This window comes from Sparus aurata, chromosome 10 (assembly GCF_900880675.1).
Source record: "Sparus aurata chromosome 10, fSpaAur1.1, whole genome shotgun sequence".
In the NCBI taxonomy this organism is placed as follows: domain Eukaryota; kingdom Metazoa; phylum Chordata; class Actinopteri; order Spariformes; family Sparidae; genus Sparus; species Sparus aurata.
In genome coordinates, this window is record NC_044196.1 from 2,311,571 (window position 1) to 2,362,264 (window position 50,694).

The window sequence follows — 50,694 nt, forward strand, 5'->3', positions numbered from 1 at the left end:
ATACCTCAGAAGTGTTCTGAGGTCCAGCAGTGGAAACGTTATCAGAGGTAATAATCCTGCTGTGCTCATGTCGCCCTCTGGTGGTTGTTTACCAGAACATCAGTGATCAATAATCAAATGATGTGCTTCTAGTCTCAAAGCCTGGAGTTAATAAAGAATTGTTAAAATTATGAAAATATCAATAATTAAATGAGGTGGAAGGTGTAAATCAGAGCACTGACCGTCTCAACCAGCTGTTATTATAATATGGGAATGTGCAAAATAATCACAGATGCTGCTCAGTTATCACCAACAGTGTTTATCAAGTTTTCTCCAAACACAAATCACATACTTTAACAAACAACAGTTGTTCTCTACAACTAGCACCACAAAAACATGAGCAAAGCCAAAACCAACATATAAATGGAGATATGAGTGTGTGTGTGTGTGTGTGTGTTGGGGGGCAGAAAGTCACACGAGAACGCGAATTCTGAAGCGATGATTCTGATTCTGCTGAATCAGATACCTGGAATTCAAAAATAGCGGCAATGATTGTATCAACCAAAGGTGATCACTTCATGAGCACGTAAAATCTGAACAAAGATGGCAGTTACATAGTCTTTGGCTTCATTTAATTGCATGTGAGCAGGAGCAGAGTGGCAATCAGGACGATCGGGAGCTTTCCTGGTCGGCCGGCTGATGATTTTGCACAAACCAGCCCACAGATTATTCTGAGCGGCCGTGAGACGTATGAGACTCATCGAATTTATTGACGTTGTTTAAATTCTCAGCAAAAATCTCCAAGATCTTCTATATTATATTGTATGTAAGTGTGTGAGTCTGTAGGTTAGTAAAAGGGAAGAAGCTAAGCGAGCGCTTAGCAGACAACAAAGAAAAACACAACAACTACGTGGTACACAGCGGTCGTCTCTCCCTCAACGAGCGGCCGGCAAGCGAATCGAGGTTCATTTATCGTCCACCGATTGAGCCAGAATACGACATACTGTGATCACACACGGTGGCAAAACTACACAAGCAAGTCCTAACAGCTGATGAAGACCGGCTGCTATCACACAGTGGGACCAATCAGATGGAAGGACTGGACTTTGGTGGTTCCGTCTCCTCCTTAAGATAATTTCTTCCTTCTGCAGGCGGTGAAGAACGACTGGGTTGTGCAGCGTTCCTGTATGGATCCAAAATGATGATAAAAACTATTCCAACCAAAAACTAAAGTAACAATGGGGAATGGGTGAAAGTCTAGGGGGCGGGTCAAACCTTGATTGACAGTTTTTCAGACCTTTTGGGAGTTGGCTCAGTTCCTTTGTTCTTAAATTCCTCAGGTTGATAAGGCCGTAGTAGTTAGGATTTTGATTTCCCATACAAGCCTTCTCCTTTGTTTGAGCCAAGTGGCATGAGGCCCAATACTTATGTCTTCATTTGTTATTTAATTATTTACCACATTCAGACCAAAGACATGTTTTCTCTCCTGTATGAATCTTTGTGTGTGTGATAACTGTTTGCTGTTGGCTGAATCTTTTACCACATTTGCAACAACTAAATGGTTTCTCTCCGGTCTTAATCCTCTTACAAATCCTCAGTTTTGAGTTTTTGCTAGATCTTCCACCACAGTCAGATGAAGTAAACTGTTCCTTGTCAGTACCACATCCTACACCACTTACAGGGACTTCAATGTTTTTCTGAGACTTTAAACGTGACTGAGCTTCTTTGGTCTCACTCCAAACATCATCATTAACTTCAGCCTGAGGTTCAGGAGAGTATTCAGACTCAGGTTCAGGAGAGTCTTCAGCCTCAGGTCCAGGAGAGTCTTCAGCCTCAGGTCCAGGCGAGTCTTCAGCCTGAGGTTCAGGAGAGTCTTCAGCTTCAGGTTCAGGAGAGTCTTCAGTCTCAGGTTCAGGAGAGTCTTCAATCTGAGGTTCAGGAGAGTCTTCAGTCTCAGGTTCAGGAGAGTCTTCAGTCTCAGGTTCAGGAGAGTCTTCAGTCTCAGGTTCAGGAGAGTCTTCTGTCTCAGGTTCAGGAGAGTCTTCAGCTTCAGGTTCAGGAGAGTCTTCAGCCTGAGGTTCATGAAAGTCTCCTGTCCTGTCTTCAGTCCCTGACTGTAAATGTCTATCAGGAACTGAGTTCCTGGCTGGTTCTGGTCCACTACAGTCCTGTCCATCAGCTTTGTTTCCATCTGTTCAGTTTGTCTTTGATGAAGCTGCGAGGACTGAGGTTTCTCTTCATCATCATCTTCATGCTTCACAGGAACAAGAGTGAATGTGAACTCAGTGACATCAGCTTCCTCCTGATTAGTCCACAGTTCCTCCTGTTCATCTTTAATGTGTGGGGGCTCTGGGTCCTGCTGGTCCAGACTGGAGCTCCACTCCTGCTGCTCCGGAGAAACCTTTTTCTGTCCAAACAACAGCTGCTGGACATCTGCAGGACAAAGGAGACAAAAAGACAAATGTTAGGCAGACAGAAAAAAGTTCAAATCAGGTTGATATTTAGCTAAACACTGGAGCGGACAGGTAACCCCACATTGTTCCACTGAACATCATGAGAAATGAGAAATCGTAATGAATTCAAACAGTGTAAAAGTGTAATATTGTGTTGGAAATTTGCTTCTGAAAATTCTACATTTGTCTCTGTAAATAAAAAGAAATCAACAACAATACAATCACAAGTTAAATGTTGATTCAAAATTCATACATATGTCTTTCTGCACGGACATTTTGACGCTTCATGCTCCTTGATAACCTCCAATTTAAGATTTCTTCCACCCACAATAAAGATTTTATGCTGCATTCAGACAAAATGCAAATATTTGCACTGCAATACACTTGTATGTGTTGGAAAGTGTACAGGTAACCCCACATTGTTCCACTGAACATCATAAGAAATGAGAAATATTGATGAATTTAAACAGTGTCAAAGTGTAATATTGTGTTGGAAATGTAATTCTAAATTTGTCTCTGTAAAAAAAAAAAAATCAACAAAAATACAATCACATGTTAAATTTTGATTTAAAATTCTCAGTTATGTTTTTCTGCACCTACATTTTGATGCTTCATACTCCTTCATAACCTCCAATTTCAAATTTCTTGCACCCATAATAAAGATTGTTGTTGCATTTAGACAAAACGCAAAGTAAATATTCACACTGTATTACTCACACTTCTGTGATCGCAGGGTTGTTAACTCTTAATCGTGTCTACTCGCACAACGTGAATAGAACAGTGAACGTGTGGCACCCAGCCAGAGTCTGCAGCTTCCAGCGTACCTGAAGCTAACAGGTGCCCGGTTCTCAGCTGTGTAGCATCTGTCCATCTGTCTCCCTGAGTGGCAGCTTCTTAACAGGTGTGTTAAACAAAAATCTGTCTTGCCACTGTTGAAGAAATCATTCAAGTCCTGTTGAGCAGTTTGCTGCTGTGATGTCTTTTATTCAAAGAATACCGGTAAACTGGTGGACTGACAGGCACAGAGCGGATCTGAGCCGCTAGTGGACCCAGAGCAACTGAAACAGTTACATTTTATACAGTAAGAACAAAGAACAAGGAGGGGCAGGTTCAAACAAAAGGTAAACAAAAGACAAAGGGAGGGCGTCTGCTCTTTGGAGAGTGTGAACAGCAGGGTGGGGGGAAGGTGTGGGGGCACATTTAACATACTGATCAAGGTCCAGACGTCCTGAGACCAACTGGTGTTACACAAATGTGTATCTGCAGGGTGCCGGAGACAGACAGGAATCACCGTTTAGGTCTGGAGGCCAAAGGGCTCTTTCCAGACGTCATTCAAATGTGTTTCTTCCTCATTGTCTTGGACAAAATGTTTATTACAAGTGTTTTGGGATCTTTATTGTAAATGTAAAGAGAACAGCTCTCGTTGTTTAGGTGTCATACAGTGAGAATCAGATGACACAGTCATACATAATATTACCATATGATCACATGTTTGTGTTATACTGAAGAATATAGAAAAAGACTATGATAATATTGAAATGTGTTTTATATTAGTCTTTTCTGAAAGCTAGGAAAATACTCCCGAGCTGGAGATCTGAATGATTGCAGTTGCATCACACTGTGGATAACGACTGTGTGTCGCTGATGTTTGGACCAGTAAAGAGAACCTTTGTACCGGCTTTGTTACATTAAAAAGGAACCAGACTGAGAGCAAGTCCTGTGTGGCCGTGCTGTCCTTCCTGGACCCCAGACACAAAGAGGACACATCCACCACAGAACCACCACAGAACCACCTCAGACACAACCCGTCACATATACAAAAGTTATATCTAATCTAATCTATTGATAAAAATGCTGATTTCCCAACAGTATTAACTGAAAGTAGAAAAAGCACTAAAGTCCAATACAAAAGATGTGTCTCACTCAACCAGAATCTGGACACAGTTCGGCTCTGGTTCTGAGTCAATGGGTCACATGACCCGGAAGCTATTGAAAAAGATGCAGATTTGTCGGTGCCGACAGTGAAGAAGGAGGAGAACGAACCTGCTCTGTGTAACCGAAGCTGAGGCGTTAAAGCAGAGTCCAGTAGGTTCCGGTGTCGCTGGTTCTGCTCTGTGGACCGACACAGTTCCTCCTCGTACTCTGCTATCGTCCTTTCAAACAGCGCACATATCTCCTCAGCAGCCGCAGTCAGTCGCTGCTTCACCAACGATCTCAGAATCTGGACTTTAGACATTTTCACACAGTCACACTGTTTACAGCTAGCATGCTAAGCTAACGTGTGTATACTTGTATCTGGCGGGAGATGAGTCTGAGAGCAAACAGCACAAAGTCCATCACACACGTTCATCCAGACTGTCACTACGTCACTACCGTGGACGGCTCATCTCTAATCGATCATCAATAATCACAAGAAAAGCGGACAGCGCAGCGCGAGCCTCAAACGGTTTGCTACGGCAACTCCACTGGGACAAACCTCGCAGCTGCACGTTAACCGAACCTCCTTTGTTTTTATTCTAACGTGTAAACATGTCGTTATTTTAACACAAAGAAAGGAATATCTTCATGTAAAACGTTTGCCGAATGAACAAGAAGGCTCGAATAGTTCAGAAAGTGATGTAGACAGAGTTTCACAGAGTTTATAAAGTGTCTCTTAACTCAACATTCTCTAAATTGAGACATTTTTAAGGGAGTCTGGGGACTTTCTCCAAGAAGGAGCCTACATAAGTTACATAGTGAGTGAGTTTGATATGAAGAGCACAGCTACCTCTAATTCAACAACTAGATTAATTTAACACCTTTTAAGAAAATGTTACAACCATCCCTGAATCACAATTCACATATTTTCTCATCCTACTCCTTTTTATTTCAGTATACCAAGACAGTGAGTAAGGAAAACAAATAGGGGTGTCTACACATGTACTTAAAGTTGCATCAGATGAAGTGAGGCAGGGTAAAACTGTGAGGTCAGTCACCAAAGACTCCAAACCAAAACCTCAGAGAACAAGGTTCAAGAAAGCTGCCCAGTGTGGGATCATCGTCACAGCAGCCAAAAAGTCTTTGATGCACAGCAAATTACAGACCCAAAGAAAAGTGTAAATTGCTAAGTGTAAGTTCTAGGCCCATGAAAAACTGCACCCCTGGAAAACCTGCGTACATCTGTCACCACTGTGACTCTGATCCCTCTGATTAGATGGATTACACACACAGATACACACTCAGGTTCATGTTTGATCATTTAAGACAGACACAGTGTGCATGTTTGTGGTTTTACTAACTGTCAAACATCTTCCTGTGACTTTACGTGGATTATGAGCTACTTCCGACCTCCTGCTGAAGGTTTCCATTTTTATGTGTATAACATTCGTCGGTATTATCACAAAATGTTCTTTAGGAAAGCTCTTCTAATGTTAGGTTACACACCACTGACATGATTCTTTATTTAGCCATCGTTGAGGAGTTATTTATTTTCTAGTGAAGTACAGTAAGAAGCTTAGTGTTGGCACATGCACAGTAAACCTTTATAGATGCATATTTTTTGGTGTGGTCTCAGTTTTTAGTTATTCAATCTTACTGTTACAATTGACCCCAGGTTGTGTTACAACAGACCCTGGTAGACCAATGGCACTCCTTGCATTTGACATCAAATAACGAATTATGTGATGTAGTCGAACAACAGCTATCTGTAGTAGACAAAGAAGAGTACTTTGTGTCAAAATTTGAGCGCCGTACCGCAAACATTCTGCAAGTTATAGGAGCTGAGGCAAAAAGTGTTACAACCATCCCTGGTCTCCCGTATACTAGATTCGTGTCAATTGTTTGATGGTTTGTTGCACGTTTTATTTTTGTACTGTTTATTTCATGGATTATTGGATTATTAGAGTTAGTAGGAACTTGTTTTCGACCTGTGTTGCAGGCGGGACGAATTTGGAAGAAACATGTCAAGCAGGAAGAGAAAATAGCGGTTGTCTCAATTCAGGGTCTGTACACTTCGAGTGCGCGGCGAAGGGTGTCCCAATTCAAAGTGTTCTCATAATGCACCCCACAAATGCGCACTCCTTTTACCTCTTTTTCGAGTGTCACCGCTACTACACTTCGTGGTCTCACATATCCCAAGATTCATCGTGGGCCCGAAAAGAAGAAATAAATAAATAAATAATGGCGACCTCAAGTGGCGCAGAACTCGTATTTAAATGTAAGTATTGGGTTTATACTCTCTTTTCTCTTTTACTCCTTTGAACATCCAACGCCAGATATGTTAAACTTTAAGGGACATTAAAACCTCCACATTTCAGTTAAAATGTTGGTAATGCTCAGCTTGATCCCTTTGGAAGTAAAGCCTTAAAAGCTTCACTTTCAAACGTAAGACATTCAGAGGTTGACTTGTATTTTATATCTTATTGTTTTGGGGGTTTTTTGTTATTATTTTATTCTGAATATGCCAAATAGAACACGGCTTCCTGATTGCTATTTAAGAAATTATTTACACAACATAATATGGAAATGAAGATTTTGAGGAAGCAAAATAATAATAAGATAAAAAGTAAAATAAATGATATTTGAAAAGAAGTGAGAAGAAGCATAGCTTGTTAGCTCTCACCCCTTTGTCTAAATGAAATTAATATATTTATCTACATACACATATACACACACGCATATACATGCTTATATATATATATATTATATATATATATATATATATATATATATATATATAAATATATATATATATATATATATATATATATATATATATATATATATATATATATATATATAATATATATACACATACACACACCACACACACATTCACATTCTCTGCCTCTCATCACCATGCCACATCAATTATAAGTGATAATCACCAATAATCATTAATACCATTATCCATTGTACCCGCTAAATAACATGTGTTTGTACATTTTCTTGAACTGGTTGATATTGGACTTTGCTTGAGTTCCTCACTTAGGTTGTTCCATAGCTTGACACCAGAAATAGATATACAGAAACTTTTCAAGGTGTCGTTGTTTAATCTTTTGAAGTTATGTTCCCCTCTTAATTGATAACCTCCCTCCCGATTTCTAAATAATTTTGTATATTTTCTGGTAATTGTCTGTTTTTTGCCTTGTACATGATAATTGCTGTTTGTAAGATACAATGTCAGTGAATTTCAGTAGTTTTGATTGTTAAAAAGTGGATTTGTATGTTCCAAGTAGTTGACCTTGTGAATGTCCTTATTGCTCTTTTCTGCAGGATAGTAAGTGACCGTAATGAAGTTTTGTAAGTGTTTCCCCAAATCTCAGTGCAGTAATGTTATATGGCAAGACCAGTGAACAGTACACTGTGGAAGAGAATTATGATCCAGTAATTGTTTTGCTTTGTGTATGACTGCAATGCTTCTTGAAACTTTGGACTGAACATGTTTGATGTGTGGTTTCCAACTCAGTCTGTCATCTACTATAACCCCAAGAATCTGTTTTCATGCACCCTTTCAATTTCAACCCCATCTAATTCTATTCACCTTTGTGTTCCATGTGCATTTGCCAAACAACATGAACTTAGTCTTACTTACATTTAATGATAATTTATTCCAGTCAAACCATGTTTAGTTTTTCATTTCCTCGTTTATAACTGTTTCCACTTGTTTAATGTTTTCTCCTGAACCAAAAATATTTGTGTCATCCGCGAAATTGACCAACCACCTAGATACTTTACACATATCATTGATATACAGGATAAACAATTTGGGCCCAATACTGACCCCTGGGGGCAAGCAATGTCCAAATATCTCGAGCAGTGATTACCCAACTTTACAAACTGTTGCCGTCCTTTCAAATAACTCTTTATCCAGTCTAATACCAGTCCCCTTATCCCATATTTTTCCAGTTTTGAATAGTATGTTATGATTAATTGTATCAAACGCTTTTTTAAGATCGATGAATACTCCTATTGCATGTTTTTTGTTGTCTATTGCATCTGTGATTTCCTCTATTGATTCCATTATTGCCTGTGATGTTGATCTGTTAACCCTAAACCCATACTGACTCTCTGAAAATAATTTGTGTTTTTCCAAAATGCATCCATTCTATTGTAAAAGCTTTTCCAATATTTTGAGAGTTGTGGCAGTATTGAGACAGGTCTATAGTTTGTAAAGTTGTGTTTGCTCCAGTTTTATATAGCGGAATGACCTTAGCAATTTTCATCTGGTTTGGAAATGTACCAGTTTGAAAAGACAAATTGCAGATGTGTGCTAATGGCTTTGATACCCCTTCGATGACCTGTTTAATTAATGACATATCAATGCCATTGTAATCTGTAGATGTTTTATTTTTACACTTTTTACTATGTTGATAATTTCATTTTCCTCTATTGCTTTCAGGAACATTGAGTGGGGATTCCTTATTATTAGTTTATCCATGTAGTCTCCATCCGGCCCTGGATTTGGGATGTTTTTTGCTAGCTCAGGACCAACATCTACAAAGAACTGATTAAAACTATTTGCCACCTCATCCATATTATAATTTTGTTATTATTTATAACAAAATATTTAGGTAAATTGTTTTGTTTAGCACCATCTCTAATAATATTGTTTAGCATGTTCCATATCCCTTTCATATTGTTTCTGTTATCTTCTAATTTGTTTTTATAGTATTCTTTTTGCTTAATCTTATAATATTAGTTAACTTATTCTTATATCTTTTATATTTATCTTCTGCTTCTTCTGTTCTCTGTGTTATGAAGTTCCTGTAGAGTAAATTTTTCTTTTTACATGCATTTCTTAAACCTTTAGTTAACCATGGATTGCTCTTATGTGCTAGTTTTTTATTATATCTCTTAATGGGACAGTGCTTATCATATAATGAAGTGAATGTAGTCAATAATTTTTGTATGCATTATTTACATCTGTTTCATTATATATTGCATCCATCCTGTGCCATTAATTCATGTTTTAGAGTAGCTATTGTCTCCTCTGTTCTAATTCGTCTTATTGTTTATGTTCCTCTATTTCAATTCTATAATTATTGTCATATACTGTGAATACTGGAAGGTGGTCAGTGATATCAATAACCCACTTATTGTCTTGTTTTCTATTACATTGGTAAATATGTTATCTATCAGAGTTGCACTATGAGACGTTATTCTACTGGGTCTAGTGATAGTAGGAAAGAGACTCAAACTATGCATTGAGTTTAAAAAATCTTCAATACTTTTCTGATTGTTGGGGTTTAGTATATCGATATTATAATCCCCACAAATGAAGATATTTTTGTTACCCATTTTTATTACCATGCTTTCTATCCATTCCTTGAAATGTCAATACTAGAACCCGGAGCTCTATATACACAACTGATAATGATATCTTTTTTCTTTTCAATACAAATCTGTATTGTGAGACATTCAAGAAGGCTGTAAATCACCTGTGTCATAGCCTCTACAATCTTGAAAGTCAAGTTCAGATCAACATATATTGCAACACCACCACCCCCTTTGCTCTGTCTGTTTTTATATATAAATTCATAGCCCTCCATCTCAAAATTCATTCCCTTTTCAGTGGTAATCCAGGTTTCAGAAATAGCGATTATGTTAAATGGCTGTTGGAATGTGTGCAGATAATCCCTGATGCTGTTAAAGTTTGTATGAACTTCGGCTATTGAAGTGAATTATAGATAGTTTATCCTTTGCCATAATATTATCATTATACTGATCATTATTGTAGTAATAGCATGTGTTGTTTATTAGAGAAGAAGTTAGATCGATATCCTGTTCGTTGTCCAATGTACTGCTTTCATTGTATTCAAATGTTGTTAGTTCCAGTTGTTCGTGTTCCTGTATCCACTGCATTACGTGTCATTGTCACTTAATGTAGGTTGAGCTCTGTCACTGAGCATTATGTTTGTGTTTGTGCTGTTACCTCCATTCGGTCTCAAGACCACTCCAGTCTATTTTCACAATGGGGATACTCATTCCAGTTTTTCCAGTTCCTCTATGTTCCTCACCATCAGTACCTTGGCCTCTTCTGGTGATCCGTTAAGCTTGATGAATATTTTGCAGTTTCTCGTCCATGTGCTCTGGATTTTTTTCATTCTTCTCAGATAACGTGCTTTATTAGCGATGTCAGCGTTGGTCTTCGTCAGATGTTCATTGATGTACACATCTGTGCCTTTGAGCATCTTGCCTTTTTCAGGAGTGCAACTTTGTGCTTCCTGTTAATGAATCTCAGTATGACAACTGGTTTGTCATTGTTTCTTCTTGGTAGCAGATGGCAAGCTTCAACCTGGTTGAAGTCCAGAGCAATCCCTTTTGACTGCAGAAATGTAGCCACCTGTTGCTCAGTTGAGCTTGCATCCAGCTCACATCCGGGTTCCCCATCGCTGCTTGCAGTAATGACAATATCATTCATCCTGGTGTACTGTTTGAGGTCCCCTACCCAATTTCCCAGGTTGGCAAGCCGCTTGTCCTTCTCAGCATTTTACAAATGGAGCATATTCACCTCTTCAACCAGCTTCAAGATGATTTTCTGCTGCGTCCTCACAGCAGAAACTTCCTCCGATAGGAAGTCGAGTGATTTTTTTATGTCATCGACTTCCTCTGTGGTCAGGGTCAGGATTTTTTTCGGCCCCATTGTGCTCTGTTTGATCGGTGCCAGCTGACGGCTTGATCAGCTGTTCACCGGCAGATCAGCTGTTAGCAGGCAGCTAGCCAACTCGGCAGTACGCGACCTGCTTCTCTCCTGTCCTTTTCATTTGTCCGTTTCCAAATGCCAGATGTTTCAAGTCGCGGGTTTTACCAAAGTTAGCCAAAGTCCAGAATCCAAGATTGCAAGCCAAAAAAGTCCATACAGTATTCAAAAAGCCAATATCACAGCGGACAACTCACCCAGCAACTATTGCAACTATAGTGATTGATACTGATCAATAGTGAGTGTGTAGACTGTGTTTGAGAGTCAGAGTAAAGAAGAAGCTGACGAAGCGTCCTCCTCTCTTCATCCGTCCTCCATCAGCTCCTTCACCTCCATTTAGTCTCTGATCCAAAGTCACATCAGATCAATAATCAAAGATTGACCAACAGACTGATCAAACAGATTGATCAGCCATCAGGAGCCGGCTCAGTGTCGGATCAGTTTGATCTTTGATCTGAATTCTCCCTGCAGAGGAGACAGAGGACAATTAGAGACAAGCAGCCAATCACAGACAGACACACAGACCTCTGTTCTGTATCTTCATACTGACCTTTGACTTTGAGCTTCATTGTTTTCTCTCTCCACACGTCCTTGTCGATGACTACACACCAGTATCTTCCTGTATCTGTCTCTTTGGGGTATTTCAGGGTCAGACTGAGGTCTCTAGTCTTCAGCAGGTCTTTCTTCATCTCTGTTCGCTCTTTGTAAACCTGGTCCTGGTCAGATCTGTTCTCATACAGGTGGACTGTCCTGTATGAGGGTTCATAGCAGTACCACCTCACTTTAGCGTCCTTGGGCAGGTCAGATGTAGTTCTGAAGGGCAGCTGGACAGACTCCTCCCCCTCCTCCACCTCCACCTGACAGACTGAGAGGAAACAAAGCACAACATCAGCTGTACAGACAGAAGCAGCAGTTTTGAAAAACTTTATTGACTCATTACAAAGTAGTAGAGAAACCTGAAGGACAAAACCAGATGAGAGCAGCAGGTAACAGGGACAGAAACACAGGAAGTAAAACCAGGTTTTCAAGGTGTTGGACATGATCAGAGTCCTGATATGTGTTGTGATGTTTGTCCCTGTGGTCTTCACAGTAATGTCTCATCTCAGTGTTCAACTGCTGTTTGTTGCTTCTCTTTGTCACTTTCACATTTCTGGACGTCAAATTTAACATTTTCTTTGATCAACTTCTTCAACAGGAAGTAAAGATTTGTTGAATCAGCTGAGAACTGATCATCAATCAATAACTGATACAAACTATTAAAGCTGCATTTCTTTGTTCTCAGTGATGAATAAGATTTGCTGTTTCTTTCAGCTCGTTCCTTCAGCTTTCTTCTGGATCAAATAAAAACATCACATCAACATCAACCCTCCAGACACACTGAGCTTCTTCTCCACTCCACCAACACTGAGAGCTTCACTTTTGTGACCAACAAACTTTAACAGTCAACAGGTAGACGTCTATTCCTGGAGCTTTCCCACTCTGATGCTCTGCAGAGCAGCATAGAGCTCATCAGAGGAGAGAGCTGCTTCCAGCTCTACATGACTCTGCTGCTCAGCCTGAGGAAGACCAGTGTAGAAGCTGAGAGACGCTGCCTGCTGCTCTCTGTGCTCACATTCAAACAGCTCACTGGAAAAGCTGACAGCATGTTTGTGGATTGCAGTGTGATCAGTCAGCAGCTGCCCAGTGTCAGACCTTAAACTGTGAATGAACCTCTTCTGTCCATTCTTACGCTCCAGACCAAAGAACAAGTGTGATGGAACATCCATCTGGGCTACAGTCTGGAAGCTGGACCGGACCAGAACCCCCTGAGCTGAGACACCCAGCAGGAAGCTAAAAGGGACTTTTTAACTTCAGTGTCTCAGTCTGGTTCTGGACTCTGGTGGTCTCAGCTAGGCAGGGTGCTGCCAGGGATTTAGGGCCCTATGAAAAGAAATCTAATTGGGCCCTTGTTCAGGCCGGAGAAAACATGTGATGCTGTTTTATATAAAACTGCATTTTAATGCTATATTTGACTGTCATTCCCATATTAGTGAAAAGAACAACATGACAGTTACTTGGTTACTGCTCACTGTCTCCTTGTTGTCCTGCAGCTCTGATTTATCTCCACAGCTGCAGACTCACAGCTGCTGGCTTTGGATTTGGGCTGAATAAATACAGATATGAGGCTGTCTGGTTGTTGTGATTTAATCTTCTGATTTCCAGAAAATATAAACATTTCTCTGATTGTATTGAGTCACACAGTCTGCGTGCAGCAGAAATGTTCTCCAGCCTGGCCACAGACAGTGAGTTATGTTCAGGTTTGTCCAGGTGTTTTGTCTCTCCACACATCACAAAACTCCTGAGCCTCCATGAGGTGAAGCAGACGAGTGTGAGAGGCAGCGTTAGGCTCTGCATGGTTCCTGTCTGACCTGCTGTCCTCAGTACTGTTACAACCTCCACCCATAAATACATATTCCTCATTATTACATTTATCAATCACTTCATTTAAAACATGTAGAAACACCACTCTCTCCACTCCCACAGCCGGAGCATCAATATTAATAAACACCATCTTTACGTCTTCACACACTGCTCTCACTTTTAACAGACGGCCTTTAATAACTTCTTCAGTTTCTACAGACTGAGGAAGAAAGTTTCTGGTAGAAAAAAGTCCAACTTCACAACTGTTTCTGGTTTTGTGACTTAAGTAGGTGACTTTCGTCCACTCTGTCCTCCAGTCAGTCTGGTTATCAGCAGTACTGTGTGTCTCTGTACCAAAATAACATCCAGCTTGTTGAGAGAACACAGCTTGAAAAGAGACGCCCTTTTCCCATCCCCCTTGCTCCATTTATATTCAAGCTGCCTGTTCTTATGTCTCTCATAGCAGAGAAACAAGGTGTAAAACAAAAAAGAGTGAACAAAGCAGGCAAGAGAAGGAATAACTATTTGACTCATTCATCATCATCTAACTGCTGTTTGACCTTTTAAAGCAGTTTGTTCAGGCGGTCATACTCCTGGTCAGTGAAAGCTTTCTCCCCAGAACTCCAGGACTTTTTCTAAAAGCCTTCGTGAATCAATGAACAGATACAGTACTGACCTGTAATTAACAGTCGAATAAAGTTTGACACCGTGTCTGTGTGTGAGCGTCTCCAGCCGAGGCCGGGAGATACTGATCCGCTAAAACTACAGCACAAAATACTACTGCAGTAATAAACCTAACACACAAACAAACAAAAGATAGAACAGACTTGCTTGCTGAAATGCGCATACCACACTCACTAAGAGAGAGAGAGAGAGAACTGACCTCTGACCTTCAGCTCCACTTCTTTCTTCATCAGGATTCGTCCCTCCCTGTTGTAGACGGTGCAGGTGTAGGTGTTACTGTCTGTGTCTGTGGGGTATTTCAGGGTCAGACTGAGGTCTCCAGGTTCCAGCAGGTTTCTCTTCATCTCTGGTTCGACCTCTGTATTCCACTGTGCTGTTCTTCAGGATGGTCAGAACCGTTCGATACACATGGACCTTCCTGTCGTCTCCGTCCCTCAACTCCACTTTAGCGTCTTTAGGCAGGTGAACTGTGGTTTTGCAGGGCAGCTGGACAGACTCCGCCCCTGAATCCACCTCCACCTGGTAGACTGAGAGGACAACAAACCACAACATCAGCTGTACAGACAGCAGCAGGAACTGTGATGGTAACATGACCTCACTGTCTCATCCTTCTCTTATAATCCCAGACCTCAGTGTTGACAGTCTGTCTTAACAGTCAGGGAGCTACCAGACTAAAAATGCTGCCCAGGTGCATGATGGGTAGTGTAGTTGTGGTGACATACCTGACATGAAATACTGTCGAAAATGTACTAAAAGAGCTCCAACAAGAAGTCCAAGAACCAGGAGAACCAGGAGAGCTTTGGCCCAGGATGGGAATCGTTCTGTGGGAACCAGAAACATAAAGAACATGACCTCTGACCTCTGATCTGTATCTACAGGAGGTTTTACGCTTAGTTTTCTGACCTTGACCTGCAGCTGGTATGTCCGTCCTCTCAGTTCTGTTCTGTCTCCCCGTTCTGAAACCCTCTGACGGTGCAGGTGTAGGAGCCGCTGTCAGAGAGGTGGAGTCTTGTCAGATGGAGGCTGAGGTCTCCAGTTTCCAGAGCGTCAGTCTTCATGGATGTTCGTGCCGCTGTAAAGCTGGTTTTGGTCTTTAAGTGTCGTCACCTTCTTTGCTGACGCTGGTGGACGGTTGATGGATTGAGATCATAGCGGCTCCACAACCACTGAGGGATCGTCCAGTTCATCAGTGGGAAAATCACAGGGCAGCAGGACAAACGGGTCCCCCTCATACACCTCCACAGCTGAGGCATCCTGGGAAACTGTGAGGTCACACAGACAGAGAGGGTCAATGACAGCAGCCTTATTTCATGTCATGAGTGAATGTGGTCCTCTGCAGATGTGTGCAGCCTGTAAACTGTGCTGCTAAAGCTCAACTCAGACTCTGTGTGAATGAAGGCCAACATTTACATCCAATGTGACACTGCTGTCAGCAAAGCATCATTATTACGTTTGTGAACAGAAGCCATCAGAAATGAGCGAGCTGCAGGGATCTAATCCTGAAGAACAGAAGTGAGGACAGTGTGACTGTACAGTCTTCTACATTCATCAGGGTTTAAAGACACAGTGAACATCTGCTGCCTTTAATCTGTTCTTCATGTGTTTCAGTGAGGAAAACATGGTCCTGCAGCTGAAACACACTGATGAAGTGAAGATGACACAGATCCACATTAAAGACATGACGTTGAACCGAGGTGACGATCAGATCAGAGGGAGGAAGGTTATCTTACCGTGTACGAGGATCACAAACACCACAAACATCTTCATCTTCCTGTCACAACTACAACAAGCACAAAGTCCTTCTTTAATGAGCTTCAATCAGAAAAACATGGAGGACATCAGTTCACAGCCAGTCGTCACTTTGCTGCTGCTGACCGTCCACTGACACCAGGACTGGACTGGACTTTCACTTTGAGCTGTTTCCAGTGAAGCAGCTGCTGGAATGTGAACAGACAGGTCCAACAAGTCTTGTTTCGATACGTTTGTGGATACTATCTTTTATATCTCACACAGACCTGTGTGCGTGTGTAAGCAGCCTTCAGATGAAAATAAAATTGACTAATATTCCCTTTGATGTAAATACTGATTCATTCATTTGTTAAGGGAGTCTGGTGACTCTCTGGGTGACTGTTGTTGGCCCTTCGGCCGTTGTCAGTTCAGAGTTGAGCTCCAGAGTTTGTTAAAGCAGCTCTCTGGAATGAAGTCCAGACCACCACAGATCACTTCTGAGGAAAGAGGAGGAGCTTCAGTTTCCTCATACTTTTCAGAGCTGTTGGTCCAGTTTGTGTGAGCATGAAGCAGCCTCAGACTGACGGACAGGAAGCTGAACCTTCTGTCCTGCTGATTCTCTGTACAAGAACCAAACGTCTTCATCAATCTGCAGAGAAGAGAAGCATTCAGGAAAACAGCTGACAGAACAACACCAGCTGTTTCTCTTCACTCTGCTTCACCTGAAGGAAACATCGAATGTGACGACAGAAACAGAACACACAGATTTATTTCATTAAAACACACGAGTCGACACGTTTTTATCTGAACAGTCGGTGTTAGTAAAAGTACACACAAGCCATACTGGAGGTAAAAGTAAAGATATGAGGTGAAATATTACTCTGGTAAAAGTGAAAGTCACCATTATGAATAGTTCTTTATAAAGTTTGAAGAATCTGATACGAAACAAACAAAAGTATCAAAAGTACACATGAAACTAATGATGCATATATTTCCACGTACAGCCTATAAATATAATATAATATCAGTTGATCAAAATATCAGTAATAAAGCACTAAAATGACTAATATGTTCCTACATTACACAGTCTTACATAATAAAACACCAAAGCTAATCACTACTGCATCCCGTCATCCCTCCTGCACAGGCAGCCAACACATACTATCACTAAAAGGCTTCTTGTTCCAGTTCCTAAATGATCTGAATGGCCGTTCAGTGGAGCTCAAGGTACGACCATCACATTGTTTTCATTTGAGGCTCTGGTTTTAAACCATCTTCATCAAGTAGTAACGTCCTCGTCCAGGGAACAGGCTTTCACCTGGTGGTCATCTACAGACCTCTGACTCCCAGTTACTAGAAGAGTTCTCTGAATCTCTTGCAGATCTTATGACTCGTTCAGATCAGATCCTAATTATTGGGGATTTTATATCCATTTAAAAAGCCTTCTGAAGCCTTCTGACCCTCTAAGTGAAGCTTTTCTGGGACTTCTTGATATTTCTGGCTTCAGTCAGCTTGTTCATGAACAGACTCAGTCCAGTGGAAACTCTCTTGTTTGGTGACAATTCTTCTTTCTATTTTATAATTTCAGCAGCACTTTAAACTCCTTTTCTTACATGTTGAGGCCATCATTGTGGTAATTTGGAAGTAATTTCATAACAAACTTGATAAATACATACAAAACATCATAATTACTCACCAACTTACTTTTGAGACTCAGTCTGGTTAAGGTCATGTGTTTTTGTTTTTGGTCTTACTGTTTTAATTTGTAATCCTTACCCTTTCATCTCATTTCAGGTGTCTTGACTTCCTGCCCTCATGTTCTCCTATGTGCTGATTTGCAGCAGCCCCGCCCTGATTGTTCTCACCTGTGTCTGTGTCGCCCTCTCCCCTTGTGTATTTAAGTCCTGTGCCTAGTGTCCTTGCCAGCTTGTCCTGTTGTCACATCGTGTGTCCCAGCCTTTTTCCTTAAGTTCTATAGTCAAGTCAGCAGCTCTTAGTTCCAGTTTAGTGTTTGCTGCCTGTGTCGAGTTGTGCATTTGAGTCCACTGATCCCTCTCAAATACCATTAAAGTTCATGACCTGTTGATACCCTTCTTATATTTAATGAGGGATATTTTAGTGTTTATTTTCTTTATTTTGTGAAATATCTGAATATTTTGAATATTTTTGCTCCCCCAAAATAATTTGACACATTTCATTTGACTGTTATTACATTTCCACACACACACACACACACACTCTCTCTCTCTCTCTCTCTCTCTCTCATATCCCTAACTGATGTTGAGTCGTGTATTTTACAGGTTGACAACAACTTGTAATTACTTCCAAATTACCAAAATAATGACCTCAAGATGTCTAAAAGAAATCACCCCAACAGGATTTAGTAACATATTAATAATTTTAGTGCTATATTACTACAGAGCACCGGTTGTAAAGTTGCACATGCTAAAATAAACAACTACTTTTTGCCACATTTAGCAGCAAACCATTTTTAAAAAACACGTGACTTGTTAAATATTCTCTGTCTCTTTGGGGTCTTTCAGGGTCAGACTGAGTTTTTAAAAACTTGCAACACAGAATTTCCAAAGAAATAAATTAAACAAATAAAATAAATAAAAAAGAGTTTGAACTGGCTGGAAGCAGGTGGCTGAAATTACAAATAACTCACCTTAAACATCGTCTTAAGGAAGTGCAGATGTGCTCAGTAGAATCTACCAGTAAGAGTCTGACCTCATTACAGACATGGTTCCCACACAGAGAGTCCGTTCTGTTACATAATAAGATCTGTTTTGTTAACAGAAGTAGGAGAGAAGAGTTTGGAGTTTACCACAAGGGTTTCCAAAGTCATGTCTCAATATTTAACTGATTCTGAGGATCAAAAGGTGACATCTCACCAGATTTCAGAGAGAGACTTCTTGAACAGGACTTGTGTTTCTGGATACAAAACTTATCTTATTATTTAACAAAACGGTCTCTGTAGGAATATTTTCTGTCAGACTCTGAGAATAACAACCTCAGCCTGTCAGAGACAAAAACACTTCTAGTGGACTGAAGTTTGATGGTCGGAGTTGCCCATAAGGATCACGTTGCAGTTGTGTCATGGCTGCCAGCTGAGGAGATACACTGGATGGATCCAAAACATTCATGAAGTATAAATCATTTGCATATCAAACATGTAAATATAGTTCCAGGTTAAAAAGATCCAGAATTCCCCTTAAAATTCACAAAAGCTCAGACAAGTAAACGCTCCTTACAGAAAAACACTCTGTACTGTGTCTGCTAACAAATCATTGAATAAACACCAGAAAGACATTCTGTTGTTTGTGAATTCTTTATTAGACAAACTGGTGACACAACACAGGTGTCACGAATAGGACGCTCAACTGATCTGACAACAGACATACAGAGTCCCTGAAACCTCTGCTGGAAAGACAGGATAGAGGAAGAGTTCAGAGGTCTGAGGACGGGATCGAATCATTACAGTGTTTGTTGATTAAACAAAGACAGATAAACTTCATTCACAGGTGTCTTTCAGCTCGGAGGAATCTTCAGAATTACAAATGCTTGAACAAAAGAAGTCATTTGGTTGTTTGTGAATTTAATATGGGATGAACTGTCACCACAACAGGACCTCTGATTTACATCTGAACACAACTTCAACATATTTAAATAGAACACATTCAGTTTCCTCAACAACTCAAACACTAAACAAAACATGAGAATAACCATGAGAACATTTAACATTTAACCCACACCGTTTTGGTTGAACACATTCTGAATCTTGTTTCAGACTTTCTCACTTTCAGTTCGGATCTAAAAATACTTTATCAATACGCAAGAACTCAAACCATGTTTATTTCTCGTCAAACAACAATATCCAACTCCCTGCTGTGTCAGTATTTAGACAACATGTTCAACAGACACGTTTGTAATTATCTTGTAGGAAAGTTCTGAACAGTGTTGTTGTCACTGGTCTCATCACAGTCTTCGGTCTCAGCTGAACCTCTAAGTTTGGTTATTATGAAGCTGTGACGTGTTAGAATGATCACACTTGTGTTTAATTAATGTGCCACGCTGGGTGATTGTTTTGTAACAACCGCCACAACAGAAGTATTTCTCTCCTGTGTGTATGGCCACGTGTCGGGTCATACTTCTCTTATGTCTACATTTATTATTTAATTATTTACAAAATTCAGAGCAAAGAAATGATTTTTCTTTTGTGTGAATCCTGATGTGTGTGATAAGATTTTGCTGTCAGCTGAATCTTTCACCACATTCACAACAACTTTGTGATGTCTATCCTGTGTGAGTCCTGATGTGTGTGGTAGCATGTTGTTGTCGGGTAAATCTTTTACAACATTCACCACAACTAAATGGTTTCTCTCCTGTGTGAATCCTTGTGTGTCTGATAACATCTTGCTTTCGGACAAAACTTTTACCACATTCATGACAACTGAACGGTTTCTCTCCTGTATGAATCTTCATGTGTGTGATAAGATTTTGCTGTTGGTTGAATCTTTTACCACATTCACGACAATTAAATGATTTCTCTCCAGTGTGAATCTTTGAGTGTCTGATAAGATTTTGTTGTTGGCTGAATCTTTGACCGCATTCACAACACTTAAATGGTTTCTCTCCTGTGTGAATCTTTGAGTGTCTGATAAGATCTGGCTTTCGGACAAAACTTTTACCACAATCATGACAACTGAATGGTTTCTCTCCTGTGTGAATCTTTGTGTGTGTGATAAGACTTAGCTGTTGGCTGAATCTTTTACCACATTCATGACAACTGAACGGTTTCTCTCCTGTGTGAATCTTTGTGTGTGTGATAAGAATTTGCTTTCGGACAAATCTTTTACCACATTCAGGACAACTAAATGGTTTCTCTCCCGTGTGCATCTTTGCGTGTCTGATAAGACTTTGCTGCTGGCTAAATCTTTTACCACATTCACAACAACTAAATGGTTTCTCTCCGATGTGGATCTTTCTGTGTCTGTTAAGATAGCGCTGGTAGTTGAATCTTTTACCACAGTCACAACAACTAAATGGTTTCTCTCCGGTCTTAATCCTCTTAAAACTCCTCAGTTTTGAGTTTTTGCTAGATCTTTCACCACAGTCAGAGGAAGTAAACTGTTCCTCGCCAGAACCACATCCTACACCACTTACAGGGACTTCAATGTTTTTCTGAGCGTTTGAACTTGACTGAGGTTCTTTGGTCTCACTCGAAACATCATCATTAACTTCAGCCTGAGGTTCAGAACAGTATTCAGCTTCAGGTTCAGGAGAGTCTTCAGCCTGAGGTCCAGGAGAGTCTTCAGCCTCAGGTTCAGGAGAGTCTTCAGTCTCAGGTTCAGGAGAGTCTTCAGCCTGAGGTTCAGGAGAGTCTTCAGTCTCAGGTTCAGGAGAGTCTTCAGCCTCAGGTTCAGGAGAGTCTTCAGCTTGAGGTTCAGGAGATTCGTCAGCCTGAGGTTCAGGAGAGTCTTCTGTCTCAGGTTTGGGAGAGTCTTCAGCCTGAGGTCCAGGAGAGTCTTCAGCCTCAGGTTCAGGAGAGTCTTCAGTCTCAGGTCCAGGAGAGTCTTCAGCTTCAGGTTCAGGAGAGTCTTCTGTTCTGTCTTCAGTCTCTGATTGTAAATGTCTATCTGGAACTGAGTTCCTGGCTGGTTCTGGTCCACTACAGCCCTGTCCGTCAGCTTCTATTTCCATCTGTTCAGTTTGTCTTTGATGAAGCTGCGAGGACTGAGGTTTCTCTTCATCATCATCTTCATGCTTCACAGGAACAAGAGTGAATGTGAAGTCAGTGATATCAGCTTCCTCCTGATTAGTCCACAGTTCCTCCTGTTCATCTTTAATGTGTGGGGGCTCTGGGTCCTGCTGGTCCTGACTGGAGCTCCACTCCTGCTGCTCGGGAGAAACCTTCTTCTGACCAAACAACAGCTGCTGGACATCTGCAGGACACAGGAGACAAAAAGACAAATGTTAGGCCGACAGAAAAAAGTTAAAATCAGGTTGATATTCAACCAAATACTGGAGCGGACAGGTAACCCCACATTGTTCCACTGAACATCATAAGAAATGACAAATGGTAATGAATTGAAGAGCGGACAGACCAACTGACTCGTGTCCTCACAGATGATTTAACAGAAGCCACCATCATCCCGGTACCAAAAAAACACTGACACTTAAAAACTACTGTCCTGTTGAACTCAGATCCGAGTTGGTGAAGGACCACACAGTCTCAGTGCCGCTCCACCTGCTCCACTGAAGCTACCATATCCTGAGCACTACATCTGAGCCTGAGCCCACTGCTCTTCACCCTGATGACCCACAACGGTTCTGCAAGGTTCAGTACAAATCACATCATAAAGTACACGGGCCACACAACAGTGTTGGGCCTCATCCGGCTCAAAGAACAGCTGGAGTACAGAGAGGAGGTGAAGCGTCTGGTTGACTGGTGTTGCCTCAACAATCTGGACCTGAATGTGGACAACACATCAGAGATCATTGTGGACTTCAGGAGGAAGCAGCTCACTCACACTCGTCTCTACATAGACGACTGGCTGCAGCTCCAGCTGCTCTGAGAACTGAAACGCCTCAGACCAGGAGGTCCTGCAGAAAGTGGTGAGACCCGGCCAGTCAAAACGTGACATCTGGGTCAAACACCTGAACTCAGGTCAGTTCATGATCTCACTGAGTGAATGACATGTGAGCGATTGTGTCTGTAGTAGGGTTGTCGAAAGTATCGAAACTCAAAAAAGTATCGATACTAAAATGTAGAGCTGAAACGATTCATCGAGTTACTCGATTAACTCGATTAGAAAAATTCCTCGAGGCAAAAACTCTGCCTCTAAGCCTTGTTAAATTCCTATGACGCGGACTATACGCGCAGGGATCTGATTGTTCCACACGGACTGTTGTTCAGGAAGCACAACGGCGCGTCATACATTTTTAATTTAGCTGGCTGGCACAATTTAGCTCTGTATTTGTAGTGATGTCGTGATGCGGTTTGACTAGATATGATGTTTAGCTTTGATGTTTCTAACCTCTTCAACCGAGCTGCGCATGTAGCATTATATAGCCTATAAGAGCATGCTAACCATGTAGCAACATATTAATGCAGCACACCCACTTAACGGGAAGAAGCTCGGCTAAACGCTCATGATAATCATTTTCACCTAAACGTCACCAACAATTCCAACACCAAGCAACTAAAGGAGCACGTAATAAAAAAACATGCTAATGGCGCATGTCCGAAAAATCGACGTTAGCGATCATGCTACTTCATGCTAACGCTACATACAGCATGTCATATGAAGGCTGGGACTCTACAAATTTCAACGGTATACGTCTCATCACTCTGCGCCCAAAACTCACTGAAACAGCCGCCGAAGAAGAGCAATAATAAACATCACTTTATACAGACATGATCATGAATTACGTGCTACATTGGCTGTTTTGTGATTATAAACTCTGTTTGAGTGCATTACACCGCCTCCACCGGCTAATCCAATGTGTCTGTGTCACTTTGAAATTATTCCTGACAGTTCAGGATAAGTTTCGGTTCCAGGAGGACACGTATAATGTGGAGTAGGTAGGACTCTAGTCTTCCCACACAGTGTATTTGCCTCCTTGTGATTGGCGGGTTAGTGTGGTTATCATGGATTTGGGGACTGAAGACTGAAAAAGTCTTATTTATTATTTATTTATTTTATTTATCTATAGTTGTTTTGTTTACATTCATTTTGTATAAATTGTACACTTTGTGTACGTGTTTGGCTTGATATTTTATATTCATTCTCTGTTCTCAGGTGGGTAATTTGCAGAAGGTGCAATCCTCTTTTTGTAATGTTGTATGAAGAAAACAAAACTAATGCCAAATGGCCTTTACTATTTAAGTTTGTATTCACAGTTTTACATGTCATACATGTTTTACAGTAAGTTGATTTAACTGTATTGTTGTTTAATTACTGGCACTGGCACTTAATAAATGGGCTTAGTTTTGGAGCCAAATGTTGGAGTTGGAATGAATACCTCTGTTTTTTTTTTAGAAATGCTTGATCATTTAACAGCCACATCATTTTCGTTATGCATTATTTGTTTTGGTTGTTTAAAAACGCAAAAAAAAAAATTATCCGATTACTCGATTAATCGATCGATAAAGTGCTAGTGCTGCAGCCCTACTAAAATGTTGTATCCGGATACGATACTCATTTTCAAAAGTATCATCCTCAGTAGAGATTTTTCTTGTTAATAAAAATATTTCTTTTGAATTTTGGGGTCTTTTTTATCCTTGTGGTATCGAAAATGGTATCGAGTATCGAATATTTTCCTGAGTATCGGTATTGAGTTGAAAATGTTAGTATCGTGACAACCAAAGTCTGTAGACGGAAAGGAAACTAAAAACAGTCTTTGTAAAGTTGTAACCTCAGATTGTTTTGTCGAATCAGAAGGATTGTTTTTGTGACTGGAAGGTGACACAAGTGCAAATTACCTGGATGTGTTGATCTCACCTATAGGGAGACATTTCAGGGTGGACTTTGAGTTAATGGGTCACATGACCAGGAAGCTACTGACTAAAAACACTGAAGATACATGTAAACAAGTTATATCTAAACTAATAATATATCTTAAGTTATATCTAATCTAATCTATTGATAAAAATGCTGATTTCACAATAGAATATTCTAATTGAAAGTAGAAAAGCACTAAAGTCCAATACAGAGAGATGTGTCTCACTCAACCAGAATCTGGACACAGTTCGGCTCTGGTTCTGAGTCAATGGGTCACATGACCCGGAAGCTATTGAACAAAGATGCAGATTTGTGTCAGTGCCGACAGTGAAGAAGGAGGAGAACGAACCTGCTCTGTGTAACCGAAGCTGAGGCGTTAAAGCAGAGTCCAGTAGGTTCCGGTGTCGCTGGTTCTGCTCTGTGGACCGACACAGTTCCTCCTCGTACTCTGCTATCGTCCTTTCAAACAGCGCACATATCTCCTCAGCAGCCGCAGTCAGTCGCTGCTTCACCAACGATCTCAGAATCTGGACTTTAGACATTTTCACACAGTCACACTGTTTACAGCTAGCATGCTAAGCTAACGTGTGTATACTTGTATCTGGCGGGAGATGAGTCTGAGAGCAAACAGCACAAAGTCCATCACACACGTTCATCCAGACTGTCACTATGTCACTACCGTGGACGGCTCATCTCTAATCGATCATCAATAATAACTCTGAGCGGCGCAGTTACAATAACAACAAACTTTGTTTTTATTCGTTACAGCTCGTTAACGTGCAGCGTGAGCCTCTGACGTGTTACTATGGCAACTCCACTGGGACAAACCTCGCAGCTGCATGTTAACCGAACCTCCTCTGTTTTCATTCTAACGTGTTAACATGTCGTTATTTTAACACAAAGAAAGGAATATCTTCATGTAAAACGTTTGCCGAATGAACAAGAAGGCTCAATAGTTCATAAAGTGATGTAGACAGAGTTTCACAGAGTTTATAAAGTGTCTTTTAACTCAACAACTCACTAAATTGAGACATTTTTCAAGGTAGTCTGGGGACTTTCTCCAAGAAGTTGCGTACATAAGTTATATAATAAGTGTGTTTGATATGAAGAGCACAGCTACCTCTAATTCAACAACTAGATTAATTTATAGGGAACTATCTACATGTACGTCATCCATATATACTGTATAATATGAAATAATGTAATATAATATAAAATAATATGATATAATTATACAAAATTATATAATTTAAAAGTGACTCTGATCCATCAGATTTGATCTTCATGTCTGTGTACATGAAGATGTGTGAGTGTCGTTATTTCACGTGTCTTTATTCAGAACAGAAAACACTTTTCAAAAGCAGTCACTAGGTGGCGGTACAACGCCTTCTCAACACTGTCAAATTACTGTTTTTACACTCCCACTTAATTTTACAGCATTTAAGCACTTTAGCAATTTCCACAACTAAGATCAGTGCTTGACCTCACAAATAATATCAACATAATAAATCCTTTCAAACTTACAAGATTTTTTTCCTTACTTCTTTTTACCTTGCTTACAGGTTCCATAACATATTGAGCAGTAAACAGTACAGTAAGCATATTAGGCAGACTTAAACAGGGTAAAGTCCAATCTCTCCTCTGAGGTACTCAAACTTTTGTCTTGTCAGTGGCTTGGTCAAGATATCTGCCTTCATATCAACTGTTGGACAATACTGCACTCGTATTTGCCCATTCTGCACACATTCACCAATGTAATGGTAGTGAATGTCTGTGTTTAGGCTGTTTTTATGTTTAGAATGATTGACAGGATTCTTTGTGATTGCGATGTCTCCTTGATTGTCCTCCATGGTCACTGTAGGTGAATCACTCATTCCAAGATCAGTCAGCATCTCTTCAGCCAGGTACCTTCTTGAGCTGCTTGGCTGAGTGCGACATACTCAGCTTCTGCTGCTGAAAGTGCAACAGTTGCCTGTTTCTTGCTGAACCAACTCAGGAACAATATATTACCAGTTGTTGAGCGACGGTCATCCTGATCTCCGGCCCAATCAGCATCTGAGAAACCAATCACAGTTCCTGACTCTGACTGCTCATACTTGAGGGCAACGTTCACTGTACCCATCAAGTATGGAAACATTCTCTTCACAGCCGTCAGATATGCAGCATTTGGATTTGCATTGAACTTTGACACAACACTCACTGCTTGTGCTATGTCTGGTCGTGTGGCCATTGCATTGTACAGTAAACTACCTACCATGGACTGATAAGTGCTTGGGCTTCATGGGTTTACTGACACCATCATCTTTTCTCAACTTTACATTTGCATCAGCAGGGGTTGCAATGGGGTTCTGACGAATGGTTTCAATGTAATGCTTCTGATGAAGAAAGACACAGTTCTTTGCTTTGTCTTGGACAACAGAGATGCCCAGGATATAGGACAGCTCCCCATGTCCTTCATCTTGTAGCGCTTCTTGAAAGGTTGTTTCAACTCATCCACGCTTTCTGTTGATTCTGTGATCAAAATCAGATCATCAGCATACACAGCTAGTATTTCTAGCTCCTGTCCAGATCTTACAAACACACATGGGTCTGATGTGCTCTGTTTAAAGCCAACTTCTTTCATAAACTCTGTGAAAGCACTATAATATAATATAATATAATATAATATAATATGATATAAGTCAGATTTGATCTTCGTGTCTGTACATGAAGGTGTGTGAGAAACTAAAGCTAGCTGGGAGCATCTCACTCTCCGGCTTCTCCTCCGGTTCACAGCAGCTGCAAATAAAACCTGAGTTGTGACCGAAGTTTCCCTTTTTAATACACTGAGCTGCTGGGCTGTTGCAGTCCCTCCTGACCAGCCGGCTGCTGCTCTTCTGGGATCATCCTCCTCCTCTGGAGCCTCTCTTCACTGCTGGAGTCTCTGTGAGGCCACTTGTGTAGATTACAGCTTCAGAACCTCAGTAAACCCTGAATCTGCCTTTATTATAACACCAGGAGCAAAGCTTGCTGCATGAACTGTGTTCATTACATTTTACTGACAGAAGTTTTAAGAAAAAATGTAGTTATTGGTCAAAAATAATCAAACATTTTCATTAAAGATGATAAAATATAAAACAAATGTGAACAAAGACCCACATGGAGCTGTTGACAGGACTTATGCAGCAAGAAACCTTTGTACCATCAGAGTACCACAAAGTTAAAATATGAAAGAATGTCCATTTATTCATTGATTAAATCATCTTTTTATTCTAAAAGCTTACAGCAATAATTAGTTTATGCATCATATGCATACATATTTGACTTTTGGTGAGTATTTCCATCGAAGGTTTGGTCTGAAGTTTCTAACTGTGGTCAGACGCCATTAAAGTTCTGGACCTGTAAATAAACCACTTCAGATTAATGAGGGATGTTTTAGTGTTTCTCTTTATTTTGTGACATTTGTGAATTTGTTCCCTTATTACAACTTTTATCATGTATTCTTCAGCTCAGACAGTAGATAGACTTTTATTTTGTAAAGTAGAAAGCGGGCCTTTCTCAAACAGGAAGTTCCGTGCGTGCTCGTGCCTTTCAAAGCCGCCATCACAGCGGCCGTTAACTCAACAGACTGATCAGCTGTTTTAATCTCTCTGATCTGCTCCGACCGATGATGACGTGTGCTGACGAAACGCTCGTGATATCAGGATGAACATATGGATCAGGTCCGGATCCAGGGGCGGATCTAGAAACATATTTATGGGGTGGCGAGTGGGGGGCAGGAATTTTTGAGGGGTGGCAACATATGGTTGACGTATATATACTGAATTTAATCACAGTACACAAGGACACGGGCTGCCATTTACAAACTCATACAGACAACTTTATCTCATGCAGTCAATGTCTTGTATTTGAGGTTTCATGTGAAACAGTACATATTAGGAATAAGTGACCATACAATGTGATCTCAATTAATAGGAGATGGAAGTATGGTAACACTACTGTAGATGGGCCATTATCACAGGAAAGGCATTAAGGTAAGACACAGGTGATAAATGGCAGATGTGTGAGAGGGGAAGCAAACAGATTTGACTGTGTCAGAGTGCCAGTGTTGCAGACAGCATTTGTACAAGAAGAAACAATCCAAATAAAAACTTACCCATGAAGATCTATGGACTTAGCTGTACTAAGGTGAGCGTAAATACACTGTAGTAATAAATGGGCACGGCACTTAGTTTAGTTTACTACACAGCAACAATGTCCACACCATGTGGAGCAGCTGGACTAGAGATGGTTGGTGATGCTCAGCACTCTGCTTTCCCTTTCAGTGTCTGAGCCCTGCACGTTATCTTGTCTCTCTCTTTCTTCTCCTCATCTCAATCTTCCTGTATCTGCTTGGGTGCAGACGCTTTTCTGCTTGCTCTCGCTTCTGCTTGCTATTTTTTCCACTGTTATTATTTTTCTTCACTGAAAGATTACAGGCAGCAACTCCTGGATATTTACAAACCACTGGGACAACAATTAACTGACTGCTGCTGCCTTATTTCACTTTTTTAAAAATTTTTCTTCCGAACTCCGCACTTTCAGAACGAGGCCTTCGAAGTAGCACAAGCCTATTAGCAGCTAAAGCCTATTAGCAGCTAAAGCTAACTAGCACCAAAATGCCTCTTGTTAACCTGAACCTTCAGAGCATCCTACAGAAAATTGCTGAGCTGGAAACCAAGATCCACCGGATAGAAGTAAATGTGGAAGTGAATGGACTATCTGGGAACGAAACTACTCTCCCATGGAATCAAAACAGCAGACAAGAGCCTGCTAACACACGGCTAATTAGCCCCGACAATGACTCGACAAAACAGGAGTTCAGGGGACTGGATAAAAAGCCCAGGAACCATCATCCCTGCTGGAATACTCTTGGAGCAAAGCCTAAAGTTAAATCATTTTTGGGAGAACGAGTAACAGGCAGAGCCCAGCGTCCTGAGATCTGTGATGCAACTGGTTGGCCAGCACTTTCCTCTGAAAAGAGTGCCTCCTCAACGCCCGTACCAAAGCGGAAACAACCGTGGACAATGGTGAAAACAAAAAGTAAGAGCGTACCTACGCAAATAACAAAAATACAACTGGAGAACAGATTTGCTCCACTTTATCAAGACCGTGCAAGCTCTCCTTCAATGAACAAGGAGAGTTATGAGACCAAATTCAAAAGTAAAAGACCACAGAAAGAGCTAATGACTGGACCACAAACACTGATTGTGGGTGATGTTGCTGTGAAGGAGGTAAACAGCTTTTGCAGCAAGAGGAACACCAAAGTACTCTGTTTTACCAACGATATGGTCTCTGATGTCTCAGAAAAAATTCTGGACATTGTCGCTGAACATCCAACAGTGAAATCTCTCATCTTACACACAGGGGCCTGTGATGTTGTGAAACAACAATCTGAGGTATTGAAACAAGACTTCACTGATCTGTTGAACAAAGTCAGATCTCTCGATACTGTGGTGTTTGTCAGTGGCCCTCTACCAACTGTCCGTAGAGGTGATGAGAGATTCAGCAGGTTGTTGATGTTGAACAGATGGCTCAAAGCTACATGTGCCGCTCAATCGGTGAACTTTATTGACAATTTTAACATTTTCTGGGAACGCAGACACCTCTTTAAGGCAGATGGATTCTGCCTTAACAAGTCAGGAGTAAGGTTGTTAACCTCCAACATATTCTACTCTGTGCACCACACACCAGTTCCTCCCTTCAAGGACACCAGGCAAAACAAACTGAAACAACTGATAAGACAGCCTTTGGAAGGAGAAATACTTGTGCCTGAGATAAGCTTCAAACAGACAAGTCAGCTGTGCCAGGAGGAGGAGTCCTTGCTGCCATCTTCGCTCTGCAAGGAGGAGTCCCCCCCAGTCGCAACAAGAGGGAACATCCACTCTCCACCAACCCCAACCAACTCTCCGCCCTCTCCAGCCAGCCTCAGCCTCTCCCCCTCTTCCCCCCTCCTCGATTTCACGGATGAGATGAAAAAGCTGGTCAATGTTGGACTCAGACTCACACCCCGCCCAAATCTGCCACGCTTGAAACCACCATCGCCAAAACATCATCGTGCCCCTCTGCCCCCTCTGAATAATCTTTGGCCTCTACAGTCTGAAAACAGCGAAGTACATCCTGTCCATGCTGACAGTACAATTAACGCTTACTGATATGTGCCGGGTCCGGGCTATGAAGTTGATATCACTACTGTTTTCCCCCGAGAAAAGCCAGGGCCCCCTGGAGTTCAGGCTGCCTCCTCAATTCCTGTGCTTACAGGTAATAGAAAAATTGTGAATTTGTTGAGAAACAGGAAATGCGGGACTAAATCTGCCAATCCATTCAATTTAGCTCCCATTCCTCGTCAGCCACTAACTGTCGCAAAAAACTGCACAGTTGGTTTTGATACTGTAACTGTAGCTCTATTAAACATCAGATCTCTAGCAGGAAAATCTTTTTTAATACATGACTTTATCATCAAACACAATCTTACTTTTATGTTTTTAACTGAAACTTGGTTAGACCAGGATAACAGTGCAGCTGTTCACATTGAATCAAGTCCTCCAAATTTCTCTTTCATAAGTGAAACTAGAATGCATAAAAAAGGAGGAGGTGTTAGTATTTTGTTTAATGAGTTACCCAAATGCAAGCAGATGTTTTATGGAAGTTTTACTTCTTTTGAATATGTTGCTCTTCAGGTAAACTCATCTTCTCGAGCTTTATTTCTAAACATCTACAGACCACCTAAATACTGTACGTATTTCTTTGATGACCTTGTTGAATTACTATCTCTTATCTGCACTGACTTTGATTGTGTGTTAATTGTTGGTGACTTTAACATCCATGTTGACAAGCCTGAGGACAGATGGACTAAAGAACTGTGCTGTGTCCTTGATAACTTTGGACTCACTCAGCATGTGACACAACCCACACACAACAGGGGCCACATCCTGGACTTAGTTATCTCAAAGGGTCTGAACATTTCTAAGGTTCTGGTATCTGATGTCGCTCTCTCCGACCATTACTGTGTTTTCTTTGAGAGTGATATATCAGTGCACACAAATGTTCAAACTCAGGTTGTCTCAAAGCGATACATCACTGAAAACACTGGTGACATATTCATTGATGCTTTCTCTTCCACACCACCCCTCTCTAGGTTCTCTGTCAATGACCTTGTACTTCATTTCAATTCCAAAATTACAAATGTCATGAATGCCATTGCACCCACTAAAGTGAAGGTGGTCTCTGGTAAGAAAAAATCTCCTTGGAGAAACGCCACGCTTGTCAAGATGGAAAAAAGGGAATGTCGAAAAGCTGAGCGCAGGTGGCGAAAAACAAATCTCCAGGTTCATTTTGACATTTATAAAGAGAGACTTTACATTTTTAATTTAGAATTAAAAAAGTCAAGGCAGTCCTTCTTCTCAGACATTATCACCAAGAACAAAAGTAATGCTCGTGCCTTGTTTGCTACTGTCGACAGGCTAATAAACCCTCCTGTGCCAGTAGCCTCTGAACATCTGTCTACCAGGGCCTGTAATGAATTTGCATCATTCTTCACTGCCAAAATTCAGAACATTAGACAAGCGGTCAGTGCCACTCTACCAGGTACTGGAGGTGTGTTGTCGTTTTGTCCACCTAAACCCAACTCTAATACCCTGACACAATTTGATCCAATTAATGACAAAAACCTTCAAGACATTATACAGCATTTGAAGTCTTCCTCCTGCAGCCTGGATATTTTACCAGCAGGGTTCTTCAAAAAAGTTTCAGACTGCATGATTCCAGACCTGCTACAGATTGTTAACACATCACTTCTCTCAGGTGTCTTCCCCCAAGCCATTAAGACAGCAGTCATTAAACCACTCCTGAAGAAGAGAACTCTAGACACATTAGTAATGAATAACTATAGGCCCATTTCAAACCTCCCAATTTTAAGTAAAATAATTGAAAAAGCTGTCTTTCAACAGCTGAACAATTACTTAATAATAAATGGCTGTTTTGATGCTTTCCAATCAGGATTTCGACCACATCACAGCACTGAGACGGCCCTCGTTAAGGTCTTCAACGACATTCATTCAAACACAGACAGCGGAAAAATCTCAGTCTTAGTATTACTGGATCTCAGTGCTGCGTTTGACACAGTCGACCATAATATACTACTGGACCGACTGGAAAACTGGGTTGGACTCTCTGGTACAACACTAAAGTGGTTTAAATCTTATCTAAATGAGAGAGACTACTTTGTGTCTATTGGTGACTACACATCTGAACGGATGAAAATGACAAGCGGAGTACCCCAGGGCTCCATTCTGGGGCCTCTACTATTCAACATTTACATGCTCCCTCTAGCTCAAATAATGGAAAACAATGAAATTTGCTACCATAGTTATGCAGATGACACACAAATTTACATAACCATATCACCAGGGGACTATAATCCCATACATACCCTGAGTAGATGCATTGAACAAATCAATGATTGGATGTGTCAGAGTTTTCTTCAGTTAAACAAAGATAAGACTGAAATAATTGTTTTTGGATCCAAGGAAGAACGACTTAAAGTCTCTGCTCAGCTTCAGTCTGTAATGTTGAAAACTACAGACCAAGTCAGAAACCTTGGTGTGACTGTGGACTCAGACATGAATTTCAGCAGCCATATTAAGACAGTTACAAAGTCAGCCTACTATCACCTTAAGAATATATCCAGGATAAGAGGGCTTATGTCTCGGCAGGATTTGGAGAAACTTGTTCACGCATTTATCTTCAGCAGACTCGACTACTGTAATGGTGTCCTTACAGGACTCCCTAAAAACTCCATCAGACAGCTGCAGCTGATTCAGAACGCGGCTGCTCGAGTCCTAACAAGAACCAAAAAGTAGATCACATCACTCCAGTTCTTAGATCTTTACACTGGCTTCCTGTCTATCAAAGAATAGATTTCAAAGTCCTGTTGTTGGTTTATAAAGCATTGAATGGTTTCGGGCCAAAATACATTTCTGATCTGCTGCCGCGTTATGAACCATCCAGACCTCTGAGATCGTCAGGTACCGGTCTGCTTTCAGTCCCCAGAGTCAGAAGTAAACATGGAGAAGCAGCTTTCAATTACTATGCGCCACATATTTGGAACAAACTCCCTGAAAATTGCAGGTCTGCTCCAACACTCACCTCTTTTAAATCAAGACTTAAAACATTTCTTTTTGCCACTGCTTTTAACTGAAGTCTTTGAACTGCATTATTACTCTGAGTTTTTTTTTTTTTTTTTTTTAATGCAATTTTTAATGTCTTTTAAATGAAATGTTTGTCTTTTAATGTAATTTGTGTGTGCCTGTAAAGCACTTTGAGTTGCCTTGTGTCTGAATTGTGCTATACAAATAAACTTGCCTTGCCTTGCCTTGCCTTGTTGCTCTCCCTCCTCGTATCTTCATCGCTGTGGTGTTCTCCCTCCTCCTCCTCTCCCTGGTCGCCTTTCTCTCTCTCCTTCAACCTCATCTCCTCCTTCTACCTTGCTCACTTCATATGCTACCTTTCCTCTTCATTTCTGGAAGATTCAAAGTAACTTTACCGTGTTTTCCTTGACAGACGTTGAATCAATATTAGCTTTTGTAGCCTGACGTTAACTTACTTTACACAGAAGTGACGTCAGACCTAGCTAACATTACATGTATAGTTAGTGAAATAACGTTCTTCAACCTGATTTTTTATCTTAAATCAGCATCGCAGCTTTACTAGCACTGTGCTTTGATATTATTTCATTTCTTGATAGATAGTTCATCAGTTTTTACCTCTTTCCTCCCGTGTCTCCTTTCCTCGCGACTCCCGCTCTTCGCTTCGCGCCACTCAGTTTTCCAAACGAAGCGTCTCTTGCTCTGACGTCATCTTGTGCTGCATTCACGGCAGTCGGACATTGGAGATTCGCGCTCGGAGATGTCAAATTGGCCATAACTTTTCTTTGGATTCGTTGCTGCCAACTGGGGAGGCAAGGCTTTCTTTTAGATGCCACCCCGGTAGATGTGAGCCCGCGCGGTGATCTGATCAGCCTGATGATGAATCGTAGTATTGATAAATTGATGAAAGAAACAAAAAGAACATCATGGATTCTCATGGCGGACGCACTGGCGTCTGATTGGCCCGAGGTGACGGACTGCGGGCCAATCAGAGAGCGCGCTGCGGGAGGCTGCCGCTCCTAGCAACAAGAGAGTTCAGACTTGTTATTGATTGATTTACTAAGACAGGTGTGTCACCTTTAACACCTGAGACACATGTTTATATATCTGTAACAGATGTGTTTCATCAGGAGGTTTAAAGATGTTATTATTATAAAATATAATCTATCATAAAGAGGAACATGTGATCAGCTGTTTAACATCATCACATCGATCCAGATGTGACTGTTTAATCAGAAATGTCTTTTATTTTCTTTCTTTTTATGGTTTATTATCTTTATTAATAAAGTGCTGCAGCCTGCTGGGCGACATTTTGTGTGTTATTCTCTATAACATGGTGTTAAAATGTCACCCAGACAGACAGAATCTAATCTCAGCTAAATATACTAAAGTATATTCAGCACTTTCAGATTATTTGTATGAATATAAGAGTTGTTTTTAATCTGATTGTTCATCAAATACATGAATTTAAAAAGTGCTGATTCAGCTCCGAGGCAGCATGTGATCTGTAAAGTAACTAAAACAGTGTTTTCAATAAATGTAGTGGAGTAAAAAGTACATATTTGCAGAAATCCTCCAGTAAAGTACAAATAGCTCAGAAGTGTTCTGAGGTCCAGCAGTGGAAACGTTGTCAGAGGTAATAATCCTGCTGTGCTTATGTCGCCCTCTGGTGGTTGTTTACCAGAACATCAGTGATGAACTCTGATTGTCTGACAGGAATCTTCATCTGATATCTTATAACCTGTTCTTCATGTGTTTCTGTGAAGAAAACATGGTCTTGCAGCTGAAACACGCTGATGAAGTGAAGATGACACAGATCCACATTAAAGACGTTGGACTCTAAAAACACTTAAAATATGAAAGAATGTCCATTTATTTATTGATTAAATCATCTTTTCAATTTAAATGCTTACAGCAATAATTAGTATATGCAATACATGTTTATATTTAACTTTTGGTGTGTATTTCCATCAAAGGTTTGGTCTTAAATTTCATATAAAGTGGCATTAAAAGGTGTTAAAAGTCTTAGATGTGACGTGTTTCTGTCTGTAAACACTCTGTAAAGGTAATGATACATGTTGTTACTGCAGAGACCTGCTGTCTCTACATCTGAGGTTGTATTTACAGTTTACTGTCAGAGTTCAAAGGATCTAAACCACATGTTTCAGTCCAAACCACCATGTGACATCACTCTGACATCACTGATCAATAGTCCTCAATAGCGAGTGTGTAGACTGTGTGTGAGAGTCAGACTGTAGAAGAAGCTGACGAAGTGTCCTCCTGTCTTCATCCGTCCTCCATCAGCTCCTTCACCTCCATTTAGTCTCTGATCCAAAGTCACATCAGATCAATCATCAAAGATTGACCAACAGACCGATCAAACAGTTTGATCAGCCATCAGAGGACTTGGATCAGTGGAGCTGCTTCTGTTCCTGATGTCCTCTGTTTCATCTTTGATCTGAGTTCTCACTGCAGAGGAGACAGAGGACAGTTAGACAGAGACAAGCAGCCAACCAGAGACAAGTAGTCAACCAGAGACAAGCAACCAACTAGAGACAAGCAGCCAACCAGAGACAAGCAGCCAACCAGAGACAAACAGCCAACCAGAGACAAGCAGCCAACCAGAGACAAGCAGCCAACCAGAGACAAGCAACCAACCAGAGACAAGCAGCCAACCAGAGACAAGCAGCCAACCAGAGACAAGCAACCAACCAGAGACAAGCAACCAACCAGAGACAAACAACCAACCAGAGACAATCAGCCAACCAGAGACAAGCAGCCAACAAACCAGAGACAAGGAACCAACCACCCAGAGACAAGCAGAAAACCAGAGACAAGCAACCAGAGACAAGCAGCCAACCAACCAGAGACAAGGAACCAACCACCCAGAGACAAGCAGCCAACTAGAGACAATAAGCCAACCAGACACAAGCAGCCAACCAGAAACAAGCAACCAACCAGAGACAAGCAGCTAATCAGAGACAAGCAACCAACAAGAGACAGGCAGCGAACCAACCAGAGACAAGCAGCCAATCAGAGACAAGCAGCGAACCAACCAGTGAGAAGCAGCCAACCAACCAACCAGAGACAAGATACCAACCAGAGACAAGCAGCCAACCAATCAGAGACAAGCATCCAACCAACCAGGGATAAGCAGCCAACCAGAGACAAGCAACCAACCAGAGACGAGCAACCAACCAGAGACAAGCAGCGAACCACAGACAAGCAATCAACCAGAGACAAGCAGCCAACCAGTGACAAGCAACCAGAGACAAGCATCCAACCAACCAGAGATAAGCAGCCAACCAGAGACAAGCAACCAACCAGAGACAAGAAACCAACCAGAGACAAGCAGCGAACCAGAGACAAGCAACCAACCAGAGACAAGCAGCCAACCAGTGACAAGCAACCAGAGACAAGCAGCCGACCAGAGACAAGCAACCAACCAGAGAAAAGCAACCAACCAGAGACAAGCAGCCAACCAGTGACAAGCAACCAGAGGCAAGCAGCCAACCAGAGACAAGCAACCAACGAACCAGAGACAAGGAACCAACCACCCAGAGACAAGCAGCCAACCAACCAGAGACAAGCAGCCAACCACAGACAAGCAGCCAACCACAGACAAGTAACCAACCAGAGACAAGCAACCAACCAGAGGCAAGCAGCCAACCAGAGACAAGCAACCAACCACAGACAAGTAACCAACCAGAGACAAGCAACCAACCAGAGACAAGCAGCCAACCAGAGACAAGCAACCAACCAGAGACAAACAGCCAACCAGAGACAAGCAACCAACCAGAGACAAACAGCCAACCAGAGACAAGCAACCAACCAGAGGCAAGCAACCAACCAGAGACAAGCAACCAACCACAGACAAGTAACCAACCAGAGACAAGCAACCAACCAGAGACAAGCAACCAACCAGAGACAAACAGCCAACTAGAGACAAGCAACCAACTAGAGACAAACAGCCAACCAGAGAAAAGCAACCAACCAGAAACAAGCAGCCAACCAGAGACAAGCAGCCAACAAACCAGAGACAAGGAACCAACCACCCAGAGACAAGCAGCCAACCAGAGACAAGCATCCAGAGACAAGCAGCCAACCAACCAGAGACAAGGAACCAACCACCAAGAGACAAGCAGCCAACTAGAGGCAAGCAGCCAACCAGACACAAGCAGCCAACCAGAGACAAGCAACCAACCAGAGACAAGCAGCTAATCAGAGACAAGCAACCAACCAGAGACAAGCAGCCAACCAACCAGAGACAATCAGCCAATCAGAGACAAGCAGCAGCCAACCAGAGACAAGCAGCCAACCAACCAACCAGAGACAAGATACCAACCAGAGACAAGCAGCCAACCAATCAGAGACAAGCAGCCAACCAGAGACAAGCAGCCAACCAACCAGAGACAAGCAGCCATCAAACCAGAGAAAAGGAACCAACCACCCAGAGACAAGCAGCCAACCAGAGAAAAGCAGCCACACAGAAACAAGCAGCCAATAAGAGACAAGCAACCAACCAGAGACAAGCAGCCAACCAACCAGAGACAAGAAGCCAACCAGAGACAAGCAACCAACCAGAGACAAGCAGCCAACCAACCAGAGACAAGAAGCCAACCACAGACAAATAACCAACCAGAGACAAGCAACCAACCAGAGACAAGCAGCCAACCAACCAGAGACAAGAAGCCAACCACAGACAACTAACTAACCAGAGACAAGCAACCAACCAGAGACGAGCAACCAGAGACAAGCAGCCAACCAGAGACAAGCAACCAACGAACCAGAGACAAGGAACCGACCAACCACAGACAAGCAGCCAACCACAGACAAGTAACCAACCAGAGACAAGCAACCAACCAGAGACAAGCAGCCAACAACAGACATGTACTCACCATTGACTCCAAGCTCCACTGTTTTCTGTCTCAGGATGTCTCCGTCCTTGTTGTTGATGACTTCACACTCGTATTTTCCTCTGTCTGTCTCTTTGGGGTATTTCAGGGTCAGACTGAGGTCTCCAGTCTTCAGCAGGTCTTTCTTCATCTCTGTTCGGTCTTTGTAATCCTGGTGCTGTTTGTCAGGCTGGTCAGATCTGTTCTCATACAGGTGGACTCTCCTGTATGAGGGTTTATAGCAGTACCACTTCACTGTAGCATCCTCAGGCAGGTCAGGTGTTGTTCTGAAGGGCAGCTGGACAGACTCCTCCCCCTCCTCCACCTCCACCTGACAGTCTGAGAGGAAACAAAGCACAACATCAGCTGATCAGACAGCAGCAGCAGTTTTGAATAACTTTATTGACTGATGATATGATGATGATAGCAGCGGGTAACAGGGGACAGAAACACAGGAAGTAAAACCAGGTTTTCAAGGTGTTGGACATGATCAGAGTCCTGATGGTGTTGTGATGTTTTGTCCCTGTGGTCTTCACAGTAATGTCTCATCTCAGTGTTCAACTGCTGTTTGTTGCTTCTCTTTGTCACTTTCACATTTCTGGACGTCAAATTTAACATTTTCTTTGATCAACTTCTTCAACAGGAAGTGAAGATTTGTTGAATCAGCTGAAAACTGATCATCAATCAATAACTGATACAAACTATTAAAGCTGTATTTCTTTGTTCTAAGTGATGAAAAGATTTGTTGTTTCTTTCAGCTCGTTCCTTCAACTTTCTTCTGCATCAAATAAAAACATCACATTCAGATCAATACTGTCAACTCTGATTGGAAATCAATCAGCTGATTGATGTCAGTCAATCAAAAAACAACACGGTCAACAAATGAAGATTGACAGAATCTAAATCATGTCAGTCACATCCAAAGAACAGCTGGTCATCAACAACACAACAGAACACATGTTTATAACACCACACACTGGAACACTTTACACATCTTTCATCATTCTGTAATCATTCAAATCTAGTTTTAAACCAGTTTCAACATTTTTACAAACAGTAAAACAGCATCATCATCCACAGCTGTCTCTGTTCTGTTTCTTCTGCTCAGATACACCAACATCTTTGTCCCCCACACAATGAAATTAAGAAGCTGCCATTTGTCTTTAATTCTCTGAGAGGACCTGTAGCCCAGAATGAACTTCTGCTTCAAACAAACTCCCCAAATAGTCTGAAAACATGTTCCACATCACAAACAGAGGCAGCAGTCGACAACACTCCATGAAACAATGAGAAACAGTCTCAGGATGAGACAAAATGGACATGTTAGTGCCATTTGTGACAGAATCACTGTGTATTCCTGCAGTCAGCCCTGGCCTCTGATTGGCTGTACAGTTAACAGGCTTGCCTGTGTTTAGATTTTGGTTGAAGCTGTGGAGCCTTAAGAGCACAATAGTTTTTGACCATGCTTGAAACCACCTTTGTATTTTATTATGTTTTACTGTGCTTATTATGCGCTGTTGTATGATTGAAGAACGCCTCAGTAAACAGTAAAAAACGAAGAAAGTGGTCCAGGACCGTTTGTTGAAGCATGCGTCAACTGCATGCTAGGACTCCATGATTTAAGAGGGTGGAAGGAAGAAAAGACGGAGCCACATTACAGGACAGACAGGACTCACATCAGAGTTAATAGCCGTTTTTAGACAGAGCAGCGAGGCGCCAATTTGTCCGTCCTTTTGGCGGCTCATTCCGCAGTTTTAGACAGAGGCCGGCAAATCGGGGGTCTGCTCTGGTTCGCTGATATTCCGCCTCGGAGTGTACACTTATTTCCGCTTCGACTGCTATCTAAAAACGAGGCGGAAATGTGGCGGCCTCTACGTGAGGTGGGCGGAGGTGTCAATGACCTGCAAACCAGGAAACAGCTGATCACAGCAGTCAGTCCATCACTTTATCCGCGGACATTAAGATGAGCAACTGGACAGCCGCTGAGATCCAGGAGATGCTAGCGCCTCCTCAGTCTCTGTAGCTGTTTGGTTGTGTTAGCTTGATGTTGTGTCGGCAGGCTAAGGACAGTCGCTACTTTCAAATTAAAAGCCCCCCGCTAGGAACCCAGTTCTAAACTCCAATGGGGTGCAATGTAAAGCTCTTATTTTGAAGTCAAATTCGTTGTCAACTGTTCACAGCCCAACTTAGAGCTTCACCTCACGTCACATGTTTACACCTACCTCAGAGGCGGCTTTTGGAAAAGGAGGAATATTACGCCTCGGTTTTAGAAAGACAGGCCGGCACATTGCTGCCCTTAACTTGGAGCAAATGTGCCGCCTTTTCTATCTAAAAAGGGCTAATGACAGAGACAAACACAACACATGACAGGTGATGACATCAAATGTACGATACTAAAATCTTGGTGATGAGAACTCGACCTCTGTAGGACATTTTTGTTATAATCCACTTCCACCTCGCTAGACGACCTTTAACATTCTCCCAGTTATGAAGAACAAATGAAGGATCACCTAAAAACACTCCTCAGTATTTCAGCCCCCGTCTTCCAGATCAACCCTCCAGACACACTGAGCTTCTTCTCCACTCCACCAACACTGACAGCTTCACTTTGTGACCAACAAACTTTAACAGTCAACAGGTAGACGTCTATTCCTGGAGCTTTCCCACTCTGATGCTCTGCAGAGCAGCATAGAGCTCATCAGAGGAGAGAGCTGCTTCCAGCTCTACATGACTCTGCTGCTCAGCCTGAGGAAGACCAGTGTAGAAGCTGAGAGACGCTGCCTGCTGCTCTCTGTGCTCACATTCAAACAGCTCACTGGAAAAGTTGACAGCATGTTTGTGGATTGCAGTGTGATCAGTCAGCAGCTGCCCAGTGTCAGACCTTAAACTGTGAATGAACCTCTTCTGTCCATTCTTACGCTCCACACCAAAGAACAAGTGTAATGGAACATCCATCTGGGCAGAGCCAGCCCTGGGCATAGGCAGTATAGGCAAATGCTAGGGGCGCCGTCATCCAGGGGGGAACCAAAAACGGGGTGAGAAAAAAAATTATAATCATAACATTTTTAAAAATATATATCTTTTATTAGTGCCATTACTACTATTATTTCGAAATATTATAGTAAGTTAAGTTAACGTTAGGCCTGTTCAGGTGTTATTTTACAGGTGTCTTTACTGCTTGTATGTCACTTAAACTGCTATTAGTTTTCCATCCCCTTTGTAATAGTGTACTTGTGAACCTTTGGCTTATTGTGTCACAGTTTATGCTTGTTAGAGTTTACATCAGTGTTGAAATGCAGTTAAAGCGTATTACTGTTAATAATCCACACCTTAGCTTTCCCACATCATTCATATATAGCGAAATATATACACTGCACTTGCACTCTTGTTACACTATATTGCTTTTCAATGACAATAAAGTTGAATGGATCTCATCACATTTTCATTATTATGTATAGCACATAGCTCTAGTTTAGTTTAGTTTAGTTTGTTTATTTCAAATATGTAAAAAAAAAAAATTATCATACACTAATGGACAGTCATAAAAAAAATAAAGAGAGAAATTAAAAATAAAAATAAGAAATTGAAAATAACAAAGTATAACAAAGTAAAAAACGGAAAACTATAAATTCTGTTTACATATCCGAAAAGGAGTGGGAAGAAGTATAAACTTATTCTATTCCGCCCCCTTCTCTTCTCTCTTCAGATGTACTTTGAACATATATCACCACCAACCCAGTGACACAGCATCAGATGCTCCTGTCCTCTACCTCAGCACAGCAGAGAGACACAGCATCAGGTGCTCCTGTCCTCTACCTCAGCACAGCATCAGGTGCTCCTGTCCTCTACCTCAGCACAGCAGAGTGACACAGCATCAGGTGCTCCTGTCCTCTACCTCAGCACAGCAAAGTGACACAGCATCAGGTGCTCCTGTCCTCTACCTCAGCACAGCAGAGTGACACAGCATCAGGTGCTCCTGTCCTCTACCTCAGCACAGCAAAGTGACACAGCATCAGGTGCTCCTGTCCTCTACCTCAGCACAGCAGAGAGACAAAGCATCAGGTGCTCCTGTCCTCTACCTCAGTACAGCAGAGTGACACAGCATCAGGTGCTCCTGTCCTCTACCTCAGCACAGCAGAGAGACACAGCATCAGGTGCTCCTGTCCTCTACCTCAGCACAGCAAAGTGACACAGCATCAGGTGCTCCTGTCCTCTACCTCAGCACAGCAGAGAGACACAGCATCAGGTGCTCCTGTCCTCTACCTCAGTACAGCAGAGTGACACAGCATCAGGTGCTCCTGTCCTCTACCTCAGCACAGCAGAGAGACACAGCATCAGGTGCTCCTGTCCTCTACCTCAGTACAGCAGAGTGACACAGCATCAAGTGCTTCTGTCCTCTACCTCAGTACAGCAGAGTGACACAGCATCAGGACTAGAGGCACCAACAGACCTGCTGACTGGACATCTCTTCTGACTGACACAGTGAGATGAGAGTTAGTTCAGAGAGGACCATTTAATACAAAAAGCAGTTACACATTTCCCAAAAACAAAGATGGGAGAGTGTCACCATGACTTTTGTAACAGAGTCTTAGTAAATGCTGAACAAATCAAACGAAGCTGGCTGATGTACTCAAACCGAAATGATAGCTTGCACTGCTTCTGCTGCTAAATGTCTTCTCCAAAAGAATACAGACTTAATTAGGAAGGACTAAAGGACTGGAACAATGCAAGTCACTTGCTGAAGGTTCATGAGGATAGCCGGGAGCACAATACCCACATGGCAACATGGAAGGAGTAGGAGGTCGTTTTGCAAAGTGGCTGACAATATATAAGCGAGAGATGGCACTCTGAGGCTGAGAGATAATATGTTTGCACAATGCCTTCTTTATACTGTATTTTTATCACTTGTTTGTTTCCTCAGTTTTTATTTGGTGTGACATTTTTGACTCTTGACTCTTTGACTCTTCAAAAATATCACACCTCTTCCCCCCTCCTCGATTTCACAGATGAGATGAAAAAGCTGGTCAATGTTGGACTCAGACTCACACCCCGCCCAAATCTGCCACGCTTGAAACCACCATCGCCAAAACGTCATCGTGCCCCTCCGCCCCCTCTGAATAATCTTTGGCCTCTACAGTCTGAAAACAGCGAAGCACATCCTGTCCATGCTGACAGTACAATAAATGCTTACTGATATGTGCCGGGTCCGGGCTACGAAGTTGATATCACTATTGTTCCAGTTCCAGTTCAGGCTGCCTCCTCAATTTCTGTGCTTACAGGTAATAGAAAAAATGTGAATTTGTTGAGAAACAGGAAATGCGGGACTAAATGTGCCAATCCATTCAATTTAGCTCCCATTCCTCTTCAGCCACTAACTGTCGCAAAACATTGCACAGTTGGTTTTGATACTATAACTGTAGCTCTATTAAACATCAGATCTCTGGCAGGAAAATCTTTTTTAATACATGACTTTATCATCAAACACAATCTTACTTTTATGTTTTTAACTGAAACTTGGGTAGACCAGGATAACAGTGCAGCTGTTCACATTGAATCAAGTCCTCCAAATTTCTCTTTCATAAGTGAAACTAGAATGCATAAAAAATGAGGAGGTGTTAGTATTCTGTTTAATGAGTTACTCAAATGCAAGCAGATGTTTTATGGAAGTTTTACTTCTTTTGAATATGTTGCTCTTCAGGTAAACTCATCTTCTCGAGCTATATTTCTAAACATCTACAGGCCACCTAAATACTGCACACATTTCTTTGATGACCTTGTTGAGTTACTGTCTCTTATCTGCACTGACTTTGATTGTGTGTTAATTGTTGGTGACTTTAACATCCATGTCGACTAGCCTGAGAACAGATGGACTAAAGAACTGTGCTGTGTCCTTGATAACTTTGGACTCACTCAACATGTGACACAACCCACACACAACAGGGGCCACATCCTGGACTTAGTTATCTCAAAGGGTCTGAACATATCTCTTCCACACCACCGCTCTCTAGGATGTTTGTCAATGACCTAGAACTTCATTTCAATTCCAAAATTACAAATGTCATGAATGCCATTGCACCCACTAAAGTGAAGGTGGTCTCTGGTAAGAACAAATCTCCATGGAGAAACGCCACACTTGTCAAGATGGAAAAAAGGGAATGTCGAAAAGCTGAGCGCAGGTGGCGAAAAACAAATCTCATCTGTCTACCAGGGCCTGTAATGAATTTGCATCATTCTTCACTGCCAAAATTCAGAACATTAGACAAGCGGTCAGTGCCACTCTACCAGGTACTGGAGGTGTGCTGTCGTTTTGTACACCTAAACCCAACTCTAATACCCTGACACAATTTGATCCAATTAATGACAAAAACCTTCAAGACATTATACAGCATTTAAAGTCTTCCTCCTGTAGCCTGGATATTTTACCAGCAGGGTTCTTCAAAAAAGTTTCAGACTGCATGATTCCAGATCTGCTGCAGATTATCAACACGTCTCTTCTCTCAGATTTCTTCCCCCAAGCCATTAAAACAGAAGTCATTAAACCACTCCTGAAGAAGAGAACTCTAGACACATCAGTAATGAATAACTATAGGCCCATTTCAAACCTCCCAATTTTAAGTAAAATTATTGAAAAAGCTGTCTTTCAACAGCTGAACAATTACGTAATAATAAATGGCCGTTCTGATGTTTTCCAATCAGGATTTCGACCACATCACAGCACTGAGACGGCCCTCGTTAAGGTCTTCAACGACATTCATTCAAACACAGACAGCGGAAAAATCTCAGTCTTAGTATTACTGGATCTCAGTTCTGCGTTTGACACAGTCGACCATAATATACTACTGGACCGATTGGAAAACTGAGTTGGACTCTCTGGTACAACACTAAAGTGGTTTAAATCTTATCTAAATGAGAGAGACTACTTTGTGTCTATTGGTGACTACACATCTGAACGGATGAAAATGACAAGCGGAGTACCCCAGGGCTCCATTCTGGGGTCTCCACTATTCAACATTTACATGCTCCCTCTAGCTCAAATAATGGAAAACAATGAAATTTGCTACCATAGTTATGCAGATGACACACAAATTTACATAACCATATCACCAGGGGACTATAATCCCATACATACCCTGAGTAGATGCATCGAACAAATCAATGATTGGATGTGTCAGAATTTTCTTCAGTTAAACAAAGATAAGACTGAAATAATTGTTTTGGGATCCAAGGAAGAACGACTTAAAGTCTCTGCTCAGCTTCAGTCTGTAATGTTGAAAACTACAGACCAAGTCAGAAACCTTGGTGTGACTGTGGACTCAGACATGAATTTCAGCAGCCATATTAAGACAGTTACAAAGTCAGCCTACTATCACCTTAAGAATATATCCAGGATAAGAGGGCTTATGTCTCGGCAGGATTTGGAGAAACTTGTTCACGCATTTATCTTCAGCAGACTCGACTACTGTAATGGTGTCCTTACAGGACTCCCTAAAAACTCCATCAGACAGCTGCAGCTGATTCAGAACGCGGCTGCTCGAGTCCTAACAAGAACCAAAAAAGTAGATCACATCACTCCAGTTCTTAGATCTTTACACTGGCTTCCTGTCTATCAAAGAATAGATTTCAAAGTCCTGTTGTTGGTTTATAAAGCATTGAATGGTTTCGGGCCAAAATACATTTCTGATCTGCTGCCGCGTTATGAACCATCCAGACCTCTGAGATCGTCAGGTACCGGTCTGCTTTCAGTCCCCAGAGTCAGAAGTAAACATGGAGAAGCAGCTTTCAATTACTATGAGCCACATATTTGGAACAAACTCCCTGAAAATTGCAGGTCTGCTCCAACACTCACCTCTTTTAAATCAAGACTTAAAACATTTCTTTTTGCCACTGCTTTTAACTGAAGCAATTTAAGTCTTTGAACTGCATTATTATTCTGACTCTACAGTCTTGTTTCTTTTAAAGCTTCTCTATTTTAGCCAACTTGTTTTGATGTCTGTCTCTTGATGTTTTTACTGGTCTTAAAATGCCATTTATTATTATTATTATTATTATTATTATTATTATTATAATTATTATTATTATTTCTAATGCAATTTTTAATGTCTTTTAAATGAAATGTTTATGTCTTTTAATGTAATTTGTGTGTGCCCGTAAAGCACTTTGAGTTGCCTTGTGTCTGAATTGTGCTATACAAATAAAATTGCCCTGTCTTAAAAGAAATAGAATCTTGAATATATACATGCAGTTTCTGTGTGAGTGAATGAAAATTGATTGTGAAATGGACTGCAATACAAGGGGGTGCCGCCTAAGATTTTACCTAGGGCACCAAATTACTCAGGGCCGGCACTGCCTCTGGGCTACAGTCTGGAAGCTTGACCGAACCAGAACCCCCTGAGCTGAGACACCCAGCAGGAAGCTAAAAGAGACTTTTTAACTTCAGTGTCTCAGTCTGGTTCTGGTCTCTGGTTGTCTCAGCTAGGTCTCAGACTTCTTCCACTTCAGACCACAGAGATTTTACTGAACTTATCAAGGTCTTTGTGACATTCTGTGTATACTGCTGACAAAGCCAACAGGGCTGATAACACAACTTTTAAACACATTAAAATGCTGTTTAAAACAATAAAACAATCCAGCCTGGCCACAGACAGTGAGTTATGTTCAGTTGTGTCCAGGTGTTTTGTCTCTCCACACATCACACAACTCCTGAGCCTCCATGAGGTGAAGCAGACGAGTGTGAGAGGCAGCGTGAGGCTCTGCATGGTTCCTGTCTGACCTGCTGTCCTCAGTACTGTTACAACCTCCACCCATAAATACATATTCCTCATTATTACATTCCTCAATCACTTCATTTAAAACATGTAGAAACACCACTCTCTCCACTCCCACAGCTGGAGCATCAATATTAATAAACACCATCTTTACGTCTTCACACACTGCTCTCACTTTTAACAGACGGCCTTTAATAATTTCTTCACTTTCTACAGACTGAGGAAGAAAGTTTGTGGAAACAACAAGTCCAGCCCCACAACTGTTACTGGTTTGTGACTGAAGAAGGTTTCAGCAGTCCACTCTGTCCTCCAGTCAGTCTGGTTATCAGCAGTACTGTGTGTCTCTGTACCAAAATAACATCCAGCTTGTTGAGAGGACACAGCTTGAAGAGAGACGCCCTTTTCCCATCAGCCCTTGCTCCATTTACATTCAAGCTGCCTATTCTTATGTCTCCCATGGCAGAGAAAAAAAGGTGTAAAACAAAAACGAGTGAACAAAGCAGGCAAAAGAAGAAGTAACTATTTGACTCATTCATCCAAAACATTTAATCCTCTCAGAAGACACATAAACAGTATAATCAAAATCCTCCACTCTGAACTTCAACATCCAGTTGAACTCCTCAGTGTTGTTCAGAACCATGAAGACCTGCCTTCTGAAGGAGACAACATGTCTCAGGTGTGGAGGTTTACAGCCCAGAGGAATCAGTTTGACTGGAGACATTAACTGTCCGTGTCTCTCCAGTTCTCTCTGCAACATTTCATTACTAATGAACGGAGGAACTCTGGACAGAATGATGTCTCTGGCTGGATGAACCAGCGGTACCACCTGAACAAAGGTGTCCTGGATCACTACACCTCATTCAACAACTGTGCTTACTTTATCAATACTATCCAGAAAAAAAACGACTCCATTGTTCATCCTAGATTTGGAATTTATACCATCATAACCGACTTTTTCTCGGATTACTAAACTGCAATCCACCACAGAGCAATTAACAGTCAGACAAAGTTTAATTCCATGTCTGCATGTGAGCGTCTCCAGCTGAGGACGATTGATACTGATCCACTAAAACTACAGCACAGAATACTACTGCAGTAATAAATCTAACAAACAAAAGACACACTGGCTCGAGACAGACAGAGAGAGAGAACTGACCTCTGACCTGTATCTATAGTACTGACCTGCAACTACAGTACTGACCTGTATCTACTGCACTGACCTTTGACCTTCAGCTCCACTTGTTTCTCCATCAGGTTGCGTCCCTCCCTGTTGTAGACGGTGCAGGTGTAGATGTTACTGTCTCTGTCTGTGGTGTGTTTCAGGGTCAGACTGAGGTCTCTAGGTTCCAGCAGTTTTCTCTTCATCTCTGTTCGACCTCTGTAACTACTGTCCTGTTCTTCAGGCTGGTCAGAACCGTTCTGATACACATGGACCTTCCTGGCGTCTCTGGTCCTCCACTCCACTTTAGCATCTTTAGGCAGATGAACTATGGTTTTGCAGGGCAGCTGGACAAACTCCACCTCTGAATCCACCTCCACCTTGTAGACTGAGAGTACAACAAACCACAACATCAGCTGAACAGACAGCAGCAGGAACTGTGATGGTAACATGACCTCACTGTCCCATCCTTCTCTTATAATCCCAGACTTTACTGTCCCATCCTTCTCTTATAATCCCAGACCTCACTGTTGACTGTCTGTCTCAACAGTCAGGGAGCTACCAGAGTAAAGATGCTGCTCAGGTGCATGATGGGTAGTGTAGTAGTAGTGACATACCTGACATGAAATACTGCCTAAAATGTACTAAAAGAGCTCCAGAAACAAGAAGTCCAATAGCCAGGAGAACCAGGAGAACCAGGAGAGCTTTGGCCCATGATGGGATTCGTTCTGTGGGAACCAGAAACATAAAGAACATGACCTCTGACCTCTGATCTGTATCTACAGGAGGTTTTAGGGTTAGTTGCTGACCTCTGACCTCTGATCTGTAGCTACAGGAGGTTTTATGATTAGTTGCTCACCTTTGACCTGCAGCTGTACCTCCGTCACTCTCAGTTCTCTCTCTATCCCCATACTGAACCCTCTGACGGTGCAGGTGTAGGAGCCGCTGTCAGAGAGCTGGAGTTTTGTCAGATGGAGGCTGAGGTCTCCAGTTTCCAGAGCGTCAGTCTTCATAGATGTTCGGCCGCTGTAAAGCAGGTTTTGGTCTTTAAATTTGTCACCTTCCTGCTGACGCTGGTGGACGGTTGAAGGATTGAGATCGTAGCGGCTCCACACCACTGAGGGCTCAACCAGTTCATCAGCCGGAAAGTCACAGGTCAGCAGGACAAACGGGTCCCCCTCATACAACTCCACAGCTGAGGCATCCTGGGAAACTGTGAGGTCACACAGGCAGAGAGGGTCAATGACAGCAGCCTTATTTCATGTCATGAGTGAATGTGGTCCTCTGCAGTGTGTGCAGCCTGTAAACTGTGCTGCTAAAGCTCAACTCAGACTCTGTGTGAATGAAGGCCAACATTTACATCCACGTGTGACGCTACTGTCAACAAAGCATCATTATTACGTTTGTGAACAGAAGCCATCAGAATGTGAGCGAGCTGCAGGGATCTAATCCTGAAGAACAGAAGTGAGGACAGTGTGACTGTACAGTCTTCTACATTCATCAGGGTTTAAAGACACAGTGAACATCTGCTGCCTTTAATCTGTTCTTCATGTGTTTCTGTGAAGAAAACATGGTCCTGCAGCTGAAACACACTGATGAAGTGAAGATGACACAGATCCACATTAAAGACATGACGTTGGACCGAGGTGACGGTCAGATCAGAGGGAGGAAGGTTATCTTACCGTGCACGAGGATCACAAACACCACAAACATCTTCATCTTCCTGTCACAACTACAACAAGCACAAAGTCCTCTTTACTGAGCTTCACTTCAGAAACACATAGAGGACATCAGTTCACAGCCAGTCGTCACTTTGCTGCTGCTGACCGTCCACTGACACCAGGACTGAACTGAACTGAACTTTCACTTTGAGCTGTTTCCAGTAAATCACATGTTAGATGCTGCTTCCTGTGACGCCCACAGCTGTGGTTCGCTGTTTCTGTCTTCATCTCTTGTCTTAGTTCTTTATTTTTGCCTTTCACCGCAGTGAAACTCAATAAACAAGTGTCACGATGGCTGTGCTGACTGTTCTGCAGTTGTCTCAGGTGTCTCTATTAGAGAGACGTGTCTGTGAGCTACAGCAACATAGACAGGTGTTTGAGAAGGTTTGACACGAGGGATGTGATGGAAAAATATTAGTCAAACTCTTGTGTGACATTTCTATAACCCCGTGTGTTTGTATGTGAAAGGAGAAGTGGTTAAACGAATACCACATCCTGTCTCAGGAGTTGTTGCAGTCTGTTTCCTGTATGATGCATATATTGTTTAACCTGCATTTAA

The 50,694-nt window shown here is 41.8% G+C and overlaps 2 protein-coding genes across 2 annotated transcripts; both read right to left on the reverse strand.

Moving 5' to 3' along the window:
- Positions 1–19,505: 19,505 nt before the first annotated feature.
- LOC115590350 (zinc finger protein OZF-like) lies at positions 19,506–25,123 on the reverse strand. Its single transcript, XM_030431700.1, has 3 exons — positions 24,781–25,123; positions 21,807–21,869; positions 19,506–21,452 (listed from the first exon to the last, which is right to left on the reverse strand). The coding sequence occupies exons 1-3, from the start codon at positions 24,971–24,973 to the stop codon at positions 20,221–20,223; spliced, it is 1,488 nt and encodes a 495-aa protein (XP_030287560.1). The 5' UTR covers positions 24,974–25,123; the 3' UTR covers positions 19,506–20,220.
- Positions 25,124–35,444: 10,321 nt separating this feature from the next.
- Positions 35,445–49,626, reverse strand: LOC115590019 (uncharacterized). Its single transcript, XM_030431260.1, has 5 exons — positions 49,274–49,626; positions 49,032–49,142; positions 48,476–48,802; positions 38,494–38,829; positions 35,445–36,064 (listed from the first exon to the last, which is right to left on the reverse strand). Exons 1-5 carry the CDS (start codon positions 49,425–49,427, stop codon positions 35,973–35,975), a joined length of 1,020 nt encoding a protein of 339 aa, XP_030287120.1. The 5' UTR covers positions 49,428–49,626; the 3' UTR covers positions 35,445–35,972.
- Positions 49,627–50,694: the final 1,068 nt, after the last annotated feature.

Coding starts and splice junctions, on each gene's coding strand:
- LOC115590350 (XM_030431700.1), bottom strand. CDS start 24,973: ATGTCTAAAGTCCAGATTCTGAGATCGTTGGTGAAGCAGCGACTGACT. Junction 21,870..24,780: donor GCTTCGGTTACACAGAGCAG/GTTCGTTCTCCT, acceptor TGTGTCCTGCAG/ATGTCCAGCAGCTGTTGTTT. Junction 21,453..21,806: donor GCAGCAGGAGTGGAGCTCCA/GTCAGGACCAGC, acceptor CTGAGGCTGAAG/ACTCTCCTGGACCTCAGGCT.
- LOC115590019 (XM_030431260.1), bottom strand. CDS start 49,427: ATGAAGACTGACGCTCTGGAAACTGGAGACCTCAGCCTCCATCTGACA. Junction 48,803..49,031: donor TAGGCAGTATTTCATGTCAG/GTATGTCACTAC, acceptor TTGTACTCTCAG/TCTACAAGGTGGAGGTGGAT. Junction 36,065..38,493: donor AGTGGAGCTTGGAGTCAATG/GTGAGTACATGT, acceptor TCTCCTCTGCAG/TGAGAACTCAGATCAAAGAT.